General features: G+C 37.6%; 1 protein-coding gene and 1 non-coding gene across 3 annotated transcripts; both read right to left on the bottom strand.

The window, feature by feature from the left end:
- Nucleotides 1-32,347: 32,347 nt before the first annotated feature.
- On the bottom strand, nucleotides 32,348-32,454 carry LOC122274859. The gene has a single exon (XR_006228399.1). It is a non-coding gene; the product is annotated as a small nucleolar RNA R71 (small nucleolar RNA).
- Nucleotides 32,455-43,656: 11,202 nt separating this feature from the next.
- Nucleotides 43,657-46,494, bottom strand: LOC122318840. 2 transcript variants are annotated; one of them, XM_043136527.1, is made up of 3 exons: nucleotides 46,257-46,494; nucleotides 44,179-46,108; nucleotides 43,657-44,081 (listed from the first exon to the last, which is right to left on the bottom strand). In XM_043136527.1, exon 2 carries the CDS (start codon nucleotides 45,858-45,860, stop codon nucleotides 45,219-45,221), a length of 642 nt encoding a protein of 213 aa, XP_042992461.1. In that variant the 5' UTR covers nucleotides 45,861-46,108; nucleotides 46,257-46,494; the 3' UTR covers nucleotides 43,657-44,081; nucleotides 44,179-45,218. The 2 variants fall into 2 exon arrangements, with proteins under 2 accessions (XP_042992461.1, XP_042992460.1); XM_043136526.1 differs by having other exon boundaries at nucleotides 43,657-44,078.
- Nucleotides 46,495-72,089: the final 25,595 nt, after the last annotated feature.

Below are 72,089 nucleotides of genomic sequence, written 5' to 3'. Positions count from 1 at the left end.
TGTTTTAGTTTTTAAGAAGGAAAGTACAAGGTGAAAAATATTTTGAAGAATGAAGACCCTTTTGAAAAGAAAAGCACCACCTTGTAATATTTTAAAGAAAAGAAAACGTTTTATGTCAAGTATGTAAATGAGTAAGAATGCATGAATGAAACTTATATTTTTATATTTTTACAGTATAAAGTAATGCTTACTGAGTATTTTGAATCATTTTATTTTATGTGTGCCCACCCAGGAAATAAAATGAGGACGAAGTGTTAAGACGAACACGTTGTAATGTTTTGAGGGCTGTTTTAGTTTTTATGAAGGAAAATACAAGGTGAGAAATGTTTTGAAGAATGAAAATCTTTTTAAAAGTAAAACCCTTGTAATGTTTTTGAAGAAAATAAAACGTTTTATGTAAAGTATGAATATGAGTGAGAATGCATGAATGAAACGTATGTTCTCATATTTTTATGGGAAGTAATGCTTACTAAGTATTCAACTCATTTTGTTTTTATGTGTGCCTCACCCAGGAAATGAAATGAGGATGAAGCGTTAGGATGGATATGGCCTAGGGAAAAAGGTGACAGAAGCTTAGGCCTTTTTGTGTAATAAATGAAATCCTATTTTGTAAAAGGACTTGTACTTTAGGTAATAATTCCACTGCAAAACTCTATCTTAGGTTATTAATGTAAGTTTTAACTTTTTAACTATGGAATCTTTTATATCTTGGGAATGGAAGGAAAAAGTTTTAAAAAGTTCAATAATTCTCGTCCCATTTTCTAAAATCATTTTCTAAAGCCCCGCCACAAGGATAGGTGTTACATACCCACCCAGCAATTTTTTGTTGTATGTGTTTTTTTGTTTAATTGGCACCTAACCCATTCGGTGGACCGGGCTAGTTTGGGTGACTAGCCACCTAGGCCTTGTAGAAAATCTTACATAGTTCCATCAAAGTTTAGTTTATGGCTACGCAAAAAAATTCTACCCTCGGGAGTGGTTTGTTATTGTTTATGTAACCTCCTCTATTGATATTGTTGTATTTTAACTACTTTAAATAGTGACACCAGATATCTCATCTTAGCAATTTTATTTTTCAGATCTTTTTGAAAATAATTTTAGAACATCTTGACCTGAATATGAGAATGTTTCAAATGAGTACACTGCACGAGGAGATACTAATGGAATTGCTTTATATAGTTTTTTAGATCGGTTGTGATTTTTTTGTTTTTTGTTTTTTTTAGTTTATTGGTTGTCTTTATTTCACAGTATTCATCTGCCATAAGTGAGGGGTTTATTTCAATAAAGTTTAGAGGTCTCGTCCTCCTTCAAAAAAAAAAAAAGTATGTGTGTCACTTAGTTTTCAATTCTTCCTTCGTGTACGTAGCTATTCAAGTGAGGCTTCATGTGATCGATTTTGTAGTATGCAAATCATTCAAAGTTGTTTGGATACAAGGAGTCTCTCAACTCATCTCATCTCATTTCATCTAATTATTACAACTTTTCCAAACTCCTACAAATAATACAATAAATTAATAATTTAACTTTTTCAAATTTCAAAATAAAAATCATATTAAAAATAATATTTTAATAATATTTTATTTAATTTTTAACTTTTATCTCATCTCAACTCAACATCCAAAAATAAAAGTTTATATCGGTTTTGTGATTTGTGAATTGTTTTGTAATGACTTGTGTCTAGCCCATTGATTTAAACACATAAATGAAAATGAGTACGTACAATGCAATATTTTTTGAATTGTCCTTAGTGGGAATGTATGATTTGCATGGGTTCTTTATGTGCATTAGGTGTTTGGAACGTAAAATATATTCACGTGCATGGCAAGTAGAGTTCGACCCATCTCTCTTAGACTAGTTTGCATACTACAATTTCTTCTCATTAAATATGGGTATAGAACTGATATTAGAGTTCTTGATGGATGGTACAAGGCATTAAAAAAATTTAAAAAGGAAAAAAAACAAAATTGTTTTTGCTATTGCATGGGTTTGACATGCATGATCTAAATAGAGACGTTACACAGCAATTGAATGAATGGCACAAGAACGGGGCACTTGTTTGAATTATAAAAATGCAAAACATAGAAAGAAAAATGTTTTTTTAGCTATGGCGTGTTCATAATGTATACAAACGTTTCTATTTTGTTTTCCAGATATCTCCAAAATTACTACATGAGTATAAATTATCCCTTTTTGGGTGCTTAAGAGATTTAACTTTGGTTGTATATAGTTTATTGGAAGCCTTCTTTTTTTTTTTATATGTATGTATATATGTTATAAATCATCTCAAGTGTCGGCCTTGTACGGGTTGATGCTTTTATATCTATAGATAGGTCCATTTACTTGACAATATTATGCATAAAGTAGTGAATTATTATTATTATTATTAGTTTCTTCTTCAGCATCATTTAACATTGGATGCAACATATTGGAGTATAGTTTCACACATTGAGAATATGGAGTTAAAGTCAAAAGTGGAGAAGAAGAATTAAATTTCTGTTATTACAGTTAATTCTATACTTATATTGATATCATAGTATAAATACAGTTGAACATTTTGTAAATCAATTCATTCAATTCAATTAAGTTGTTATACAGATATATTTTCTTTCCTCTATTTCCCTCCATCTTTGCCGTCATCAAGTTCCCAACTAGGTTTACATCAAGTTCTTGACATGGTATCAGTTTAAAATCAGCTTCTGCATCACAAAATCCTTTTCTCCATTTGTTCTTACGTTATTTCTTGAATTTTTCTGCTCTACATTACAAATTGCTTTCTAGATTTTTGTAGTGATCTTCACAAGTTTCTTTGTATCTTTACAAGTTTCTTCGTATGAATTCTATCCATTCTACTACTTCTACTGCTATAAATTCGTCAGATGATTCCTCCAGTCCATATTATTTTCATCCGTCAGATAATCCTAGTTCTCTCTTAGTCTCAAAAATATTCACTGAAGACAACTATGTTGCTTAGAGTTGCTCAATCACAATAGCCTTGACTGTCAAGAACAAGGTTTCTTTCATTGATGGCTCGATTACTTCTCCCTCGAATGATCAATCTGTTAATCATGCAGCTTGGTTGCATGCCAATAATCTGGTACTTTCTTAGGTAATGAACTCTATTTCCAAAGAAATAAGGAATAGCCTATTATATGTTGTCTCGACCGTTGATCTTTGGAATGAACTCAAGACTAGATATCTAAGAAGTGATCGACCAAGAGTTTTTGTAACATCCCGCTCCTTCTTTCTCTTGTGGTTACGAGCCTTGTTTTGCGTGCCAAGCCTCAATGGCATGTTTTTAAAGATATCAAATAATTTTTAAAGCAAGCCCAGTGTTTCAAAACATTTGAATATTTTAAATATCTTGGAAATATTTCTATGGGATATTTTCAATGTATTGAACCAAGTATAAATTTAAATAAAACAATTATAATATTTTTTTTAGAGCTCCATAAATATATAATTGTGAAAAATTATCTAATTTAAATGATTTCAGTCATTTAAAAATATTAAGAGATTTAAATTTATATTAAAAACTTTAAGTTAAATTAAATGGTTTTATTCTCTTAAGAATAATTAGCAACACTTCATCATTTAATAAATGATGAAGATTATATTTTATAAACTAAAATTTAGCTTAAAATATTTTATCTTAAATCCTCTCAGTGTTTTAAGTTAAATAAATGTTTACGCATTTTTAAATAAGTGTTTAAAACTCACCTTTAGATCGTTTTGAAGATCCCAAGACGAAGGGCCTGGATTAAATACCCAAGCCCCTACCATTTTTCCCTTACTTTTCCTTTCCTCTCTCTCACCCCTCTCCCTTTCTCCCAGCTCGACAGGTAGCAGCTTCCCCACCATGGCCTTTCTTCTTCAACCCAGCGCCACCGTGCATTGCCCAGTCTCACCACCACCACCACTGGAACCTTTCTCTCACGCTGGCGAGTCGCTCCTCCCATCAATGAGCTCCACATAGCTCTCTCTCTCCTCCGGAGATAACCCAACCGAAATGGGTTTCAAACCCATTTCTCTCACCTTGCACCGCCGTACTCGGCTACCCATGCCACCACTGACCACCTCCCTTCACTAGCGACCACTCCCACTAGACCCAAGCCACCGCAACTCCTCTCCCTCCCCCACGGTTCTCCCTCTCCCAAATGGGTCTCTCTTGGCTTGGATCCACCATCGACTGCCCTAGTCCTGCTGTACGCCAATTCTAGCCCCACCAAGCACCACCCTTGACCACCACAGCTACTCCTTGAGCTCCTCCTTATCAGCCAAGCCCTCCACCTCTCCCATGCCCTCTCACTCTAGAAATGGGTTTCTCCACCCATTTGGCCTAGATCCATCACCCTCCAACCATCATGCTACCACTCCAGCGCCACCATGCCCTTCCATGGCACCTCCTAAGTCCTCCATGCCTAGCCATAGTCCCCAACCTTAAAACCCACAGGTTTCCCCTTGTAACCCACAACCCTAGCTCCTCCATGAGCCACTGTGTCTCCAACGTGTGCCACCTCGGCACCACCATGAGACCATTACCCCAGAACCTAATAGCCTAGCCTAATGCCCAAACAGCTCCCAAATGCCCAAAACAGTCACCGTACACGGTGTTAGAAGCCACGTACAACTCTTCTGACGCCTTTAACTGTGATGGGCAACGAGCAACACACGGTTATCCCATCGATGGTATAACCTTATATCCCTCGTTATTTATGTTAAATGTTAGTTGGTTAATTGTGTAGTTCGCTGTGTAGTTGTGAGGTGAAGTGTGGTTGTGTGGTGAAGTGTTGGGCATAATAGTGTAGTGTGATACGTAGTATTGTGGACTATGCTGTGAAGTATGTGTCGTAATTGTAATGTGGCATAGTGTTGTAAAGAGAGTACACGAGAAGTGTACTCCATGTGATGGAGTGATGCACCATATGGCGTGTATGCCGTAGTAGTGATGTGGCGTAGCATGTATGAAGGGAGTACACATGGAGCGTACTCCATGAGGTGAAGCACCGTGTGGCGTGTCACGAAGCAAAGAGTGGTTGCATAGTTGAGGAGCATAAAGCGTATGGTGTAGCGTCGAGAACTTTGGAACAATGTCCCAAAGTAGCTATGATGTGGCCTGTAGTCTGAGGTGATAGGTATTACCTTGTAGTTGACTTATGACTGAAAGTATGTGTGAAGTGACGGAAAAGTGTAAGAGTAGCGCAGCAAAAGCATGATAGGGGAATGTCACAAAATGATGTGGTTAAACAAGAAGTCTTGCTTGTGATGAACGAGAAGCTAGTGTAAGAATGACGTAGCAGGACGTCAAATGATGTGACTAGATCATGGCTTAGCTTGGGAGTAGTCTCGAGCTATGTGACGTGACGAAGATGTAGTTGTGAATAGAGTCTTGTCGTGTTAAGTGTTGGGATGAATTTGTAAAGGGCCAGGAATTAGGGAAAGTCCTATTGACCAGGTTTACTAGTAAGTTGGTATTGGAGTATGGTGTTTGTCCATACAAGCAAGTGATCAATGGATTATCTGTTGGTCTTAGGTGATAAGGGGGTAACGTACATGTGCATCTGGTGAGATACATGTATCGGATGAATTTACTATATAAAATGGGTAATTTGTCCTCAGCATGGTTACATGGTGTTTTAGCCTCAGAGTTGGCTTAAAGCCGTGTGGCGTGTATGGATGGGCATGAGGGTTTAGTGTAAGCTAGGATACATGAAGGTAGTGACGTGTATATTGTCTAAGATTGGGAAGCGTGACTTACTCAGTATGAGTCATACTTCGAAACGTGGTTAATAGGAAGAGTAAGACGAAGAAGGTCTTAGTGTCTTAATTCTAAGGTTTTAGCATAGTAAGGGACATGTAAGGTCACAGGGATAGAAGGAGAGTGTTCCAAGTGAAATGTAGTTCTATTCTAGTTTACTTGCTTATGCATAAGATAGAGAATGACATTAAGGTTATGTGTATGCATGTAGGTTGCCATCTAACATGCACATGAATGGACTGTACAAGATGAGTATGGCATGGAATTCTGGTAAGTATTATGTTTATACGCTTCTAGAGTTTTCTAAAGATATGAAAATGAAAATGAAAATTTTTTCCTTTATGATACTTTACAAAATGACACGGATGAGGCTTTATGAAAGAATGCTAAGTATAAGTTTTCAAGCATAAGTATGTAACAGCCCTTCTTGGCAGCCCCTTTTTATGCACCCAAAGTATTAAGTGTATGCATGTAAATGTATGGTATATGTGGTAAGTATTGTGTATATTTTCATGAAATGAAATGCGAGGCTAAGGCCTCATGATTTAAATGACGTGAAGAAAATGTGTTAAAATGTCCCTATGATCTGAGGTTTTAAAATGCCCCTATGAAAGATGATGCTTTTAAATGATGCCATGAACTTATGATGTTTAAGGATGCTTAAGTTATGATTTCAAATACTACTTTTAAATGTCAAGGTTTAAGCTTATGCTTTTAAATGATGCTTATGAACTGAATGGACTGAAAAGAATAATGAAAAGGACTGAAAGAACTAAATGAATGGAAGGACCGAATGCTTTAATGTATGAAAATACGTAACGGCCACATAAATGAATGAATGGTTAGATTGCAATATCGGGTAAGTAGTACTAGTAGTGCACCCAGTGTTACAACCTGATGGAAATGGATTCCTAACCCGTGGCCATGGATGGAATCAAAGTCTAAAAGACTGCTAACCCTTGCACATGGAGCATAATAGTATGTAACGGCTAATGAAAGTGATAAGAAAGAATGCATGTATGCTCAGACTCTTTAAGAAATGAAGGCACGAGGCGTGAGGAAATGCTTTGTGAAAGAAAATCCTTTTTCAAGAAAATCTCGCTTCGAAATATTTTAATTGAACAAATGTCTTAAGTATAAGTATGTATGGAGTGGTCAATGCATGACTGAAAACTTATGTTATGGTATTTTAACTATATGAAGTATTACTTACGAGTCTTCGATTCATTTTAATTTTTATGTGTGCCCTCCCAGAAACAAGATGAGCACGATGCATTAAGACGGACACGGCCCAAGGGGAAAAGCACGGAAGCCTAGGCACAACGTTTGTATGAGCGACTTTAATTTATAAAATTTGATGTTTTCCATTGTAACCCTTTAAATTAATAAACATGTTTTATTTTATAAACATGGAGTCTTTTGTATCCTGGCATGAAATCAAAAGTTGTTTTAAAATGAACGGTAATTCCCTTCTCTTTTTTCAAAATCATTTTCTAAAGGACCCACCACAAGGACAAGTGTTATAGTTTTTCATCATAAAAATTCTCTAAGCTGCATAAATCAAGGGTCTTTATCTGTCACTGAATATTTCAATGAATTTAGAACTCCTTGGGATGAATATGTTAGCTATAGGCCATTTCCACTTGTACCTATGGAAAGATGTCAACATGCACCTGTGATCTTTTCAATTTGTTGTTACTTTGGAAACAATCTAATTATGTGTTGAAGTTTTTTGTTGGATTAAATGATTCATATGCCTCTGTTAGGAGTCAATTACTCCTTGTTGTTCCTTTGCCTAGCTTGGCCAAAGTTTTTTCATTACTGCTCCAAGAAGAAAGTCAAAGACAATTAACGAATTCAGCTTGCAATGAAACACATGCTTTAATGGCCAAGCAGTTCACTCAGCAAGATGTTCAACCCAAGTTTTTGAAAGAAAAGCCAAAGAAGTCATATTTGCATTGTACTCATTGTGGATACAATGGGTATACAATTGACAAGTGTTTTCAACTTCATGGGTACCCTCCTAGATGGATTGGACCAAAAGAAAAAAGACTCATGCCTTTTGTACATGTTGCCATTTCAACTGGAGAGGTCTAGATTCAAAATAGTAATGAGCAACAAAGGTTTTCTTTAATTGCTAAAGATTTCAATAAACTTCTGGCACTTGCTAATTCTTCTCAACCCTCTTTATCCTCTCATAATACTACCTCAACAGTGGCTATAAACCTTGTCACTTCTTCTCCATTTTCTGGTACAGCACATCCTTTTTATCTCTTGTAACTCTGTCTCTTCTTCTCTAAGATCTAATTTTTCTTGGATTCTCGACACTAGTGCAACAAATCATATGATCTGTTCATCCCACTTATATTCTTCTGCTCCTAAACAAATGACTGCTTCCATTAATCTTCCTAATGGCCATATTGTTCTAGCAACACATATTGGTACTATCTGTATTTCTAACACATTATTCTTACATAATGTTTTGTGTGTTCCTACATACTCATTCAACCTATTATATGTTTCTAAACTAACCAAAGAATCTAACCTTTGTCTATCCTTTTCTGGCTCTTATTGTCTTCTATAGGTGTGATACCCCGTTTTTACGTGTATTTTTACTGAAAAAGTTTTTTAATTTAATTAATATATTAGTTCTTTTATTTTAAATTATTGTATTTTAAATTGGTTTTATTTTAGTTTGATGTGGTGTTTAATTTATTTTTAGTCATTTTATGGTTTTAAAATCATTTTTGTAGGATCAATTTTTGGATTCCGGAGGTGAGGATTGGACCCCATTTTCTTTCTCCATCTTTTCTTTTCTCTTTTTTCTTTTTCCCTTTTTCTTTTTTTCTTTTTCCTTTTCTTCTTTTCCTTCTTTCTTTCTTTTCTTCTTCTTCTTTTTCCTTCTTCCCCGTGCATGCACGAGCTCTCTCTTCTCTCTCCCGCCGCCGTCCAGTTGAGCCACCCAGACCCACCGCCGCTGGCCGACATGGCCAACACCACCCCCACCGATCAACTCCCCTCCGGCTGGCGCACCAACTCCCCTCCCATTAACCCCCTACAGCCCATCTAAGCCGCACGGTTTTGAGCCATTTTCGACGCCGTCGCTCCACCTCCGGCCCCCAACTTTTTACCACTTCATCCCCTGCCTCTTGCCGTCCTAACCCACCCATTTCCGGCCCCGATCCGTTGCCGGAGCAGCTCCCGCGAGCTCAACTCCGATCTGTCTCTTTTTGCACTTCCACCGCCTTTTCCACTGCCACCCAAGGCCAAAACTTACTTCCATTAGCTTCATAAACATCTCTAGGCCATTCCCTATCAATTTCGTGTCTTGGTTTGTCCCCGTTCAAAAGTGGGTAATTTACAACCCACGGCCACAGTGTAAAATACACTATTATGTTGCTTTTTCTCCGCCGTTTGAAACGTCGTGACCTTTAGAAAAATACCTTATAGCGCTGTAAGTATTTTCCAAACTCTATTTTAGATTTGAATATATTTTTGCTCTTACAATAAATTATTTGGCTGGTTAGTTGATTCCGGACTGAGTCTGAGGAGTTCGGGGGTCAGATGGATTGAGGACGGAGTTGTTTGGTTTTGTTGATATTGTGATTTGTTGGATGAATTGTGTCTTGAGGTGTGCATTGCATGTATGTACATGTGTTGGAACTTGAAAACTGGGCTTTCAAGCGAGAAATGTTTTTGGTATATGTGAACGATTAGATTGATTGGTTTGAGTCAGAGGCACGTGTAGGGATGGAGGTAAGCAGGGACGGTGGTAGAATCTCGCCTATGGTTCCCGCCTACGATGCACGCGTAGGGACGGTGGTGAGTAGGGATGGTGGTAAGCAGGGACAGTGGTAGAATCCCGCCTGTGATTCCCGCCTACGGTGCACGCGTAGGGATGGTGGTAAGCAAGGACGGTGGTAGAATCCTGCCTGCGATTCCCGCCTATGGTGCTCTGATGGTTTGGTTTTGGGCCATTATCGGGGATAATGGCGAGGTTATGTTTAAAGGGAATGTTTTGGGCCAAAATGAGATTTTTGGCGTGCGTGGAAAAATGTGTTTTATGGGATATGTGCATTTGCATTCTTTCATGCATATTGTTTGAGTTTAATATGTTTTTATCTTGTGGCGTTTGGATCTTTACTTACCTACGACACCATTTTGGTACCGTAGATTTTGATGCAGGGGTCGAAGAGGAGGAGAAGGTTGAGCCCGAGGAGGTGGCTGCTCCGCCGGAATATTGATTTGAAGTTTATGCTTTGTAGTTTGGTTTGAAATGATATTTCTGGCATGTAATATATTATTATGTATGTTTTGAACGGGTTTGTATTAAACATAAAAAAATTCTAGTACTTAGTTATATGACTTTATTTATCCGCTGCGTGTTTTCTTTTGCACACTTGTTGCATGTACATACACTTGGCACTTGGGGATAAGGTGGTGACCCGTGTTGTCATCATCCAGACGTCTCGATTTTTCCGTGTCCATACGTGGGATTTGGGGGGCGTCACAACAGGACCAATCAATGAAGAAGATGATTGGAATTACATTTGAAAAGCAGGGCGTTTATCATTTGTCTCAAGCTTCATCAAAAGCTTCATCAGTCTAATTCTGCACCTTTTGTTTCAGCCATTACTCAAAATCAATTAGGTCTTTGGCACTATAGATTAGGTCTTGGCACTATAGATTAGGTCATGTCTCTAATTTAAGACTATCCTCTCTCAAATAGATAGAATCATCAATAACTCTTGATTGTAAACATGTTTGTGATATCTGCCCTTTAACAAAGCAAAGGAAGCTTCTATTTTCTATATCTAAAAGCAATTCTAATAAAAAGTTTGATTTGATTCATTGTGATATATGGGGTCCTTTTGCTACAATTTCTTATTTTGGTTTTAAATTCTTTCTAACTATAGTTGATGATTTCACATGCTACACTTGGGTATACATGCTTAAGAAAAAGTCTGAAGTATCATTTTTAATACAAACTTTTTGTAAAATGGTAGCAACACAATTTAATGTTTTTGTTATAATAATAAGATCATACAATGGATCAGAATTTTTTCTCACCAAACTCTATAATGAAAATGATATTTTGCATCAAAGAAGTTGTGAAGAAACTCCACAACAAAATGGAGTTGTTGAAAGAAAACATTAACACTTGTTAAGCATAGCTAGAGCCTTAATGTTTCAAGCAAATTTTCCTTTACATTTTTGGAGTGACTGTGTATTAGCTGCAGCAGACATTATAAATAGAATCCCAACTCCTCTTCTTAAAAACAAAACACCCTATGAAATGCTTTTTAATAAAGTACCTAATCTCTCACATCTGAAAGTGCTTGTTTGCCATTGTTTTGCTTCTACACGTAAAACTCATAGATAAAAATTTGATCCAACAACCACAAAATCAATATTTCTAGGTTACCCATCTGAAGTTAAATGTTACAAATTAATGGCCCTTAACACCAACAAAATATTCATATTCAAAAATGTTGTATTCCATGAAAAAACTTTTCCCTTTGCAGCTTTTCCATCCAAAACTGAAACTCACTCATTTCTGTTTCCTCCTTCAGATTTTCTTTATGATGCTTCACACATCAGTTCACCTATTGTTCCTCATCAGAATTCATCATCTCCTGATAGTGAACATCTTCTCCTGATATAGCTTCACACATTGAGCATTACTCTTCAAATATTAATAAAATTGTTCATCAAAATACCACAAATAGCCCAAAAATCAGAAAATATAATAGAATTAGACAAACACCTACTTTTTTGCATGATTATTATTGTGGCAATGTTTGTTCAAATGCAAACCATGCATCTCCTTCTACTGATTATTCCACTACTCAAGGTACTCTCTATCCTATTTCCACTTTTCTTTCTGCTAATAGACTGTTAGCTTCACATAAAGCCTTTCTTGCTTCCATTTCTAATTTCTCATAACCTAAAACCTACAAACAAGTTGCTAAAATACCAAAATGGCAAAATGCTATGAAAAATGAACTTAATGCTTTAGAGTTGAATAAAACCTGGAAGCTTATTACTCTTTCTAAAAACAAACAGACCATTGGTTGTAAATGAGTTTTTCGAATCAAATATAAGGCTAATGGGACTATAGAGAGGCATGAAGCAAGATTGGTGGCAAAAGGTTATACTCAGCAAGAGGGACTAGATTTCTTTGACACTTTTTCTCATGTGGCTAAGATTACATCTATTAGATTACTACTTGTTGTGGCTACAATTAAAAACTGGCATATTCAACAATTAGATGTAAACAATGTGTTTTTATATGGTGACTTGCATGAGGAGGTCTATATGGAGTTGCCTCCGGATTAATTGCCAAAGATAACAAATATTGTAGACTTCTCAAAAGTCTCTATGGGCTAAAGCAGACTTCTAGATAGTGGTTTGCAAAGCTATCTACTGTTCTCATCACTTATGGCTTCATTAAAAAAAACTCTGATTGTTCTTTCTTTATAAAGAAAACTGCAACTTCTTTTATTGCACTGCTAGTATATGTAGATGATGTATTGCTAGATAGTGACAGCTTATCAGAAATTTAGCTGTTAAAAGATTTTTTGCAAGACAAGTTGACCATCAAGGATTTGGGGCAACTTAAATACTTCCTTGGCTTAGAAGTAGAAAGATAAAAAAGTGGCATTTCTCCCTGCTAAAGGAAGTATGCTCTCGACATATTTCAAGAAACTGGTGTTCTTGGTTCAAAACCTTATGAATCTAATCTCAAGCCCACTGAAACTGATGCCAATCCTTATAAGGATCCATTAGCTTACAAGAGGCATGTTGGAAGGCTACTCTAATTACCAATACCAAGACCAGACTTATCTTATTCTATACAAGTTTTAAGTCAATTTCTTGCTAAACCTAATGTTAGTCACTATCAGGCAACAGTTAGAGTACTCAAATTCTTGAAGGCTACACCAAGGCAAGGTCTCTTCTTTTCATCCTCATCAGACTTATAGGTCAAAGCTTTCAAATAGTAATTGGGCAAGATACATTGACACTAGAAGAAGCATCACAGGCTTTGCAATTTTCTTGGGTAAGTCACTAATTTCATGGAAATCTTAAAAGCATGCCACCATTAGCAGATCTTCTGCATAAGTAAAATATCAAGCACTTGCAGCAACCACTTGTGAAATTCAGTGGTTACTTAATACTTTACAAGATTTGCACATCGACCATAACTAGCCAACATCACTCTATACTGATAGCAAGTCAGCCTTATTTATTGTCACCAATTCAATCCAACATGAGAGAACAAAACATATCCAGATTGACTGCCATCTTATTAGAAAAAAGCTACAGCAGAACATTATCAAGCTTTTCTACATTCCATCCAGATTGCAATCAACAGACATCTTTACAAAGCCACTTGGTTCATTGCTCTTTCATCACACACTTCGCAAGATAAACATTCTCAATATACGTGTTCATCTTGAGTGGGGGTGTTGGAGTATAGTTTCACACATTGAGAATATGGAGTTAAAGTCAAAAGTGGAGAAGAATAATTAAATTTATGTTATTACCGTTAATTCCGTTATGTTGATATCATAGAATAAATACAATTGAACATTTTGTAAATCAATTCAATTAAATCATTATACAGATATATTTTCTTTCTACTGTTTCTCTCCATCTCCGCCTTCATCGAGTTCCCAACTGGGTTTACATCAAGTTCTTGACACAACATGAATCTAGAAACTTTTGATCTACCCTTTAGTATTAAGCTTGCAAACAAAATTTATAGAATTTTCTTTCCAAAAGCCTTGTTTCTCAGAAGTCATAATATATCAATGCTCTAAAGGCCTAGAATATCCCAATGCACAACCTTGCATGGCTAGCTCTATGCATGGAACTCAGGCCATTATAAACCCCACAAAAAATACTTCCAATCGAACCATAAAAATCTTCAAGAAATCTATATGAAATCCAAAGTCCACTATAATTCGTATTCTTCTGTGATATATCACACATCAAGAGCCCAAGTCTTTCCAAAACCACTTTCTGACATCAAACATATATACCTTTAAACAAAACAAGTGCTTAACTCAAACAATTGGCATAATCAAATTACAATTGTCAAATGACACTTATTATCTCAGAGTAATATATTAAAAACGTTTATTTGTCTTATATCCATCAATTCATGTATTCCTTCACAGCATGCATATACACGTCACCCATTATTTAATGCGATAAGAGAAGGCATCATGTGCGGAAATATTATGACTAACTTGATTTGTACCTCCTTGGAAACTGAAGATTTGGATCCAAACAAAAGAATGCAGGTGATCCATCCATGTGTGTCAAATTTTGTTTGGAATTTTCTTAACAAAAGTGTTAGTAAATGGGTAATCCATGTAGTGGGGACATTATCATAAGTTAAATAACTCTCCACCACCTATTTAATTCTACTAGTCAGTGAACTCTCCATCATAAGTAGTTAATTAACTTCTAGGGAAGCTAATTAACCAAGAGACTCTTAAATGAGCTATGCATGTTGATTGAAAAAGGCAGGGAATGTACAAACAAAAAACCCTTCTTGTATCTCTACAATTTCCTACAGAAACCATCTTAGACTCTTAAAAGAGTCACATATGTTGATTGAAAAAAAAGGACAGTACTGAACATACAAAACAAACCTCTACTCCATCTCTACAATTTCCTACAGCAACCATCTTAGACTATTGACCACCTATAAGTGTGGAATTTTAGAAATCGTCTTTAAGTGTGGAATTCTTTAGAAAATTCCACACTTAAAGATAATAGCCTTTTAAGTGACGTGGAGGTGAAGCCACCACAATTTAATGTGGGCTATAAGACGAGTAAAGATCTAGACTTGGGATAATTTTGCCTCTCCTGAAGTAATTCAAATTAGCCTCATATAACATTGGCATCAATGTATATGCTGCTTCTTTTCAACATTGCAAATGTGATTATATGTAATTTGATGCTTTCAGATGAGTTTAAAGCATGAAATTGATAATGTGCCATGATTGTTTTGAGTTTCAAATTTTTCATTAGAGGCTATGCTATTACTTGTTTAGAAACAAATCTTCTACATGAAGTCACACTTTATCATTTCAAAAGCATACACCTAAATTTGGTGATATTTTATTACATATAGAGAGAGAAATCTGAATACCCTAATTTTAACATTTATATTAGTATCAATATTTTGAGCCTAGTTTTAACTGACCCATGCGTTCTTTTTAAGAAAAAATTTATATGGTTAGAAAATTGGGTTCATGTGCTTTAAGTTGACATGTCATATGCTTGATTGGAACTTACAATGAGCAAGTTATGTCCGGCCAATTGAAAATGAGTGGTCAAAATTAGAAAAAAACCAAAAAATGGGCTGAGATCAAAGAGGATGAATAGTGACTTTTGACTAGTCCCACTCTTGGTATCGGCAAGTGTAATCCACCCCTACAATGTTAGTCATTTTTTAACCATGTATGGACTTAGAAACAAAATTATAGACTGAAAAAATTATAAAAAATTATAAAAAAAACCAAAATGCTAAGTTAGAAAGGCCGCGCAAGGATGCGGTGTTGATAACACAGTATTTTGGAAAGAGTGCCAACAAAACCTCTTTTTTTTTTTTTTTTCTAATCAAGCTTAGATAATAATAAAGAAAAGGAGTTCATTACAAAGACAGAGGTGGATCCTTTCCACTATCCAAATACAGAAAACATTAAGGGATAGAAACAAGGGGTAGGTTACCAAACACATGGTTTGTTGCTGCCCACTGCGCCACGGAGTGCGCACATCGATTATGAGATTGATGAATTTTGGTAAATATCCAATCTTGACGATCTTTGACATGCGCTCGAATATCTTCTATGATCGGGGAGATCGACAAGAAGGGGGTAGAGTCTTTACACTCTATCGCTGAAATAAAAGACTGGGCATCACCTTCTATGGACATGTTTCTTGAATTTCCTGCCATACATACTGCCAGCAAGGCTGCCTTTGCTTCTGCTACCAGAGGAACTGAAGAAGCGATCTTTTCTATGCATATCTCCAACAAAACCTCTTGATCTAGAACAATGCCCACATGCGGAGGCCATATGTGGAGGCATGTACGCTGACTTTTGGTAGCCATTTTTTAGCATGCATAGCAAATGTGATCTTTGGGTACGTTGGTCTACAGAGTCCATACATGTAATTTTTTATTGAATCCGAGTCACCAAAATATTTTTTAAGAAATTACTTTTGACTAGAATCCTCTAGAAAATCATAATAAAAATATTTTTGGGGAAACGCGTCATACTTAATCTAGTCCAATTTTTCTGTTAAATGTATTTACATGTTGAATATGAATCCCAAGTTTTGATGGCTTGCTAAGGCCATTCTTATTAGTTGAAAATGTGGATCCTTTATCTATTTAACCATCATGCATACCATTATGATTAGATATTTGAGTTCATTGGTATTCTTTAGTTAAAATGTATAGACTTGATATTGGTAATTTGTTGAGCTCATATATAATATATGTGTTTATAATTATATGGATGGGTAAGGTGTAGCTTATAAATATATTGGTGATCATGTGGCATTCCTATTTATTTATTTATTTATTTTCGTAGAAGAAGTGAGAGCCATGGCCTTAGCCAGCTTTTACTTGAGAGAAATCTCAGAATAAAAGTTGGATTTATGGGTTGGGTGAGCAAGGCAATCATTAAACATGAGCGAGCAAGGTAAGCATGACGTGAGCAAGCAACCAAATAGCAGACAAAGAGTGAGGCATATAACAAGAAGCTAGGCAATTCTCTTGGTCATTAGCTTGGTAAGCTCATTTTTCTCAACCTTGCCTCCTCTATTTTAAGTTGCTCTAAGTTAGAAACTTGATGGCTTGGGTGTTTGAATGTTTTCCTTAAGTTAAATTGTGATGACCAACTTTTACGTGTATTTTCACTGAAGGGTTGTTTTTAATTTAATTAATATATTATTTTATTTATTTTAAATTAATGTATTTTAATTGGTTTTTATTTATTTAATGTTTTGTTTTATTTATTTAGTCGTTTTACAGTTTTTAATGTCGTTTTCGGCGGATCCGTTTTGGTTTCCGGAGTGAGGACTGAACTTCATTCCTTCCCTCCATCTTTTCTTTTCCCTTTTTACTTTTTCTCTTTTTTTCTCTTTTCTTTCTTTTTTCTTTTTTCTTTTTTATTTTTCCCTTCCTTTTTCCCCTCCCCTTCCCGCGCATAACCCCCCCGGTTCGTCTCTCTCTCTCTCCTCTCCCTCACGGCCTGAAACTTCTTCAGCCCAGACCCACCGCCGCCGGCCACCGTGCGGCACACCACCCCTACCAAAATCTTCCCCTCCCTCCGGTGAACCACCCCACCAATTTTCACCGCCAACGGAACCGCCGTTTGGCCGGAAAAAGCCCAGCAAGCCTCACGTATTTTGCTCCGATCTGCCGCCGTCGCTCCACCTCCGGCCACCACCTCTTCACCACTTCATCACCGACTCCTTGCCGTCCTAACCCACCCATTTCCGGCCTCTAATAGTCACCGGAACAGCTCCCACGAGCTAGTTTCCGTTTTGGGAAATCCGGCCTTCCTCCGCCGTTTTCGCCGCCACCCACGGCCAAACTCCATTTCCACTAGTTTCATAAACATCCTTAGACCCTTCCCTATCAATCCCGAGCCTTGGTTTGTCCCCGTTCAAAAGTGGGTATTTTACAACCCACGACCACATTGAATTTTCACTGTTACGTTGCTTTCCTTCTACCGTTTGCAACGCTGCGTGTTTTCTAAAAATACCATATAGCGCTGTAAGTATTTTTCAAACCCTACTTTTAGATTTAAATATATTTTGCTCTTTCAATAATTAATTGTTGTTGGTTGGCTGATTCCGAACTGAGTCCGAGGAGTTCGGGGGGTCGGATGGATTGAGAACGGAGTGCTTGGTTTTGCTTGTTTGTGTTTGCTTGATTATTTGAGCTATGAGGCGTGAGTTGCATATTGTGTTTATGTGCATTTTGTTTTAATCGAGAAAATCCCGTTTTATTGGCGTAAATAGTTTTGGGTGCGTGTGTCTCACGAGCCCAAGCCGGAATGGGTTATTATCTCGGTGGAGCTCCTCTGGTCACTCGGGAGTGGATAATACTGAGTGACATCCCCTGGGTGGTCGCAGGGCGACGACCGGATCGCACGATACGGTAACGCTGTCGTGACGACTCCGTGGTCCCTAGAGTGGCGGGGACTAGAGGATGGCCTGCCTAGGTACGCGCGGGGCGCGAGTCTGGGCATCGTTCGTTTAGGTGTCACATGCGTAGTCGTTACCTGTGGTATGGCACAGAGCCAGGGTGTGCGGGTGATCCCTAGGGGAGATCATGGTGCATGCATAACCGGATTGTTTTTATGGTTTTCGGATGTGGGCCATTTTCTGGGAAAATGGCGATGTTTGGTTTTCGAGGCTTTTGATCCATTTTCTGGAAAAATTGTGGTTTGGGCCATTATCTGGGATAATGGCGAGGCTTGGTTTTAAGGATATATTTTTTGTGGGCCAAATGGGTTTTTGGCGTGCGTGGAAAAATTATGGTTTTATGGCGCATGTGCATTGGTTTTTCTTTCACGCATATTGTTTGAGTTTTATATGTTTTTATCTAATGGTGTTTGGAATTTACTTACCTGCGGCACTATTTTTGGTACCGTAGATTTTGGTGCAGAGATCGAGGATGAGGAGGAGGAGGCTGTATTTAGTTTAAAATTTATGTTTGTGTTTTGTAATATTTATTTAAGTATGTGTTGAACAGTTTTGTATTAAACAAGAAAAATTCTGGTACTTAGTTATTGACTTGCTTTTCGCTGCGTATTTTCCGTGCACATTCGTCGCTTATACACACACTTGGCATACGTCGATAGGGTGATGACTCGTGATGTCATCATCCAGACGTCTCGATTTTTCCATGTTCGTGCGTGGGGATTTGGGGGCTTTACATAAATGGCTGAATATTGGTAATGTTGGGGTATGTTAAATTCAGCTATCATGTGTTATTGTTTCAGAGTTTTGATTTGAAATGCCAAATAGTTTTAGTTTCTACTTAGTGGTTTTGGTTTTAATGGTTTTAGTGACATATATGGTGTATCAAACATTAGTTCAAGTTTGTAACACAAGCAACTTCACTCAAAACTTCATGAACCTATTAGGGTTGGTAAAAAAGAAATTTTATTGTGAGTTCTCTTTCAAGAAGTTGGCTCTTTTGAATTTTAAAGTTTGGCTCGGTGAATAGATCTTGAAAACTCTTGTTAATGGGAGTTTAGTCTATGTATAAAGCTTTGTTTTGAACCATGAAATGATGATTTAAGTTGAGTTCTGGATGACTACTTATGAATGCATGATTTTGGTGCAAGCTTTGAGGTTCTTGCCTAGTTACTTGTTTTAATCAAAAGTTTGGTTATGAAATCATTAAAATAGAGTTAAAACCTAGCTAAGGCTTGACTATGATGATCGTGGGTAAGTTATTTCAAGGAAATTAGCATGCTACATAAAGATTTTGTCAATTTATTCTAGAACAAAAGACGTGTGTCTTGGGTCAAAATGTGAGGATTTGGAAAGACTATTGGGTTCCTGGTTTTAAAAACCTTGCAGAGGTGCAGAACAGAACCTCTCTGAGTGGGAATGCAGATGTACTTTTGGAAGAGAATGCTAATGTTGAGTCCTTATTTGTTGCTGATCAGAGAGTGTGAGATGTGGGTAAAATTACTGCTATGTTTACACCAGAAGTAGCTCTACAGATTACAAAGATTGTGCTTAGTCAGGATAGAGCAGATCTATTTTGTTGGACTCAGGAAGCAAATGGTCATTATACTATCAAAAGTGCCTATAGGATGTTCAAAACCTTAAGTCCTAATAAACAGTATGGGGAATCTCTGAATCCTACTTTGATGAGAAAATTGTGGAAAGCTATTTGGAATATGAAACTTCCTTCTAAAGTGAGAATATTTGCTTGGAAAGCTGCCAAAGGGATTTTGCCAACAAAGTATAATTTCAGAAAGAAAAAGGTGGTAGAAGAGGAAGGATGTGTTTTTTGTAATGCTGAAAGAGAAGATATCCTCCACGTGCTTTGTTCCTGCCCTTTTATTAAAGAGGTCTCATCTCATTACTTCCCATGAATGATCATTATAAGGGAAGATGAACTTTTTCTTGATGTGGTTCCAAGGCTGTAACAAAATAAGAGGTTTAAAATGTTTGAATTGTTTTTCCTCATATGTTGGAGCTACTAGTATAGAAGAAACATGAAGATTTTTTAGGAGAAGGTTGTGAGCATAGAGACTATAGTGGGTAATGCTTTGGCAATGCAAAATTCTTTTAAGGAACTCAAGTAAACCTATTTATGTTATAAGACATCACTGTAAATGGGATTTCCCACCTCCTGGAGTCTTTAAACTCAATATAGATGGAGCGTTTTCTTCAAATGGTTCTGTGGCAAGTATAGGAGCAATTTTAAGAGATTCTAACTTCTAAGGAAAAAGTGATTATGTCTGCTGCAAAGAAAGAACATGCTGATATGACTGCTGTGGAGGTTAAGGCATTAGCTATTCTCCGAGGCCTCAGCTCTGCCTTCAACTTGGGATTAATCATCTTGTGATTGAAAGTGATTCATTGTTGGTTGTCAAAGAATTCAATAAACAAGGGTTCTCCAAGGCTGCATTTGAAATGTTGTTAGAGAGGCTAGGGACTTGATGACACGGTTCCTTACCTATGCTATGCAACATGTCAATGGAGAATTGGCTTGGGTCAAAATGTAAGGATTAGGAAAGACTCTCTGGTTCCTGGTGTTAAAAACCTTGCAGAAGTGCAGAATAGAACCTCTCTGAGTGGGAATGCAGATGTGTTTTTGGAAGAGAATGCTATTGTTGAGTCCTTATTTGTTGCTAATCAGAGAGTGTGGGATGTGGGTAAGATTACTGCTATGTTTGCACTAGAAGTAGCTCTACAGATTACAAAGATTATGCTCAGTCAGGATAGAACATATCTATCATGTTGGACTCAAGAAGCAGATGGTCATTATTCTGTCAAAAGCGCCTATAGGATGTTCAAAACCTTAAGTCCTAATAGAAAGTATGGGGAATCTTTGAATGCTACTTTGATGAGAAAACTGTGGAAAGCTATTTGGAATCTGAAACTTCCTTCTAAGGTGAGAATATTTGCATCGAAAGCTGCCAAAGGGATTTTGCCAACAAATTATAATCTCAGGAAGAAAAAGGTAGTAGAAGAGGAAGGATGTGTTTTTTGTAATGCTGAAAGGGAAGATATCCTCCATGCGCTTTGTTCCTGCCCTTCTATTAAAGAGGCTGGTCTCATTACTTCCCATGAATGATCATTATAAGGGAAGATGAACTTTTTCTTGATGTGGTTCTAAGGCTGCAACAAAATAAGTGGTTTAAAATGCTTGAATTGTTTTTCCTCATATGTTGGAGCTGCTGGTATAGAAGAAACATGAAGATTTTTTAGGAGAAGGTTGTGAGCATAGAGACTATAGTGGGTAATGCTTTGGCAATGTAGAAGTCTTTTAAGGAACTCAAGTGCAAACCTATTTCTATTATAACACATCACTGCAGATGGGAATTCCCACCTCCTAGAGTCTTTAAACTCAATGTAGATGGAGCCTTTTCTTCAAATGGTTCTATGGTGCAGGTATAGGAACAATTTTAAGAGATTCTAAGGGAGAAGTGATTATGTCTGCTGCAAAGAAAGAACATGCTGATATGACTACTGTGGGGGTTGAGGCATTAGCTATTCTCCGAGGCCTTCAGCTCTGCCTTCATCTTGGGATTAATCATCTTGTGATTGAAAGTGATTCATTGTTGGTTATCAAAGAATTCAATAAACAAGGGTCCTCCAAGGCTGCATTTGGAAATGTTGTTAGAGAGACTAGGAACTTAATGACACAGTTCCTTACCTGTGCTGTGCAACATGTCAATGGAGAATTGGCTTGGGTCAAAATGTGAGGATTAGGAAAGACTCTTGGGTTCCTGGTTTTAAAAACCTTGCAGAAGTGCAAAATAGAACCTCTCTAAGTGGGAATGCAGATGTGTTTTTGGATGAGAATGCTACTGTTGAGTCCTTATTTGTTGCTGATAAGAGAGTGTGGGATGTGGGTAAGATTACTGTTATGTTTACACCAGAAGTAGCTCTACAAATTACAAATATTGTGCTCAGTCAGTATAGAGCATATCTATTATGTTGGACTCAAGAATCAAATGGTCATTATACTATCAGAAGTGCCTATAGGATGTTCAAAACCTTAAGTTCTAACAGACAGTATGGGAAATCTTTGAATGCTACTTTGATGAGAAAACTATGGAAAGCTATTTGGAATATGAAACTTCCTCCTAAGGTGAGAATATTTGCTTGGAAAGTTGCCAAAGGGATTTTGCCAACAAAGTATAATCTCAGGAAGAAAAAGGTGGTAGAAGAGGAAGGATGTGTTTTTTGTAACGTTGAAAGGGAAGATATCCTCCATGCGCTTTGTTCCTGCCCTTCTATTAAAGAGGTCTGGTCTCATTACTTCACATCAATAATCATTATAAGGGAAGATGAACTTTTTCTTGATGTGGTTCTAAGGCTGCAACAAAATAGGAGGTCTGAAAGGTTTGAATTGTTTTTCCTTATACGTTGGAGCTACTGGTATAGAAGAAACATGAAGATTTTTTAGGAGAAGGTTGTGAGCATAGAGACTATAGTGGGTAATGCTTTGGCAATGCAGACGTATTTTAAGGAACTCGAGTGCAAACCTATTTTTGTTATAAGACATCACTGCAGATGGGAATTCTCACCTCCTGGAGTCTTTAAACTCAATGTAGATGGAGCCTTTTCTTCAAATGGTTCTATGGCACAGGTATAGAAGCAATTTTAAGAGATTCTAAGGGAGAAGTGATTATGTCTGCTGCAAAGAAAGAACATGCTGATATGACTACTGTGGAGGTTGAGGCATTAGCTATTCTCCGAGGCCTTCAGCTCTGCCTTCATCTTGGGATTAATCATTTTGTGATTGAAAGTGATTCATTGTTAATTATCAAAGAATTCAATAAACAAGGGTCCTCCAAGGCTACATTTGGAAATGTTGTTAGAGAGGCTACGGACTTGATGACACGGCTCCTTACCTGTGCTATGTAACATGTTAATAGAAGCTGCAATGAAGCAGCACATTCACTTGCCAAGTTTGGTCTAAATGTGCAGGATATTAGTTTATGGTGGGGTGCATACGCAGATGTAATTTCTAATATTCTTTGGATTGATTCAAGTATTTTGTAAGTTTTATTGATTAATGAAGCATGTTTTCCAAATTATAAAAAAGAAAAAAAAGAATAAAAAAAAAGAAAAAAAAAACATGTTTGATTTGGTTGTATGATTTGTGAAATGATTTGTATTCTATCTCTTTGATACCTTGAACAAGTTGGTTAGGTTTGTATGATACCCTCTATAAATGAGTATATAGCATGTTAGAAGTTAGAATGTGTGATTCTTTAAAGTTCTTGATGTTCATTTGTAAAAGTTCTAGATGTTCAAGGAAATTAGCATGCTACATAAAGATTTAGTCAATTTATTCTAGAACAAAAGACGTGTGATTTGGTTTTAGGGTTTGTGAAATGATTTGTATTCTATCTCTTTGATACCTAGAACAAGTTGGTTAGGTTTGTATGATACCATCTATAAATGAGTATATTGCATGTTAGAATTTAGAATGTGTGATTCTTTAAAGTTCTTGATGTTCATTTGTAAAAGAAATGTTAAAGAAACTCATGCTAGTTTCGGGTTGTGAAGTTTGATGTTGAGTTTGTGTTGGTTAATTCATATGATGAATGTATGGTCATGAGGAATATAAATCTAGTGACTTAACATTATACTAATCTCGGGATTAGGATATGATTAAGTGCTAAAGTCAGTTAAGTCTCCATTGGTTTTCAAATGGGCCTAAAATACACTTGGTGAAACTCTAGAATTTTGAGTGTTTCGGCCATAGTGGGTTTTATGTAGTGGATACATGATTTCTTAGTTTCTGAGTTCAAAAATGGATTTAAAATATAAAATACATGAGGGTTGTAAAGTTTGGTGAAGTTTCAGGCTCGATTGTGATTATTGAAAGTTTAAGAGCTTATTTGCAAATTCTGAAGAGTTAAGAGGCAAATTTGCGAATAAGTGGTCTAAGAGTGTAGATTCTAAAATCTTTCTTGGATTTCCTAATCTTAGCATATCTCTTGTTTCAACCTGCATCGCTTTATCAATGCAAGAACCTTGTAAGTTAGCTTCTAACTTACTCTCGGTATATGCTAGTATGCTAGATAATAAATATCATGCTAAGTAATCCATGTTACAGTTAAATTCTCGTTAATATTCAAAATATTATTTGATACCATGATGTCATATGTCATAAGCATGAATATCCGTCACATATCATAAGCATTTGTCATGAAGCATGCGAGTTTATCACAAATTTCGAGTCAATCATGAAAATTAAGTGGAATCCTAATGGAACTCCTCTGTCTATTCTAGAGTGAATAAAATAGAATAAAATCCCCTGAATTGATGAAGAACAGTCAATAGGCTTCAAATAGGACCAAAAGATTTCCGAAGCGAAGTCAAAAGGCACCTAACGCTGGTGGATGCCGCTAATGACTTAAGGTAATGGTTAATTTGAACTACTATGAGATATGACTCTGATTACATACGTACTGACGGATTGTGGACAAACATGTGATGTGATGCAGTAATCACCAGGAGCACAAGGTTTATGGGGAACCGTGGAGCATCAACTCTATGTAAGAACAAGAATATGAATGAATGAAATCTGTTTTATGAAATCAAGCATATTATGAAGTATGAAAACTCTGATGTTATAAGTTATGTTTTCTAAATGTAAGTCTATGTCAATCATTCATATACGTCATGTTTATTATTAGGCATACTTTATAAATTGATAGTAGTTGTTGTATAACTTGCTGAGATTGAAAAATCTCACTGTTGTAGCCCCAACTAGCATTCCTACCCAGAATTGTAAAAGTTGTGATCGGTTAGCATAGAGCACAACATCCCTGCCTAGATGCTATTAAATAGATAGTGTTTGGACTCAGCGAAGCTCTTGGAGATCATACTCTAGTTTTTTAACTTCATATTGGCGCTGATCGTCAAACTGTGTGAGCAACTTAATGTGTAGTTAAGAAACTATATAGGAGTCTATAATTAAGGAGTTCATACTCTAGTACTATGTCTCTTTTGAGTAAAGTCATGTTTGTATGGATTATGAACTTATATACGTATTAGTGTTATGAATAATATTTTTGGATTTAGTCTATTATGGTGCAACTTATATTTGAACAAAAACATTTCCGCTGCCATTAATGCATGAGTGTATATTATCTATCATGAATGGGGGTATCTAATCTTGTATTTCTTGTTTCAACGATTCAATCTCAGTCAAATCCCAAGTAGAAGTTAGGGGTGTCACAACAAAGCTCTTCAAGTAGTTAAGATGTTGCATGAGTTCCACATTGCACAAACCAACACACCACCTAACATTTAGAAGCTTGACACCTTCAAACTTTATTGACAATGCATAGGACACTCTTTATAGTTGCTGCAAGCTATAATTATACAGGCTATCCCTTTTTCTTCCTGATACTTGGTCAATTGTCTCACCCGAGTACCTTCACACATTACCTTTCTTTCTCTCCCTCATTCTCATTACTTGCGAGTAAAATTGAGTGACATGGAGAGTGATTGGTTAGTAATATTTCAAGGAGACACCGACCTACATTCGGGAAGCTTCACTTAGACCACAATCACCGAAACAAGCTTGTGGTAAAGAGAAATGGTAAGTGACCTTTGAACTGTGATCAAGATATTTTGTGTATGATTGCTATTTACCCATTAAATCTAGCATGATTTAGTTTTGTTGTAAATGCATTTACATTGATTTAAATGATAAGTTGCTCATTTACATAGCACGGTTGCATAAAGTATCAAGTCTTTGATAAATTTTCACGACCCCAAGCTAGAATGGGGAATTATTTTGGTAGAACTCCCTTATCCACTTTGGAATGTTTAAGAATTAAGTGAAAACCCTTAGGTTGATGATGAAAATCAATGCACCACATGAGAGGTAGTAATGGCGTCAAGACGTAGGTGTGCCTCTTTAACTGGTGGAGGCTTTAGAAAGCTTAAAAGTGAGAGAGGTGAAGGATGTTTCACAAAGCATTAAGTATATAAGGTTCTACGTATGAAGTCACACTTTTGGATCATTACCCATGTTATGATGAAGGTAGTCAATCATACACTTAGGTTCATGAGGGAGACTAGAGTGTACGGTTAACAAAAATAACATATGGTTTTAAGTTTACAGAGTTTCTAAAGAAAAGTACAATGATAAAGTTTTAAAGTCTCATATACATTTTCTTAAATATTTGTCATTACATGTTTATCATGAGCATTAGTTCTAAAGATACCTGAGATTCTATAATCTCATGGTGGTAGCCCCACTACGATCCCACTCCTCGGAATCATAGATCATGTTGAAGAGCAAGTAGAGCATGATCAAGAGGAAGAGTAGGTAGACATTACAGAGAATATTGACTAAGAAATTGTGAAAGTTGACCATTTAATAATTTTACATTGAGTTTTGTTATATACAAGTAAAGTCGCGTACTAATCTGCATACCAATATTGATTACTTCATATTCAAAATTTAAATTAGCATTGTTTTCAATAAAATCTACTTTTTGACCAATCACATTAGATTAGTGTACATATTAGTGCACAATTGTGCTTGCAACTAGATTTTTCCTTATACATTATGGAGATTGTGCTTACATAATTTAAATGGTTGACAAGGTATTTTAGTTATAATGTATAGTTTGTGTTATGAATATTTTGTAGTGATGATCAGTGTTTATATTGGGATGTAATCTATCTGGTACAAGCTTTATATTACCTTTCCACTATGGATATTGCATATTGCTAGTAACATGATAGGTTAATGCATATTAACCATCATGGATGCGCCGAAAGGTAGGGGGATTTGTAGTAGGATTTTATTTTTGAGGAAATGTAAAGAGATGTATTTCACGTGTATCAATAGAATAACTCTATTATTCTAACATCTCTACATCATACACCATCCACATGACATTTGGTTGTTGTGTGGTGTAGAGACCTTAGAATAACAGTACTCCTATTGATATACTTTAAGGTGACCTTAATATGATGCTCCAAATTACCAACGAGGCTTCAAGTGGAGTCAATGCACAATACGTTCAATGCAACAGTTTACATGATAAATGAGTTATATATATTAAAGTTGTGAGTTTTTAGAACTTCTCTATAAATTTTATTCAAAATTAATTAGATATGGTATTTTAGCTTATATAGTGGGAGTGATTACAAAACTTTTTACGAAGCTTTCTGTCTCACTTTATAGGAAGGCATTTCCTAGTCTAATTAGATTTTGGAATAAAATTAAATGTGTGCTGATATTAAGTCGCGTAGTAAATATAGTGATAATGACAAATAAGAACGTATTTGCTTACCTTACTAAAGGAGAGAAACTAGATGGGACCACATATGACATGTGGCATAGGAAACCTAATATTTGTTTAATAAACAAGATGTGCTTGTCCTACCTTATGATATAACCTGAGAAATGGAATATCTCCTAACATTGTCATGCTATGGAAACCTATCAAGCTTGGGTAAAGAAAGATTTATACATGCACTTTGACATGCACAGTAGCATATTAAAGCTGGGTTCATATGTTATAGCATAATACCTATTAGCAGATAGTACATTATGAAACTCAAGAGGAAGTTCTTGGAGTTGGCACCTACCAACTCAAGATGCATTTAGAGCACTTGTTACTTCTTCATGGCATACTTTATGCACCCAGTTTTCAATAAAATATATTTTTAGTTATTTTTCTTTCACTTTTCACTTTAATAGGCCTCAACTAGACTTTTATTTGGATAGGGCTTTGGATGAACAGGATCTTCTTTCAAATGGTTTCTTTATGTTGGATTTAGATCATTTCTCATTTTCTTTCATGGCTTCAAAAAAGATATTGTTGTTTCTAATTCACTGAAACAAGATACAAGACTAGGCCACATAAGAAAAGATAGAATAGTTAAACTAACTAGAGAAGCCCTATTGGAACCTATTGCTAATGTAAACCCACATGTATATGAGCCTTTTCTAGCTTGGAAAGCATGTAGGAAGCCATTTCAAAAGGCTCCTAGTGCATCTTATCCGTTAGAGCTAGTTCATTCTAATATATTTGGACTTATGAATGTGAAGGCATCTTGGCACATCCTATTGTCTCACCTTTATAGAAAACTGTTCACGTTTCCATTATTTTATCCAATATCTCATCGCTTTGGAGCATTAGATTGCTTCAAGGTCTTTGTGGCTGAGGTTGAGAATCGAAAAGAAATAAATTTAAAAATCCTATAAACTGACTTGAGTCATGAATACTTGTAAAGAGTTTCAGGGAATATGGAAGGAGATGAGATACATAGGCAATAAACGAATCCTGGTACAACACAATAACATGGTATTGCAGAATGGAGGAATCATACCTTGTTAGAAATGGTTCGATCAATAATGGCGCAAGCTAACCTACCAAGATCATTCTAGGATTTCTCTTTAAGCCGCTACCTACATGTTGAGTCGTGTGCCTTCTAAGTTTATAGTGTCCACATGGGTGGGAAAGTAACAATCAGTTAAATAACTACCCACCAATTATTTAACTGCACAAGTTAATTAACTCCCCCACTACACATGCTTAATTAACTTATAGGGAAGGTAATCATCATTCCATTAGAATAATCTTAAAAGAGAGTATTACGCATGTAAATTTAAGCAATTGTAGTGAATGTACATAAAGCCTCTCCTATGATTTCCTAGAACAATCATCTTAGGCTTCTAAGCTTGAAGTGTGGAATTATTTGGAAGACTCTAGTAGCCTCCCAAGTGACATAGAGAGGACATCATAGCAATTTTACTTGTGTTGTAAGATGATTAAAGGTTTGAATTTGTCGAAATTTTGCTCCACTTGAGGTAATTTGAATTAACCACGTATAACAAGAAAAAAAAACTATAATAACATCTTACCATTATGGCATAAATGTGAGAACTCCACCATTTGAAGGAAGGAACACTCTATGTGTGAGATTTTAAAGACTCATTCTCCCAAATGCAAAGGAAGCTCCTGTTAAACGAACAAGGTGAAAAAAAGCCCCAGGCAAGCAACCCTTGGACAAGCGTGGCCCTAGGCAAGCAAAGGAATAGGTAAAAGTGTAGCATGATTAAGCATCAGTTTGGACGGCAAAGGCAAGGCGACCAAAGGTATTTGAGTTCTAAATTGGATGATTTTTTTTGGATTACCCTTATCTTGGAAATTGAGTTTTCAATTGACTTGGAGCCAGGGACAACTCCAGTGCACAAGGCACCATATAGAATGGCGTTATCAGAGTTAAAAGAGTTAAATGCACAACTGTAAGAACTAATAGTCAAGGGATTTATTAGACCTAGTTTGTCATCTTAAGGAAAGATAGGAAGCTCAAGATGTGTATCAACTACTAAGAACTAAATAAGGTGATGATAAAGAATAAGTATCTCTTGCCCAGGATCAATGACTTGCTCAACCAACTACAAGGGTCATCAGTATTTTAAAAGTTTAACTTCAAATCTGGGTGTCACCAGTTGAGAATTAAAGAGAGTGACGTGCCGAAGACTACATTTAGGACAAGGTACAGGCACTTTGAATTCACAACGATGCCATTTGATCTAAACAAACACCCCGATTGCATTCATATAGCATGAACTGGGTGTTTAGGCCCTTCTTGGATTTCTTCATGGTAGTGTTCATCGATGACATCTTGGTCTACTCGAAGGACTTGCAGTAGTAGTATTGCATTCATATATGAACCACCTACGATTGGAGCTAGGGAAGTTAAGTGAACACTAGTTGTTTTCCAAACTTAGTAAGTGTGAATTTTTGCTAGAGGATGTTATGTTTCTTGGTCACATTATATCCAACATTGGAGTGGTAGTGAACTCTAGCAAGATCGAAGCAGTGAAAGATTGGCAATGTGATGAAGCGCTAAAACTGCATGATTAAGTTACTTAAGCGAACAAATTGTTTAATAAAAAATTATTTAAGTACTAATTATGCAATAGATCACAATACTTGAGTCAATTGATAAATTCTGGTATTTTTGTGCTTAAAAATATTTATAATGCAATTGTTTCACATGAAAATAAATATTTCATTTTTATTCCTCTCATAACAAGGATAGTTTGGGCAATACACAGCAAAGACATCATTCAAAAAAATGAAGTGTAAATGCACACATGCAGACCAGGCCTCATTCGGACAGCAGCCACTCACACATGCAATACACGTGCAGCAGGAGATAAATGCACACATGCATATCAGCAGAAGTGGTTTTGCTGCCGGGACAGTAGAGTAGGCTAGTTTTATTTTTTTTTTCCTTTTTCATTTAGCAGAAAGCAGCTGGTTTTGGCTTTTACTTTCACTTTCTTTTTTTTTCGTTTAGTTCTAGGGAGTAGAGTGTAGCTGAGTTTTAATTTCTTTGCTCTTTTCTTTAAGGAGGTAGGCGGCTATTTTTGGAAGGATTCAACTTGGCTTTTCCAATAGACGGGTAGTAACGTGGTAGTTGAGAGTTTTTAATTTTATTTCTTTTCCTATTTTTCTTCTTCACATTTTTCTTTCGTCTAGCATCTTGGAGGTGGCTTTCTTCTTGGTTAATTTTTGGCTTTCGGCTTATTTTTATTTTAGATTTCTTTTGCTTTCAGATTTTGTCATGACTCATCTTAGACTTATCTTTGTTGTTAGAATTATCATGTGTAGCTAATTTTTGAAGCTTGGGTTGTGGAATGAAGCTTGATTTGTTTTGGATTCTAGTATAGTGCAATATTTTGTAGATAAATGATGATTACTCTATATTACTAGTCGGATTTGAATTGAAAATATATTGTGGCTCTTGCTCTTGTTTTGTTGTTGACGTAAGGCACAACAAAAGCTTGAAAATTATCAAGGCTTCTCTCGATTGATTGTTAATGTGTATTTGGCTAGTAAAGTAGAGAATCCCTTAGAAAAAAATATTGCAAAAACTTGAGCATAACTTTTTATCTTCCGTTTATCAATGCCTTGATTGGATTGTTAATCGAGAAAATTATCTAGAATCCGAAATAAACAGAGTCTCATACCCAACCCAAGTGTTCATTAATTTGTTTTTTTTTTTTTAGAAACTCTAATTTCAACTTCGATTATTTTTTTGCATTGCATTTGAATTTTATTTTCATCTCTCATACTTGATTTATTTGTTACTCACAAATCTCTTATACGCTTTGATAACCCATTGTCCCTGTAGAATACGATCCTGGACTTATCCTTGATACAACTTGACACTTCTACACTTGGAATCACATTCGACCACGAGTCAAGTTTTTGGCGTCATTGCCGGGAACAACTAGTGTAGAGCATTCCTTTACTGCTGAGAGGACGTTTGTGGAGCTGTAATCTTTTCACAGCCTGGGTGACATCTAATCTTTTTCCCTTCTCTCTATTTATTTTTCATGATCTTTGATTATCTGCTCTTGTTTGTATGACTGGTTGGACTAGAGACCATACATCTCGACTGTTTAGGACAGAATCATTGACATCTTTTATCTCTGCATCATCTTCTGTTGAATCATCATCAGATACTGATATCATCATGGCTGAAAATGAGCATCATGATAGGGAAGTGGAGAATCCAAACAGGACACTTAGAAAATATCTTCAGCCTGTTAGGACTACGATCCTGGACTTATCCTTGATACAACTTGACACTTCCACACTTGGAAGCACATTCGACCACGAGTCAAGTTTTTGGCGCCGTTGCCAGGGACAACTGGTGCTTATTAGAGCATTCCTCTACTACTGAGAGGACGTTTGTGGAGCTGTGAATCTTTTCACAGCCTGGGTGACATCTAAACTTTTTACCTTCTCTCTGTTTATTTTTCATGATTGATTATCTGCTCTTGTTTGTATGACTGGTTGGACTAGAGACCATACATCTCGACTGTTTAGGACAAAATCATTGACATCTTTTAGCTCTGCATCATCTTCTGTTGAATCATCATCAGACACTAATAGCATCATGGCTGAAAATGAGCATCATGATAGGGAAGTGGAGAATCCAAACAGGACACTTAGAGAATATCTTCAGCCTGTTAGGACTAGCACACATTCTTGCATCATTTTACCTATTAATGCAAATGTTTTTAATTTCAAACCCGGGATGATTCCATTATTACCACACTTTCATGGTATGGAATCTGAAAACCCCTATTTGCATATCAAAGAGTTTGAAGAAGTGTGTTCCACATTCATGGATAGAACATGCACTGATGAGGTCATAAGCTTGAAATTGTTTCCATTTTCCTTAAAAGACAAGGCTAAGACATGGTTGAATTCCTTAAGACCAAGATCCATTGGGACTTGGCAAGAAATGCAAACTGAATTTTTAAAGAAATTTTTTCCCATGCATAGAACCAATGCCCTGAAAAGACAGATCATAAATTTCTGCCAAAAAGATGTGGAAACATTTTATCATTATTGGGAACGATTCAAAGACCTTTTAAATGCATGTCCTTATCATGGATATAAGAATTGGAGGGTCATTAGTTTTTTTTATGAGGGGTTGCAACCCAAAATGAGACAATTTGTGGAGACTATGTGTAATTGAGCATTTTTTAACAAAGAACCTGAGGAAGCTTTTGAATATTTTGATTATCTAGCTGAAAATGCACAATCATGGGATACATCTGATGTTCATGATAGGTCGGAAAGTTCAAGGACAATTTCAGGGGGTGGGAAATATAATCTGAGGGAAGTAGATGATTTAAATTCTAGGTTGGCTATGATTTCTAAGAAATTAGAAACCATAAAATTGAAGAAAGTGAATGAAATACAAACTGTACCTCAGATTACCTTGAGCTGTAATATTTGTGAGGACCAAGGACATTCAACTAATGATTGCCCGACCACTCCTGCCTTTAAAGAAGTTCTCTTGGATCAATATAATGTTGTTAATATGGTTGCTAAATCTTTTTCAGATCCTTATTCCAACACTTATAATTCGGCATGGAGAAATCACCCTAATTTCAGTTGAAGGGGTGAACAAGCTGCTTTACCTGCACCCAACATAGCTGGTCCTTCACAATTTGCACCCTACACTACCCCAGGAGGTTCAGGACCATCTCAATATGCCAACCACATGGTCCCAGCTCAGAAAAAGAACCTTGAAGACAATTTCCAGCAATTATCCACCAACTTCCAGCAGTTGTCCACCAATTTTCAGCAATTCATGCAAAGCCAAGCTACTATCAACAGTCAAAATTCACAAGCCATTGCTGAGATTCGAGGGTCAGTCACAAGGTTGACTACAACCATGAGTGCTCAAGAGAAAGGGAAGTTCCCTGCACAATCTCAGCGTAATCCCCAAGGCCAAAACCAGCAATTTTAAAGTATGGCAGGAGATTCAAATGTCAAGCAAGTCAAGGCTATTACAACCTTGAGAAGTGGTAAGGTGATTGGCATTCCAGCTCAAGAGGTAGAAAAGAATGGTAACACTTCTAAATCTCCTTCTGAAAACGAGGCACATGATCCTTTGGAATCTGAAAGTGTCCCAAGCACTACACTTGCACATTTTCCTCAAAGGTTAACCCCTTTGCATAAAGATAAGCATCACGCTGAAATTCTTGAAATTTTTAAGCAAGTTAGGATTAATATACCATTGTTAGATGCTATTCAACAGATTCCTACCTATGCTAAATTTTTAACGGATTTATACACCGTAAAAAGAAAATTGAATGTGCAAAAGAAAGATTTTCTTACTGAGCAGGTTAGTGCTATTATCCAAACCAACACTCCTCCCAAATACATGGACCCAGGATCCCCTACCATAGCTTGCATGATAGGGAGCTCAAAAATAGGCCAAGCATTATTAGACTTAGGTTCAAGTGTGAACTTATTGCCTTATAATGTTTATGTTCAGCTTGGATTGGGTGAGTTGAAATCTACTTCTATCACATTGCAGTTGGCTGATAGGTCTATTAAGATTCCTAGAGGTGTTGTGGAAGATGTTTTGGTTCAAGTAGACAAATTCTACTATCCGGTAGACTTTGTCATACTCGACATGCAATTGACTACTCATTCTACTTTCCAAGCACCTGTTATCTTAGGAAGACCCTTCTTGGCTACTTCTAATGCACTCATAAATTGTAGAAGTTGAGTTTTAAAGTTGAATTTTGGAAATATGACTTTGGAGCTAAATATTTTTAATCTTTGCAGGCAACCGCAAGAAGTTGAAGAAGTTCATGAAGTGAATTTGCTGGAAAATTTCATTGATGAAAATTCTGCACATTACTTTCAACTTATTGATTCTTTAGAGAAATTTGAAGAAGATTTAAAAATATTTGATAATGTTAATAACTCATCTCTTGTTTCCTTAATAGGTCAGCAAGTTACACCACCATGGAGGCCAAAATTTGAGCAACTTCCACCATTGACATCAACCCTCAAGCCTTCGGAGGAGCAATCCCCGATTTTGGACTTCAAACCTCTTCCATTGGAGTTGAAGTATGCTTTCTTAGGACCACAAAGCACCTTCCCTGTGGTAATTTCTTCTCACTTAACTAGTGAACAAGAAGATAAATTGCTAGATGTGCTTAAGAAGCATAAAAAATCTATTGGTTGGACAATGGCTGATATAAAAGGTATAAGTCCCTTGGAGTGTACCCATAGGATTTATTTAAAAGATGATGCAAAGCCTTCTAGGGAAATGCAAAGAAGGTTGAATCCCACAATGAAGGAAGTGGTTAAAGATGAGGTGTTGAAATTGCTTGATGTGGGTATCATTTACCCCATCTCGGATAGCAAGTGGGTAAGTCCCATTCATGTAGTTCTTCCAAAAAAATCTGGACTTACCATTGTTAAAAATGAGCAAAATGAATCGATTCCCACCAGAATTCCTACTGGTTGGCGCATGTGTATAGATTATAGGAAGTTGAATGCCGCCACTAGGAAAGATCATTTTCCTTTGCCTTTTCTTGATCAAGTGTTAGAAAAAATTGCTGGACATGCTTTTTATTGCTTCTTAGATGGATTCTCCGGTTACTATCAATTAGAAATAGCACCAGAGGATCAAGAAAAGACCACCTTTACTTGTCCTTTTGGTACTTTTGCTTTTAGAAGAATGCCTTTTGGTTTATGCAATGCACCAGCAACTTTTCAAAGATGCATGCTTAGCATTTTTAGTGACATGATTGAGAACACCCTAGAAGTGTCTATGGATGATTTTTCTGTATTTGGTGATTCATTTGAGAGTTGTTTAACCAATTTACAAGCTGTTTTGGCCAGGTGTGAAGAGAAGCAATTGCTACTTAATTGGGAGAAGTGCCATTTCATGATACAACAGGGCATTGTTCTGGGACATATTGTTTCATCTAGAGGACTTGAAGTAGATAGAGTAAAAATTGAGTTGATTTCTAAACTTCCTACACCTAAGTCAATAAAAGACATTAGATCTTTTCTTGGGCATGCGGGTTTTTATAGGAGATTTATCAAAGACTTTAGCTCTACTTCTAAGCCTCTATGTAAGCTATTGATGAATGATGTAAGATTTGATTGGACACCCGAGTGTCAAGAAGCTTTTTGTCGGCTTAAAACTTTGCTAATCACTGCTCCTATTCTTCAACCTCCTGATTGGTCACTTTCTTTTGAAATCATGTGTGATGCAAGTGATTTTGCTATAGGAGCTGTTCTTGGACAGCGTAGGAACAAACTTCCTTATGTCATTTACTATGCAAGTAAAACTTTGAATTTTGCTCAAAAAAATTATTCTACTACTGAAAAAGAATTACTTGCTATAGTATTTGCTTTAGAGAAGTTTCGTGCATATATTCTTGGTTCTCCTATAGTCATCTTTACTGACCATGCAGCTCTCAAGTATTTATTGACAAAGAAAGATGCAAAACCAAGGTTGATTAGATGGATACTTTTACTCCAGGAGTTCAATATTATCATCAAGGACAAAAAAGGAGTAGAGAATGTGGTAGCCGACCATTTGTCTAGGCTCACAGTTGCTGAAACTGAACAACCGACACCTGTTCTTGATTCTTTTCCTGATGAACATCTTATGTTAGTTGAAAATTTGCCTTAGTTTGCTGATATAGTAAATTTCTTGGTGACAGGACAAACACCACCTCATTGGAGCGCTCAAGATATACGGAAATTCATGCTTGAGGTGAGATCGTTCTTCTATGATGATCCTTACCTTTTCAAGTATTGTTCAGATCAAATCATTAGGAAGTGTGTGCCCAATGATGAAATTTCTAGTGTCTTAAATTTTTGCCATACGGAAGCTTGTGGTGGGCATTTTTCAGCCCACAAAACAGTGGCCAAAATTCTTCAAAGCGGATTTTATTGGCCAACCATGTTCAAGGATGCCTTTAGTTTTTGTAAAACTTGTGAACCTTGTCAGAAATTAGGAGGAATCACTAGGAGAAATATGATGCCTATGCAACCCATACTAGTGATTGAAATTTTTGATTGTTGGGGGATAGATTTTATGGGACCATTTCCTTCTTCTTATGGCTATTTATACATTTTGCTTGCTGTTGACTATGTTTCTAAGTGGATTGAGGCAGTCCCTTGCAAATCTAATGATCATCAAGTTGTTTTAAAATTTTTGAAAGAAAACATTTTTGCAAGGTTTGGCATGCCTAAAGCCATAATCAGTGATAATGGCACCCACTTTTGTAACAAGCATTTCTCGACCTTAATGAAGAAGTATGGTATCCATCACAAAATCTCTACTCCCTATCATCCTCAAACCAATGGACAAGCTGAACTAGCAAATAGGGAGATTAGAAACATTCTTGAAAAAACAGTTAACCCAAACAGGAAGGATTGGTCTTTGAGATTGTCTAATGCCTTGTGGGCTTATAGAACAACCTTTAAAACCATTTTGGGCATGTCTCCATATAGACTAGCCTATGGTAAGGCTTGCCATTTGCCTGTAAAGTTGGAACATAGAGCGTATTGGGCCATTAAGCAATGCAATTTTAACATTGATAAAGCTGGTTGTGAGAAAATTGCAGTTGTCTGAGTTGGATGAGTTGAGGATGGATGCCTACAACAACTCTAAGTTGTCCAAAGAAAGAATGAAGAACTTCCATGACAAACACATCCAATGTAAGACTGTTGAGTCTAATCAAAAAGTGTTATTGTACAACTCTCGGTTACACTTGTTCCCTGGTAAGTTAAGGTCTCGATGGAGTGGGCCTTATGTGGTACAAACTGTTTTTCCTCATGGTGCTATAGAGATAATGAATCATCTCAATGGTAACATTTTTAAGGTTAATGGTCAAAGGCTCAAGCCTTTTATTTCTAACTTTGTACCTGAGAAATCTACTCTACATTTGCTTGGTCCTAATTGATGGTTCTTGATCTATCCATTTCTTTTCATTGTCTTCTTTTGTTCTTCAGTTTTTATCTTTTATTTTGGCTGCATTCCTTTCAAATCTATCCAAGTACTTCCTTTCAGTTTTTCTTTGAATTTTTGGTTCTTCTTTTAGTTGTTTTGCCCCTTAACTGCTCTCTTTGTGTAAATTCTTTCGTTTCTTTTGCATCATTGAGGACAATGCTACAATCTAGCTAGTGGGTGGAAGAGAATTTATTTCTCTGTTTGCATGCCTTAGACATATTTTGGTCCACCTTGGGGAGTGCTAGTAATGAGTTGAAAGCAGATTAAATTCCTCATTCTTGAATTTTACATGCTGGAAAGTTAAAAAATAAAAAAATAAAAAAAAAAGAAGTAGGCGCCTTTCAAAGTGTAATAGCGTGAAAGCCGCCACTACAATGGTTTTGAATTAGAGTAAAACCATGTGGTTTTCTCAGATTGGTTGTTGTGATTGAAACTGTTAATGTCTCTTGGTAGTCGATCTTGGAATTCTAACCCCATTTCCATACACTTGAAAGAAAGCAAGCTTTGTTACATGTAATTCCCTTGGTTGATTAACTAAAATTGTGTATAAATCTCTTAGTTGATACAAAATTCAGATTAATCTATCTCCAGTGTTCTTAAACTCAACAAGTCTATTTCATGGCATGTGATTCTCGAACTTCTTTTGAAATTGTAGTTGGAAATCTCACCTTCGCATGAATTCGTTCACTTTATTTGCTAGAGTCTAGCAAAAAGCTAGTTGGGGGTGTGATGAAGTTACTTAAGCGAACAAATTGTTTAATAAAAAATAATTTAAGTACTTAATTATGCAATAGATCACAATACTTAAGTCAATTGATAAATTCTGGTATTTTTGTGCTTAAAAAGATTTATAATGCAATTGTTTCACATGAAAATAAATATTTCATTTTTATTCCTCTCATAACAGGGATAGTTTGGGCAATACATAGCAAAGACATCATTCAAAAAAATGAAGTGTGAATGCACACATGCAGACCAGGCCTCATTCAGACAGCAGCCACTCACACATGCAATACACATGCAGCAGGAGATAAATGCACACATGCAGATCAACACAATGTCCCACAATGGTTCATGAGATCATAAGTTTTCTAGGACTTTCAGAATACTATCAGAGATTTGTGGAAGGATTCTTCAGACTCTCAAGTCCGCTCATGGCTTTGACCAAGAAAAACACCAAGTTCATGTGGATTGAAAACTATGAGCGGATGTTTTAGAAATTGAAGTTCAAGCTGACCACGGCTCCTGTGTTGGCCTTGCCAAAGCCTCACTAGCCAATGATGGTTTTCAGTGATGCATCTAAGTATTGCATTGGATGCAGTTTGATGCAAGGGGGACAGGCCACAAGAGTCTCAAGCACCTCTTCACCCAATTAGAAAGGACCATTCAGACAATGGAATACATGTTAAGGGCATGTGGCTTGGAATTTGGGGGTACTTGGGAGAATCATAAACTCCTAATAGAGTTTGCCTACTACAATAGTAACCATGCAACTATTAGGATAGAGCCATATAAAGCCTTGTACCGAAGTAAGTTTAGGTCATCCCTATGTTGGGATGAAGTTGGAGAAGGTAAGCTCATTGGGCCAGACCTAATCCAAGAGATGAAGGATCAAGTCAGGGTCATACAAGAAAAGATGGCAGGGGCATAAAGTCAATAGAAGAGTTATGCTGATACGCGAAGAAGAGACTTAACCTTCAAGGAAGGATATTACGTATCATTATGTTGTCATCCATGAAGGGCATAAAACGATTTGGGAGGAAAGGAAAGTTGAGCCCAAGGCATGTTGGACATTATGTGGTTGGAAAGATAGGCCTAGTGGCCTATAGAGTTGCACTACCAGCCAAAATCGGAGATGCGCATGACATGTTCTACATCTCCACTTCGAGGAAAAGATTCAAGAAACCGGAGCCCCAAATAATTAACCCAAGTGAGATTCAACATCAACTGAATCTTACATAAGAAGAGACGTCAATAAAAATTTTGGATTGGAAGAAACAAAGATTAAGGTCCAAAACAATACCCTTGGTAATGATGTTGTGGCGAAACCCAAAAGCCTAAAAGATTAGCTAGGAAAGCGAAACTGTCATGAGGAAATGGTATACTTATTTATTCGACTTCCCATAACTTGACAGTTATGCTTAACAAATGAGGGTGTTAATGCCATTTTGACTAGTTGGTAAATGCGGCTATAAATAATTGTTGAATCCGCTTGATTCCGTAGTACGCCCATTTGAGTATTCTGAGTAGTAACATCATGGATAGAGCCAAGAGAACCACACAAAACACCGATACGCAATTAGAGATAATCGAACGACTCATTGAGGAAAGGCTTGAAGCAGTGAGACTGTTGGAGGAATAACAATGAGCCAAAGAAGAGCATCAACGAGCGATGGCCAAGATTGCGATACATTGCAACAAAGTCCTAGACTACCGCAACATAGTCATGTTCACCGAGCCAGCAAGACCATACGAGGTAAAAAGCACGGCTTGGGAATGGGTGTTCCAAGGAGAAATCGAAATGAGGTGTATATGTTAAGCCATTCAACCAGAAACAGAGTCTAGTGGAGCATCTAAAGTTAGAGTAAGACAAGTAAGAAGAAGGCGTCAAACGCATGAAGAAGGAGCCCCAGACCCACTAATCGAAAGGTTGGATCTGGATGTGTTTGTGAATGCCCAAAACACTATGTCCAAGGAATCGAATGTTCCCTCACCATTACCTAATGAACCCAACAATGAAAATGAAGGGAATAACTAAGGTAAGAATCTGATTCAGCCTTCACTAAGTGTTTGTGATATTAGTAAGAGCGATAGTCCCCAAATTTCGAGGACAAAAATTTCTTTTAAGGGGGCAAGATGTGAGGATTGTGCCCTTGGAAAGAATGAACGCTCTGCGTACAAGATTAAGAGACTCATCGTCCTGGACACCTTGGTTTCCTTCATATTTTCCAAAGCTTTAGGTGACATGATCACAAACTTGATTTCCTTCATATTTTCCATCTCATGGTTCCTCTTGGTTCCAAATGTCCAATACTATTCTCCAAGTGTAGCTAAAATCTTACCAAGTGTCTATATAAAATTTCTAACTTAATTTGGACATTACATACTGTAATTTTGAAAACACTAGTATAGGTGCTCACACTGAAGTTACTATTCACTCTAAAAAAATGAAAAATAAGATTTGCACTGAAAAATGCTAAATAATCATATCAACCTCAAGGTGCAAATCGTTTATCAAAATTTGATTCTGAAGTGCCTTGAAAAACTCAAAACATATTTTTGAACAAGCGTTATTCTGAAAATCAAAAATTGTTTTATTGTGTTACAAAATCTTAAATATTCCTCTAAGACTAATGGCGAAGACCGCTTCCCATTTTAACGCTTCTAAGTACCTCAAATAAATAAAATTGTGTTTCTGGCATCATTGTAAGTAGTAAGACTAACTAGGCTAACAAACTAAACTTGTGCGATTAGTCAATTCGTGAAACTTTTTCATTTTCAAGGTTTTCACAAAATTCCTAAAACCTAAAGAAACATAGAATTTCTTACGGACTGTTACACTTAGACTATAACTTAGATACGAAAAGTGGGATAGGATTATTTTCCAATTGTTGTTCTTGTGTCATATTGGCAGAGATCAATGTTTACATGGTCATGTCTGCAGTCTTATGTTTGAGAGATAGGACAAAATATTTCCATGAAAGAGACAACTTGTCTATTGCACAACCAACTTAGACATGCTTGGTAATACCCATTCTCCGTTGGCCCAAGTCATGGTAAGGATAGTTAACTCATAGGCTTGCTCTGCCATAGTTTTGGAATCATCCATCATAAAGTCGAGAAATTGGCTTGTATTGTACTTATTCATTCCAGCATCTTGTACATCGTATTTCTTATCAAGAATATTCCATATCTCTTTGGCGGACTTAATGGTTAGATAAACATTAAAAAGTTATCACTTATATGATTTAAAATCCTACATCTACACAAATTATCTTTTCATGTGTAAGCTTGCAAATCAACAATATGTGTGGGTTCATGTAAAGTATCAAAAGGAGGATCATTTCCAATAACAAAATATAACTCAAGCATTGTAAAAAATATTTTCATATTTTCTTACCAACACTTAAAATTGACTCCACTAAACTTCTCGGGTGCAATAGTTTTATTAGAAGTCATAATGATAACCAATCAATCAACAATACACCTCTAGTTTAATAAAAATAAAATTCTACTCTAAGATTTTCGTGAAATATGGATATAAAAAATATATATGCATACGCTTTGTAAACCTAAGAACTACAAAATAACAAGAAAAATCTAGAAAGAGAAAACCTTGTGATAAGGCATATTGTGATGGACGCATTTCTTAGAGAGATCCATCGCGTGCACTAGGCTTCTTGACAATATACTCCCAAGATAAAACATCATCAACTTTCGATAATCTTCTTTTCAGTGCACACAAAATGAGATCCTTGAACCTAATATAAAATAGACAAAGTCTAAAAAAAATAAAAGTTAAAAAATGATGGTGAAATTGTTTCTCTAAATTTCTATAGAATTTGGAGTATTTAAATTCGTAAGTAGGGTTCCCTATTTATATCAAATGAAAGGAGCTCTTGCAATAAACACATTTATGATTCACTAAAGGGCACAACTCCTCGTGTTGTGGTTCAGCGATTAAGCTCCTATCCCCAAGAGGCTTGAACTAATTCGAACCAGAGACAAGGTCTTATAGTTTGGCTAGGCTGACCACCAAACTTATATATTGAACAATGACAATAGTTCACATTATTTTCTTACTTAACAATAAAATTTTTGAATCATTTTGAATCTAAAACGAACTAGAAGATCCACAAGAATGATGAGAGGCCTCTATCGAGTATGTAGGAGGCAAGTTATTAGAAAATGTCAAATGTGGATTTGTTTCTTCTAGAAGAATAAACGATGCTAATTAGAATATAAGGCTTACCTATGCTGGTGAAATACTTCAATGTGTTAGATCATGTATTTAGGAGAGGCAGTAACCTGTTTTGGGATTGATTATTTGTTGCTTGTCTTCTATTAAAAATTAGAATATATTGTATTGTATATAAATAAATATACCAAATAAGTTTACAACCTAACATGATACGATATAATAAATTATATTATAAAGTGATTTTTATTTTATATTAAATTTAACGCATCATATTAAATCATATCAGTTTATAAATTTCATTAAATAAGATCTCTTTTTCCTTTTGACTTTTTTATCCTCCCCCACCCCCCTTTCTCTCAATCTTTGGCTTATAGTTCAAGCCACTCGTTCGTCCCCAGCTACGATAACACAATTTGTACAACATGTTCTTTTCTTCACCCTCCAAATCCCCAATTTGTTCATGACTTGTTCATTGATCATCAAACTCATTTACGTATTTTCTTAAGAGCAAAAAGGAGCCTCCAATTCATTCAATATAGCTATACAAGAAAAGGAAGATGAAAGTGAGAGGACAGCGAGTGTCGACAAATGTCATTCTATTCAACAGCCCTTAGGTTTCGATTCTGTAGGACGAGATAAATAGACCATAGAGCCTCAAATCATTGATGTTCTCCGTTTAAATTTTTGGAATAAAAAACCAAGTCCGGATAAAAAGAACATGTCTTCTCTTCTACCCCTTTTCCGGTTATGCTTTTCCTTTCCACCAAAAACAGATACGAAAACAGAGATGTAACTTTGCAAAGCCCGCTTGCTAAAGACTAGAGAAAGTCTGGAGAGCATGAGATGCTAACAATTTGGGCACAATACACAGATGGCACTCTCAAGATTGTGACTTCGCCAATATATGGAAGAATATTTAGAACAAGTGATATTTATGGACCACCACTTCCAACTAAGCTATCGGCGAATGAACCATACTTAAAGCAAGAAGAAAAACACAAACTCAAATTCACACCTTCCGGATTCAAAAGTGTCACATTACACCTACGTCGAAGGTCATGTACCTTTTCACATACGGACCACTGCTCGGTTTTATATATTCATCCACGTATGCTAAAAGCAAAAAGGCCCCCTACATATACAGGTATAGCCAGCAAGTGGACAAAGAAGCAACAAGGGGAAGAGGCACCAAGCAACTGAGTTCTGTTATCTCTCTAAAACTCTGATTCAAATTGCAAGGCAATAGAATCATGACTTAAAACACAAATGGTTGCTTGGAAGTGGCCAAACCGCTAATTGCAAAGTATCATACCAGCGATCAACTCAAATCCTTAAATTAGCACAACAGCTATAGCAACCATTTGTCTATCAAGATAGCTGATAGAAATTCAATATCTTCAATGCAAATGGCCATCATAACCATTCATAAGCAACTAATGTCAACAATTCAAGAAACAACAATATCAATCACAAGGCAGGATGATGTCATAAACATTGACATAAATGCAAAACAAGATACTAACATCAGAATCTGATACAACGTGATAAAGGGCCAAGACGGCAGAAAATCTAACACTACATAGAGACTCCACTACATTAGGATACTCATGCAACAAAAGATCAACCAAGCAAATATGGATAGTATGCTTTTTTCAATACAACCGATAAGACCAAGAACTGCATGCAGCTCCTCTGATAGGGGCTCCCTGTTAGAGAAGTATGCAGAGATCAATAACAGCATTCATTCTCAACACTAGATCCAGCGTGAATTACATTCCCAAGTAAAGCCAGCTACCACATTCTTCTCTGACAGGCACCCTGCTTCACAAGTTGAAAAATAGAAGAAATAGAAGTTAGCGGTATACAAAATATATATTATAGCATACAAACAAAAATCCAAAAGGGTATTACTTCTTACCTTGAGCATCACTTGGTACGATCAATAACCTCCAAGGAAGATAACCCTTGCCGAGATCAAGATGAATGGGACAATATGCACTCACAGAACAGGAAACTAGAAGGAGCTTACAAGAGGACAACACATGGAATAAGCCAACAAAAAGAAGAAGCAGAAGCTCCCTTCCCACTTTTCGCTCTTAAAAACCAGGAAAATGGCGAAGGGAACCATACCTCCCAGATTGTACAGAGAGGAGTCAGATCCTAGTAAAAGGATAGAAACAGTAAGTAAGAAGGGCGGAGAAGCTGAGAGGTGGGTAAAGGGTTCGAGGAAGGCGGCTCATCTGAGGCTCTGAGCCAGCCAATTTAGGCAACCTTTCATCTATTCATTTAAGACGGTAATAGTCTGAGAAAGAAAGTTAGAAAGGATGCTGAAGTTTAAGAACAACGAAAGACGCTGAGAAAAACCAGGAATGAAACAGAAGCATAGGAGTTGGTGTAAGGAGTCAGTTTAAGATTCTGCAGTATATACAGCTTCTGAAGCCAGAGACCCAAACCTAAGAACAGATCAGTGAAAATTAAGAATTCTGTTAAGAACTTCTACCAAGAACTTAATATCATAACTTTCTCATCTAGAAATATGATTTCCTTCAGGCCTGATAGATTAAACATCAGTAAATAAAAATATAGCTCCGGCAACTAAACTAGCAAATTCCGATGCACTGCTTCCCTTCTCCTTCCAAAACATCCCAATGTAGCTTCCAACCATGCCGCAAAAGCACACACAGTATAGGTGCCTTCGTCCGGTCATGACATGCCGTCCAAGACCAAAATCCAAGTACATAAATCAATCCCAAATCCACATCAATCCTTAATGTGAAACCCAGAGATTGTTGACAGGCCAGAGCCCTAACCATCGCTTGTACCAACAGCTACTGAGCTAAACAAACTCGTACAGAATCACACTACCAACCGATTTTATTCACTCTATATACAATCTAACACTAACCCAGATTTTCAAAGCAGACTTATTTACAGCAGGCCAACACTCCTACTAATTCACTAATCATCAAGATCGAGATTGAGAATGCGACGTAAAGTCTTAGTCGCAGAGTCAGCACTACGAAAGATATCCCTCGTGATATCCCTCGTCGAATTGGTATAGTACCTGGTAGGAGATGGGGGCGCAGACTTGGCCATCGGGTGATGCATTTCGAGCTCAGGAGCGGAACGGGGCAAATCAAGCGACACGCTCCTCTTTGGCAGGATCGAAAATTTGGGTATTGGTAAAGAACTCGGCGGCGGCGAGTTCGAGTACGTGGGGCCAGCCCAACGCTCAGAAAATGAGAGCCTCTCATTAGCGACTTCCTCGCTAAAAGCCCTATTCTTCTTACAAACCTTCGCATCGATATTAATTGGGGAGCTTGTCGCAGTTGTTTTGAACTGCACGCTGATATTGTTTTGTGGGCCAGATGGTGTTTCCAGTACAGATAAAGAACAAGAAGAAGAACGTGCCCGTGCGGCTACAGGAGAAGAGCAAGTCCTCAATGGGGTTGGGAGTATACCTTCACCGGATTCAAAACTCCGGCAATTGATCCCTCTGAAGTCTCTGGCCGGGGATGAACCCAATCGGACTGGCCCATCGGGTTTGCTTCGGCTGTAGTATTGGTTCCTATGCCGAGCCACCACAAGAATTGTCTCCATAGCGGAACTCAGTGATTAAGTAATCCAGAGCCGCGAAGCAGCCAAAGGTCTCTAACCAGCGCTAAAAATCACAACTTTGGGGATTCGAGTTGTACGGAAACCACTGTCAGTTCTAGATCTTCTACACTAAGCAGACGGAAATTGAGCATCTAACGCCACAAATTCAACTATATCAAACTGTTCAATCGCTCCAAAACCACAATCGGTTCGAAAACCAGCCAGATCTCCCCAGAAAACAATTACAATCACTGTTTAAAAACGCATAGGAGAAAAACAGAGAAAGAACAGAGCATCAGACATTGAATAAAATCTCCAAGCGGGAAAAGGAAGTAAGAAAGCTGAAACCTTCGATTTCCATTATCATTGTGGTTTTCTATGCAAAACGTGCAGAATTACCAGAAAGTGCGAGAGAGTTCGTCAGTGTAGCGAAGGCGGTCGGATCTAAGACTCCATGTCCACACGATTGTAGGATCAAAGAGAGTAAGCTAGTGGGGAACTTGCTCCTGTTACTGTCAGGGCTTTCAGGATGAGAACGCCATGGGAAATGAAAATGGATGGACAAAACCAGAATGCACGGATCTGAAACCACTTTCACAGTCAAATTTAAACCGGCGGAGTATTCCAGTGTGAAACGCTGACACGTACATCTTACTGTATTCAGATTCACAATGGCATCATTTCTTTTTAAAAATTTTATATATAATTATTTTTATCTATTTATTTTTATGTAATTTACTGATGTAATGAATTATATATTACTCTCTCTCTCTAAAGCCATGTTAAATTTCCCTTAATAAATATACATTTGCGAATAGATAAATATACTCGAGCAACGTTACGTATAGTTATTATTTAAAGATTGTAACGTAAATATAAATAATTTTATTTTTTAAAATTTTTTAAATTATTAAAATATCCCTTTTAAAATAATTTTTTTTTTTTAATAAAGGATCTATACATGCAGTTCTCACTTAAGAATTGTAAATAAAATTTCTCTATATGCTCTAAGAAAAAATTATTTCTAAAAATAAGGAAAAATTATTAATTACAACAGGATCTTATCCGATCACAACATATCATATAATTAAAATTATTTTATATAATCATTAATTTCAATTGACACGATATTCTACAAAAAGATGAAATATTATTTGTTCATATTTAAGGATTATTTAATAATTATTCTATACCATACTATTATCTCATTTTGACCTCTTCCATGTATGTGACACATTTCATTATGCTTAGATTAGATTTTATGTTTTAGAAATGATGATGTATAATATATATATATATATATATAATTTTCTTACATTTACTAGATTTTTGTAGCAAATATTTATGCATTAACTAATATTAATAAGGACAATATTATCCCACCCTTATCTTATAAGATCTACTACTTATAAATAGGTATGTAAATATACCACTTCTGTAGGACTCATTACAGTTAAAAAAAATTAAGACATCATTTTTTATTACACTAATTAATTTAAAAAGATCTTCATATCAATAGTGTGATAATCATTTTAATATTTTGTTTTTCCAATTTTATATTTTATTGTGATTTTATTTTATATAATAGCAAAAGAAAAGGAAAAAAAGAAAAGGATTGTCCCTCCCTAAACAATAAAAATAACCCCCCCTGCCCCTTAAATTTATTTCAAAAATCTTTTCCCATAGCTTTTATTATAATTTTTAATATATTTTTATTATTTTCTATGAATTATATTCAAATTTCCATTTTTATTTGAGTGACCTAGCTTTAAAATATTTCCTTCTTAACTCAACATATTAAGATATTTTCTTATATCTCTTAATTTTATATTGATAATATATTTGTGTATCTTGAATTATTTTTTAGAACATTTCGTTATCATATAGAATATGTATATACATTATGAAAAATATATAAAATTATAATTATTGATTTTATTATTTTCTCAACCCTCAGAAAATAAATTTTGTGTGTATATAAGTGTGCAAGTCAATTTATTTTATTTTATTATTCATATGCGGTGGTGTTGGATAACTTGAACTCTTGTGCTTTTTTAATAAGGATTGACGTCATTAGACCTACGAGGTCAAATGTTAGATAGTGACGTGGTAGAGGTTTAAATTTTATAAATTATTTGTCTAATTCTTACAAACTTTTGTTTGTATTATCCCAAATTTTTACCTAATTATTTTTGGAGTTGTTTTCTAATTTATATTGAAGATTTACTCTATTCTCAATATGGTAAATAGAGTATCATACATAAATAGAGTATTATACACATTACTTAAATAATAAGATTTTTTTTTTTTTTTTTGAAAGAAGCTTTTATTCGTCAAAGTCCTTAAAGTATGGAAACAATAAATGAATGACAATCCTCCTATTCACTGTTACATCAATAACAAATAACGCTAATCTAGCTAAAGAGTGAGCTAGACAATTAGTCTCCATCTTCACATGATATGTAGGCCAACTAGTGAAACTTAATAGCTTTGACTTAATATATCACTTTAACACCATACCATAACTAGAAAGCTTATCACTATCCTTTGAGATGTCTTTTATAATCTATAATGAATCTTCTTACAAAATAATATACTGCAGACCCAACTCCAGACTGAAGAGAATAGCTTGTAAGGCCCTAGTTGCTTCTGCTAATAAAGGATCATGCACAAAGGTTTTGTTCATTCATGATGTTGCTAGCATTGATCCTTCACTATTTCTTATAATAACTTTAATCCCAATAATGCCTTTAACCTTATCTATTGCAATATCCCAATTTACTTTGGGACTGTTTAAAGGGGTAGGTTCCCATGTTTGAACCAGATTGCTAGTAGAGGCAGTAGTAGTGGCTTTTTTTTTTCTTGATCTTCTTGTAAATCTTTGAGATAGTATGATGCAGAGGGATTCGAGATAGATGATGCTGAGCTATCAGATTGCACCTTGATGGTGCTGAGATACCATGAGATGGCAGATCAGGGCAAAGGCGGGAATTGATTGTGATATGTTCCTCATTGGGGCTGTTTTGAGTGTGTTTCAGTCTTTTGGCCATAACTTTAGCTACGGGTGTTGGAATCGCACATAAGACCCCAATTCGGAAAGCAATTTTTAGCGAGCACGCTGTCCACAATGGCTCCATGTGCCTTTTTTTCGACCTCAAATTCTGCTGTTTTCCCCTCCGAATCACTAGTTTTATTATTTTTTACTATTTATGGTAATATTTCGCTTGTCAGTTAGGAAGTCATTTTAAATCCGATTTGGGCCGGATTTTTTGCAAATTGCTTATTTTATTTCGAATTTCAATTTAGAGTAATTTCTGAGATTTTGCTATTTTTGGCAAAATTCGGATAAACACGATTTTTGGCTATAACAGTCCGGCTTGTGGACTGATTTTCATGATTGCTGGATTTTATAATATTCCGTTAAACCCTAGAGACTTTTATCTCTAGTTTTGGATGATTTTTCTCCTATGAATCATCTGTTGGAACTAGCCTGCAGGCAAATCGCTATTCTGTCCGGCGTCAGTTGGCATCAGAGCTTCAACATCTTCCTGGGAAATTTCACCAGTTTCAATGGCTGGTGGTCGTGGTCGTCGTGGGCAGGTTCCGAATGAGGAAGCCCAACACCGTGATCGTAGCGTTCAGGATGCGATGATTGAGGATTTGCAAAGGCAAGTCGCAGAATTAACCCAGCGCCTGGCGGCGCAGGATTTCATCGTGAGGCCTCTGATCACGATTCTAATTCCACTTTCAAAAACCCATATCACAATCGTGCTCTACTCCGGGAGAGGGGCTATATCCGAGAGAGTATGAGCCCATGTGCAGTCCCTGCCCTGCTAGTGCCAAAGAAAGATGGTTCTTGGCGTATGTGTGTTGACAGCCGAGCGATCAATAGAATTACAGTGAAGTACCGGTTTCCAATTCCCCGTCTGGATGATATGTTGGATCAGCTATCTGGTTCTAAGGTCTTCTCAAAAATTGACCTTAAAAGCGGATACCACCAGATCAGAATAAGGCCTGGAGATGAGTGGAAGGCGGCATTTAAGACGCCACAAGGGTTATATGAGTGGATGGTCATGCCTTTTGGGCTATCCAATGCGCCCAACACGTTCATGAGATTTATGCATCAGGTCTTACGACCTTTTATGGGAAAATTCGTTGTAGTTTACTTCGATGATATCCTCATTTATAGTCCGACATAGGCTTCACACTTCGATCACCTCCGTGCTGTTTTTGAGATGCTGAAAACAGAGTGTCTGTTTGTTAATCAGAAGAAGTGTTCTTTCTTCACTACTTCTGTGACTTTTCTTGGTTTTGTTGTGTCTACTGATGGTGTTCATGCAGATCAGTCAAAGATAAATGCAGTCTTGGAGTGGCCCAGACCAAGGACCTTACATGACATCCGAAGTTTCCATGGATTGGCATCTTTCTACCGCCGGTTCATTAGAAATTTCAGTACTTTGATTGCCCCGATCACAGAGTGCCTCAAGGGGCGTGATTTCCAGTGGTCTGAGAAGGCAGAGGCCAGTTTGCAACTGGTCAAGCAGAAGATGACCGAGGCACCAGTTTTGGCACTCCCTGATTTTGACAAAGTGTTCGAGGTAAATTGTGATGCATCTGGCGTTGGCATTGGTTCTGAGTCATGCAGGTCGTCTGGTTGCTTTCTTCAGTGAGAAGCTATCGGGATCAAAGAAAAATTATTCCACTTATAATGTGGAGTTCTATGCCATAGTTCAGTCCCTGAAGCATTGGCGTCACTACCTAGTACAGAAGGAGTTTATTCTGTTTACCGATCATGAGGCCCTGAAGTACATCAATGGCCAACACAAGCTGAGTAGACGTCATGCCAAGTGGGTGACATACTTACAAGAATTCACCTTTACACTGAGGCACCAAGCAGGGAGTCTGAACCGCGTCGCAGATGCCCTGAGCCGTCGTGCCTTACTCCTCACCACCATGAGTACCAAAGTTGCAGGCTTTGAGACGTTCACAGATATGTATGCAGCTGATCCTTCCTTTGGAAGGATATTTAAGGAGGTAACTGATGGTCACTGTCATGATTTTGTTTTGCATAATGGGTATCTGTTTCGTGGATTACAGTTGTGCATTCCAGATTGTTCATTGAGGCAGCAAATTATAAGTGAGTTTCATAATGAGGGACACTTTGGCCGAGATAAGACCTTGGCCCTCATCTCTTCTGACTTTTATTGGCCCAAGTTGACTAGTGATGTGGCCCATTATGTGGACCGTTGTTATGTGTGCCAGCGGTCTAAGGGAGTTCTCACCAATGCGGGCTTGTAAACTCCCTTACCTGTTCCTGAAGCTCCTTAGTTCGATGTCAGCATGGATTTTGTATTGGGCTTACCCCGCACCCAAAGGGCCTCAGATTCTATCTTTGTTGTGGTTGACAGGTTTTCCAAGATGGCCCATTTTGTAGCTTGCAGGAAGACTATGGATGCTGTCCGGATTGCCCATCTCTATTTCAGGGAGATTGTGCATTTACACGGTGTTCCTCGATCCATCACTTCAGATCGTGATACCAAGTTCATCAGTCATTTCTGGAAGAGCCTGTGGGGGAAACTGGGAACACAGTTGAATTTTAGTAGCGCCTATCACCCCCAGACGGATGGCTAGACCGAGGTGGTGAACCGGAGTTCGGGCAACCTTTTGAGATGTTTGGCAGGAACAAAGCTGAAGCAGTGGGATTTGGCATTGCCTCAAGCAGAATTTGCCTACAACAGATCGAAAAACAGAACCACAGGCTTAAGCCCATTTGAGATTGTCTATGGTCAAAACCCATCCGGGGTGTTGGACTTAGCCCCTATTCCACGTATAGGACGTTTTAGTCCTAAAGCAGATGAGATGGCAGAGTATCTTTGGGGTATCCATGAGCAGGTGAAACAAACCATTCATGAGAGCAATACCAAGTACAAGACTCTGGTTAACAGTCATCGTCGTCAGGTACTTTTTGATGTTGGTGATTTTATTTGGGCTGTATTAACTCGTGATCGTTTTCCTGTTGGCGAGTATAATAAGCTTAAGGATCGGAAGATTGAACCTTGTGAGGTCGTGCAGAAGATCAATGATAACGCTTACTGGTTGCGCCTTCCCAGTCACTTGAAGACTTCTGATGTCTTTAATGTGAAGCACCTAAGTCCTTGTTTTGTGGATTCTGATGACACTACTCTGAACTCGAGGACGAGTTCTTTCCAACCCAGGGTGACTGATGCAGGGGGATCCGAGACAGATGATGTTGATCTGTTAGATTGCACCTTGATGGCGCTGAGATACCATGAGATGGCAGATCAAGGCAAAGGCGGTAATTGATTGTGATATGTTCCTCATTGGGGCCGTTTTGAGTGCGTTTCAGTCTTTTGGCCATAACTTTAGCTACGGGTGTCGGAATCGCACATAAGACCCCAATTCGGAAAGCTCTTTTCGACGCGCACCCTGCCCACAATGGCTCCATGTGCCTTTTTTTTTACCTCAAATTATGCTGTTTTCCCCTCCGAATCACTAGTTTTATTATTTTTTACTATTTATGGTAATATTTCGCTTGTCAGTTAGGAAGTCATTTTAAATCCAATTTGGGCCGAATTTTTTGCAGATTGCTTATTTTATTTCGAATTTCAATTTAGAGTATTTTTGAGATATTGCTATTTTTGGAAAAATTCGGATAAACACGATTTTTGGCTATAATAGTCCGGCTTGTGGACTGATTTTCATGATTGCTGGATTTTATAATATTCCGTTAAACCCTAGAGACTTTTCTCTCTAGTTTTGGGCGATTTTTCTCCTGTGAATCATCTGTTAGAACTAGCCTACAGGATAATCGCTATTTTGTCCGGCGTTAGTTGGTATCAGAGCTTCAACATCTTCTTGGGAAATTTCACCAGTTTCAATGGCTGGTGGTCGTGGTCGTGGTCGTCGTGGGCAGGTTCCGAATGAGGAAGCCCAACATCGAGATCGTAGCGTTCAGGATGCGATGATTGAGGATTTGCAGAGGCAAGTCGCAGAATTAACCCAGTGCCTGGCGGCGCAGGATTTCATCGTGAGGCCTTTGATCACGATTCTAATTCCACTTTCGGAAACCCATATCACAATCGTGCTCTATTCCGGGAGCACCATGGTCGGGAGGAGCATCATGGAGACCTCGGTTTTCGGGTCGATCTGACCGAGTTTTCTTGTACGTTACAGGCCGAGGGATTCGTGGATTGGATTAACGAAGTGGAGCGTATCTTTGATTATAAGGAAGTCCCCGATCGTGTGAAAGTGAAACTAATCGCCATCAAACTCAAGGGCAGAGCATCTGCATGGTGGGAGCAGTTGCGACGTTCACGACAGAGGCAGAGCAAGGCCAAGATCACTGATTGGGAGAAGATGAAGAAGAAGATGAAGGGTCACTTCCTTCCCTTCGGCTACACGCAAACCTTGTTTCAGCAACTTCATGCGTTGAGGCAGGGCGCGCGATCAGTCGATGATTACACGGAGTTTTACCAATTGGTCTCCCGAAACGATTTATCTGAGACGGAGGAGCAGATGGTGGCGTGGTATTTGGGGGGTTTGCGCCAGCCCTTACAAGATGTCCTCAGCCTTCATTCACTGTGGAATGTTTTGGAGCCCTACCAGCGTGCACTTGCTGTTGAAAAACAGCAAAACAGGAGACCAGTGATTAGGAGCGATCAAAACAGTCGACCAGTTCGCCCTCAGGATTCCCGTCCTGTCCAGCAGCCCCCACAGGGTAATTCTAACCCTAGTATTAGATGTTTTCGTTGTGGTGAACAGGGGCATAGGGCGACTGATTGCAGGAAGCCTGCTAATCAAAAGGGCAAAGATTTGTTGATTGAGGAAAACATGGTAGACGAGACTGAGGAGATTGGCGAGCCCATGTATGATGATGATGAGACTGATGATGTGCTATATGGAGATGGTCATGAGACTCTGGTCGTTCGCAAGAGTCTACTGACTCCCAAGGGCGATTTAGGTGACGATTGGTTGAGAACCAATATTTTTCACACGACCTGCACAGTTGCAGATAAAGTCTGCAAAATGATCATTGACAGTGGCAGCTGTGAGAATGTAGTGTCCGAGAAGGTTGTCCAGAAATTGCAGTTGAAGACGGACCGTCATCCTAAGCCATACAAGTTGTCATGGCTAAATAAAGGAAGTGAGGTAACAGTTGATAGGCGATGCCTCGTGTCTTTTTCAATTGGTAGAAAATATTTCGATAATGCCTGGTGTGATGTTGTGCCTATGGATGCGTGTCATGTATTGTTGGGTCGACCTTGGCAGTATGATCGCAGTGTCATTCATGATGGCTAGAAGAATACGTATTCCCTTAACATCAAGGGGAAAAAGATTGTGTTGGCGCCCCGGCGAGAAGGACTCACTCCTACCCCGGTAGCCAATAATACTAACCTGCTTTCCATGTCCAGGTTTTTAGATGAGGTTGAGCATGGAGGCGTGGTCTATGCTTTACTACCTTGCGAGAATAGTGCAGTAGATGTGGATACAGATTTACCAGTAGAGGTGCAGCGGCTGCTAGCAGAATTCTTTGACTTGATGCCAGAGGATCTTCCTCCTGGGCTACCACCTATGAGGGATATTCAGCATCAAATTGACCTTGTTCCTGGGTCAAGTTTGCCAAATCGACCAACATATCGCCTCAGTCCGAAGGAGGCTGAAGAGTTGCAGCGACAGGTGGTAGAGTTGTTGGAGAGGGGCTATATCCGAGAGAGTATGAGCCCATGTGCAGTCCCTGCCCTGCTAGTGCCAAAGAAAGATGGTTCTTGGCGTATGTGTGTTGACAGCCGAGCGATCAACAGAATTACAGTAAAGTACCGGTTTCCAATTCCCCGTCTGGATGATATGTTGGATCAGCTATCCGGTTCTAAGGTCTTCTCAAAAATTGACCTTAAAAGTGGATACCACCAGATCAGAATAAGGCTTGGAGATGAGTGGAAGGCGGCATTTAAGACGCCACAAGGGTTGTATGAGTGGATGGTCATGCCTTTTGGGCTATCCAATGCGCCCAGCACATTCATGAGATTTATGCATCAGGTCTTGCGGCCTTTTATGGGAAAATTCATTGTAGTTTACTTCGATGATATCCTCATTTATAGTCCGACATAGGCTTCACACTTCGATCACCTCCGTGCTGTTTTTGAGATGCTGAAAACAGAGTGTCTGTATGTTAATCAGAAGAAGTGTTCTTTCTTCACTACTTCTGTGACTTTTCTTGGTTTTGTTGTGTCTACTGATGGTGTTCATGCAGATCAGTCAAAGATAAATGCAGTCTTGGAGTGGCCCAGACCAAGGACCTTACATGACATCCGAAGTTTCCATGGATTGACATCTTTCTACTGCCGGTTCATTAGAAATTTCAGTACTTTGATTGCCCCGATCACAGAGTGCCTCAAGGGGCGTGATTTCTAGTGGTCTGAGGAGGCAGAGGCCAATTTCAACTGGTCAAGCAGAAGATGATCGAGGCACCAGTTTTGGCACTCCCTGATTTTGACAAAGTGTTCGAGGTAAATTGTAATGCATCTGGCGTTGGCATTGGTGGTGTTCTGAGTCAGGCAGGACGTCCGGTTGCTTTCTTCAGTGAGAAGCTATCGGGATCAAAGAAAAATTATTCCACTTATAATCTGGAGCTCTATGCCATAGTTCAGTCCCTGAAGCATTGGCGTCACTACCTAGTACAGAAGGAGTTTATTCTGTTTACCGATCATGAGGCCCTGAAGTACATCAATGGCCAACACAAGCTGAGTAGACGTCATGCCAAGTGGGTGGCATACTTACAAGAATTCACCTTTACGCTGAGGCACCAAGCAGGGAGTCTGAACCGTGTCGCAGATGCCCTGAGCCGTCGTACCTTACTCCTCACCACCATGAGTACCAAAGTTGCAGGCTTTGAGATGTTCACAGATATGTATGTAGCTGATCCTTCCTTTGGAAGGATATTTAAGGAGGTAACTGATGATCACCGTCATGATTTTGTTTTGCATAATGGGTATCTGTTTCGTGGATTACAGTTGTGCATTCCAGATTGTTCATTGAGGCAGCAAATTATAAGTGAGTTTCATAATGAGGGACACTTTGGCCGAGATAAGACCTTGGCCCTCATCTCTTCTGACTTTTATTGGCCCAAGTTGACTAGTGATGTGGCCCATTATGTGGACCGTTGTTATGTGTGCCAGCGGTCTAAGGGAGTTCTCACCAATGGGGGCTTGTACACTCCCTTACCTGTTCCTGAAGCTCTTTGGTTCGATGTCAGCATGGATTTTGTATTGGGCTTACCCTGCACCCAAAGGGCCTTGGATTCTATCTTTGTTGTGGTTGACAGGTTTTCCAAGATGGCCCATTTTGTAACTTGCAGGAAGACTATGGATGTTGTCCGGATTGCCCATCTCTATTTCAGGGAGATTGTGCGTTTACATGGTGTTCCTCGATCCATCACTTCAGATCGTGATACCAAGTTCATCAGTCATTTCTGGAAGAGCCTGTGGGGGAAACTGGGAACACAGTTGAATTTTAGTAGCGCCTACCACCCCCAGACGGATGGCCAGACCGAGGTGGTGAACCGGAGTTTGGGCAACCTTTTGAGATGTTTGGCAGGAACAAAGCCGAAGTAGTGGGATTTGGCATTGCCTCAAGCAGAATTTGCCTACAACAGATCGAAAAACAAAACCACAGGCTTAAGCCCATTTGAGATTGTCTATGGTCAGAACCCATCCGGGGTGCTGGACTTAGCCCCTATTCCACGTATAGGACGTTTCAGTCCTAAAGCAGATGAGATGGCAGAGTATCTTCGGGGTATCCATGAGCAGGTGAAACAGACCATTCATGAGAGCAATACCAAGTACAAGACTCTGGTTGACAGTCATCGTCGTCAGGTACTTTTTAATGTTGGTGATTTTGTTTGGGCTGTATTAACTTGTGATCGTTTTCCTGTTGGCGAGTATAATAAGCTTAAGGATTGGAAGATTGGACCTTGTGAGGTCGTGCAGGAGATCAATGATAACGCTTACAGGTTGCGCCTTCCCAGTCACTTGAAGACTTCTGATGTCTTTAATGTGAAGCACCTAAGTCCTTGTTTTGTGGATTCTGATGACACTACTCTGAACTCGAGGACGAGTTCTTTCCAACTCGGGGTGACTGATGCACGGGGATCCGAGACAGATGATGCTGAGCTGTCAGATTGCACCTTGATGGCGCTGAGATACCATGAGATGGCAGATCAGGGCAAAGGCGGGAATTGATTGTGATATGTTCCTCATTGGGGCCGTTTTGAGTGCGTTTCAGTCTTTTGGCCATAACTTTAGCTACGGGTGTCGGAATCGCACATAAGACCCCAATTCGGAAAGCTCTTTTCGGCGCGCACGCTGTCCACAATGGCTCCATGTGCCTATTTTTCGACCTCAAATTCTGCTGTTTTCCCCTCCGAATCACTAGTTTTATTATTTTTTACTATTTATGGTAATATTTCGCTTGTCAGTTAGGAAGTCATTTTAAATCCGATTTGGGCTGGATTTTTTGCAGATTACTTATTTTATTTCGAATTTCAATTTAGAGTGATTTCTGAGATTTTGCTATTTTTGGCAAAATTCGGATAAACACGATTTTTGGCTATAACAGTCCGGCTTGTGGACTGATTTTCATGATTGCTGGATTTTATAATATTCCGTTAAACCCTAGAGACTTTTCTCTCTAGTTTTGAGCGATTTTTCTCCTGTGAATCATCTGTTGGAACTAGCCTGCAGGATAATCGCTATTCTGTCCGGCGTTAGTTGACATCAAAGCTTCAACATCTTCCTGGGAAATTTCACCAATTTCAATGGCTGGTGGTCGTGGTCGTGGTCGTCGTTGTCGATGCTGAGAATCAGTTTGAAAGATGAACTAGTTCCTTCTCTGCTAAATCCTCCTTGCCACCACTGCAATTTTCTCCACAATGCCTATCTCAAAATCTAAACAAAAGGCCTCAAATAGCTCTAAAAATGTTGTCTTCTAGTAGGCACACTTTTGAATTTGTTTAGAACATAGGCTCCAGACATCCTATATTGCTAGACATGACCATAAAGCATGGACTATATAGACTCTTCTACAAAATAGATAGGGCATTTAGGATTGTCAACAACTCTTCTTTCAAAAAGGTTCAACTTGGTGGGCAGACTCTCTAAGCATGCTCTCCACAAAAAAAATCCTATCTGCAATAAGGATATTCAGATTTCATATAACTGACCACACTGCTCTTCTGTCATTGGATACTGAAGGTTGACCTTTTGAGAGTTCATTTAGCTCTTACTGAAAGTCATAGACACTTCTCTTTGTGAACTAGTCATTTGATGTCCCCTTCCAAATCGATTTATCTGGTTTATTGGTATAGGTTATTGGAATCTTCATTATGTTCTCATTATCCTCTCTTTAAAACATCCCTACAATTAGAAAAGCTCTCTAGCAGTTAGGACCTGGATCAATCTACTCAAGCACTTTTGTCTTTCAATCTAGAGCATTGATAGCACATTGCACTTTAAAATTAGTGGATCTTGGATCCACTTGTCCTTCCAAATTTGAATCTCTCTGCCATTACCAACTCTCCAATGAGTGCCCTTCTCAAGTAGGACTCGAGCAGCAAAGGTGCTTCTCCAAATGTAGGAAGGCTTTCCACCCAGTTTGGCTTGAAAGAAATGATCCTTTGGGAAGTACTTTTGTTTTAGCACCTGGGAAACTAGTGAATGTGAATATTGTAGAAGTCTCCACCCTTGTGTAGCTAGCATGGCTAGATTGAAATATTCCAAATCTCTTAATCCCATCCCTCCCATTGCCTTAGATTTTACCATTTTGTTCCATGAAATCTAGTGGATTTTCCTCTCTTGCTCTTGCTACCCCCACTAGAAATGTTGCATCACCTTATTAATCTCTCTCAGCAGTGTATAAGGGAGTTTGAAAACTGTCATATTGTATATAGGCAAGGCCTGAATAACAGCTTTTAGAAGGATTTCCTTGCTACATGTAAGTGAGACTTGACTTTGAAGTTGCTGATTTTGTGTCTGACTTTTTCTAATATGCTTTCAAAGGACTTAGATCGAGCTCTTCCCACCAGGGCTGGGAGTCTCAAGTATTTTTCATGACATGGTGGATCTAAACTCTACAATGCTCAGAACAATGTCTTGAGTTTCTTTTGGAGTATTCTTGCTAAATTGTATAGATGTCTTGTCCTTGTTGAGTCTTTGTCTAGAGGCCTGTTCATAGGTATTCAGCAAGTAAATTAATCTGCTCCATTCTAATGAGTTGGCTATGCAAAAAAGTAAACTATCATCTACAAAAATATATGATTAATGTGAAGTTTTCCTTTCTTTAAGGGGACTCCATTGATAGCACCTGTCTGTTCTACATTATTCAATAGAGAACTCAAAACTTCAGCACACATGATAAAGAGGTAAGGTGATAATGGATCACCTTGCCTAATTCCTCAAGATGGTTTGAAAGGTGCTTGAGGAAGGCCATTAATCAAAATGGAGTAACAAACTAATTCCACCCCCTTCATTACCAAGTCAATCCACTGTTGTGCAAAACCTATATTCCTCATAACAGCTCTAAAGAAGGCTCATTCTACACGATCATAGGCCTTGCTCATGTTAAAATTCAAGGCCATATAACCTGATTTTCCTGATAATTTACTATTCATAGTATGCATGGCTTGATAAGCCACAATGATATTATCAAAGATTAGTCTTCCTGGAACAAAAGCGGACTGAGCTGGTCATATGATATCTAGGAAAATTCTTTTCAGCCTACTAGCAATTGTTTTGGAAAAAATCTTATAGAGGACATTACAAAGCTTAATGGACTTGAAATCAGACACTTTAGTAGGGAATTTTATCTTAAGAATAAGTGCAATGAAAGTGTCATTGATATCAAAAACCATACCACAGAACATAAAGAAAAGCTCAAAAACCATACCACCAAAGTTGAGAACATAAAGAACAGCTTCAGTCACTTCTCTTCCAACATACTCCCTATGAGTTTGGTAAAAAGTAGGAGGAAAACCATCTAGGCCAGGTGAGCTTAGGCAATTCATCTAGAACGCAGCCTCCTTCACTTCTACAATAATAAACTTTGAGTTAATAATTCATTCATATCATCAGTTACCACACAACAGACACATTTCAATCCCTTTTAGATAATCTGTTGAGAAAAGGTCCTATAAGAACTTTTGAAATTGAGCACTTATGTCTTCTGAATTGGTCAACATTGAGCCTGAATTGTGATGACCCGCTTTTACGTCTAATTTAATTATATATTAGCTCTTTTATTTTAAATTATTGTATTTTAGTTGATTTTTATTTTATTTGATGTGGTGTTTAATTTATTTTAGTTGTTTTATGTTTTTAATATCGTTTTCGGCGGATCAGTTTTTAGATTTCGGAGTGAGGATTGGACCTCATTTCTTTTCTTTTCTCTTTTCTCTTTTTTCCTTTTTCCTTTTTCTTTTCCCTTTTCCTTTCCTTCTACTTTCTTTCTTTTTCTTCTTCTTTTTCTCTTCTCCCGTGCGCATGCTGCTTTTTCTTTTCCCGGTTCGCCTCCGTCCGGCCACCGTGTAGTACACCAACCTCACCAAAATCTTTTCCTCCCACCAGTGATCATCCCCACCAATTTTCAGGGTCATCCGACTAGCCGTTAGCCGCCACGCACGGCTTAAAGTCACGACACCAGCCCTCTTTTCTCTCTTTGTCGCCAGTTGCTTTCTCAGCCCATAACCGCCGCTCTCCAGCGGCGTGGCCTACACTACCCACCCAGTTTTCTTCTCCTTCCATTGGTGAACATCTCCACCAAGTTTCAGCTCCATCCGAGCCACCGTTAGCAGCCATGAGCTCCTCCAAGCCACACGATTTTTGAGCTTTTCTAGTGCCGTCGCTCCACCTCCAGCCACCATCTCTTCACAGCTTCTTCCCCTACCTCTTGTTGTCCTAACCCACCCAATTCTAGCCCCGATCTGTTGCTGGAGCAGCTCCCACGAGCTCAACTCCGACTTGAACTTTTTCCGCTTCCACCGCCATTTTCACTGCCACCCACGGCCAAAACTCACTTCCTTTAGCTTCATAAACATCTCAAGACTATTACTTATCAATTTTGTGTCTTGGTTTGTCCCCGTTTGAAAGTGGGTAATTTATTACCTACCGCCACAGTGTAAAATACACGGTTACGTTGCTTTTCCTCTGTCGTTTGCAACGCCGCGAGCTTTCAAAAAATACCGTATAGCACTGTAAGTATTTTTTAAAGTTTACTTTTAGATTTAAATATATTTTGCTCTTACAATAATTTATCTATTGATTGGTTGATTCCGGACTGAGTCTGAAGAGTTCGGAAGTCGGATGGATTGAGGACGGAGTTGCTTGGTTTGTTGATTTGTGATTGGTTGGTTGGTTTGTGCCTTGAAGATTGTATTGTATAGTGCACGCATGTTCATGTTTAAAAAAGGAAAAATTGGGTTTTTGTATAATTGCATGCATGTACATGTATTTGTAAAATGAAAGCTGGGCTTGTAAGTGAGAAATGATTTATGGTATATATGAATGGTTGGACTGACTGGTTTGAGTCAGAGGCACGTGTAAGGATGGTGGTAAGCAGGTACGGTGGTAGAATCCCGCCTGTGATTCCCGCCTATGGTGCTCTGACGGTCTAGTTTTTGGGCCAATATCAGGGATATGTTTTGGGCCAAATGAGACTTTTGGCGTGAGTTGGTGAGGAATACATTTTTGGGGCCAAATTGGATTTTGGCGTGCATGAAAAAATGTGATTTTATGGGATGTGAGCATTTGCATTCTTTCATGCATATTGTGGAGTTTATTATGTTTTTATCTAGTGGTATTTGGATCTTACTTACCTGCGGCACCATTTTTAGTACCGTAGATTTTGGTGCAGAGTTCGAGGAGGAGAAGAAGGCTGAGCCCGAGGATGCGGCTCCGCCAGAGTTTTGAGTTGGAGTTATGCTTTATAGTTGGTTTAAAACTATATTTGTGTTTTTTAATATTTTATTATGTATGTTTTGAACAGCTTTGTATTAAACTAAGAAAAATTCTGGTACTTAGTTATATGGCTTTGCTATCCGCTGCGTGTTTCTTTGTGCACATTTGTTGCCTATACACACACTTAGCACTCGTCGATAGGGTGATGACCCGTGATGTCATCATCCGGACGTCTCAATTTCCCCATGTCCGTGTGTGGGGATTAGGGAGCGTCACATGAATCATCAAGGATTTTGTGTATGGAATTAGTCTTCCTCCTCTGGTTTTCTCACCGATGGAAAAACTTCGTGTTCATGTCCCATTCTTGAAGCCATCTTTGCTAATCTCTCTACTTCCACTTACATCCTCCTCTTCAAGAAGCAACTCAACCTTTTTTTTTAACACTTTAATTCTATTGCCCAACTCACCTTTTTTGGTCTCTTGAAGCCTTGAGAGATGAGACAATTTTGAGTTGATAAGTCTCTTAGAGTTCTCAAAGTTACCTTGCTCCAAGTCTACAGTTTGGCTTTACATCTTTCTAGTCCTTTAGTTACAATTGCTAGCTTGTGTGAAGCTAGCATAGGTTTCTTCCATTCTTCTTTCACTAAATATAAGCATTCCTCTCTTAGTGCCCAATTTGCTTCATATTTGAAAGGCTTCTCTCCTCTGCTCATGATATTCATTTGAGAGGTAATAGTGACCACGATAGGCCTATGATCTGACCTTTGTGTCATCTCAGGAGTCACAGAAAAAAATGAAATAAGTCTTGCTATCTAGAGTTGCCAAAAATAGATCCAATCTTTCCTTAGTAAACTACCCCCCTTCTCTATTATTGCTCCAAGTGAACATGTCTCCCACATAGCCTAAATCACTAAAACCACTATCCTCCACAGCTAGTCTAAAATCTTCCATTTGTGTGTAAGGTCTCATAGTAATCCCAAACTTCTCCTCTTGATGTAATATCTCATTGAAATCTCCCACACTCAACCAAGTCATACCATGAGGAGGTTTTATAGCTCTAAGCAGTTTCCAGCTCTTAGTTCTCCTTGAAGTTAGAGAGTTTCCATAGAAACTAGTTAATATCCATTTATCTCCTACTAAAGAATGAGTAATCCTTGAAGAGACATGACTCTTAGTGTATGATTCAAGTTCAACAACATAATCTCTTCTCCACAAAAATGCAATGCCTCCACTAAGACCTTTGCTATCAATGACAAAACTAAAATCAAAACCTAATCTTCTTCTCATTGTTTAAACTTTTTCTCTATCGCACTTAGTTTCAATCAGGAAGATGAAACTTGGGCTCTTATTTTTCACCAAAAGGTGAAACTCTAGAACTATTCGAGAGTACCCAAGTCATCGGCAGTTCCAGCTAAGGCAACTCAATGTTATTGGTGGAGCTGCCAAGTAGCCACTACTATGTCTGTCTGGTTTAAGCTCTCTCCAACTGAGAGTACTATTTTTGCCTTCTTGGGAACTCCGTTGGACTTATCCTCCATTCTAGTAAGATTAATACCCCTATTGGTTTGACTTGAACTAATAGGCAACATATTATGGTCAATAGAGAAATCACGAGACTGAAAAAAATTTTCATGAGCCATTCGCTTCCAATTGGCTTGTTTTTTTGTTTTAACAAGCACCTTGATATGAGTTTTAATAAAGTGATCCAAGGAACTTACTTGCTCAAAGATAGACTAGTCCTTATTGTGCGTGACAGAAATATTAACTGAATCCTATTGATCCTTTCCTATAATATCTTCCATAAATTCCTCCTCCCTTAATTCAGTTGTTCCCTTTTTGGTTAGATTTTCCTTTCCTAAAATACTTTCATTTAAGGAAAAAACTTCAGTATGAGAGGTTGACTTGCCTTCCACATTTCCCACTTGTTTTTGAATTAAGGCCTTTTTTGAGATAAGAAACTTTCCAAAATGGTCGTGATCCTCCAGCTGATTAATGCAATCCTTGATTGGAGCCTAAGATGATTCCTGCAGATCAATGGTCACCGTGGTACTTCCCTTAGTAGTCTTTGCGCTTGAACTCCACTACTGCCGATTGTGGTGGGGCTGTTGACCCGCATCTCCACCATACTTCTTGTGTGAGTCTCTAACTAACTTTGAGGGGGTGGCATGCAACCATGAACCATATTGAGATTTCTTCTCTTCTAGAGAACTCTGCCTTAAAGTAGCCTTTCTTTACATGTTTAATAACTCCACATTGACAACAAAACATTGGAAGTCTTTCATATTTGAAAAGTAGCCACTTGTTTACCGTCAACTCACAGAAATATACCTTGAACTAGAGGTAAAGTAATATCTATTTCCACCTTTAAACATAGGAACTGACCCCATTCCAAACCATTATTATCCACTTCAACTTCTAGTACCTCCCTGAGACCTTTCCCAATATGGTTTCCCACATCTTTTATGCTAGCAAGTGGCATATGATGAACCTGGACCTAGAATACTTTTGTTGAGAAAGGGATTTCCTTGGGAGGAGTATTCCCATCAAACTCTTGAATACACACTAGCATCACATCAAAGGTCCAAGGCCTACTCAATAACACTTTTGCCATGTCTTGTGCATGTTGAAACTCTACTAACATTTTATTTTTTCCCACTTCCTTATACCATATCCACCTATCTAGTTACTGTGGACATGGTTGTTTCGGAACCCTCCCTATTAACATTCTTCTTTGCAATCACTTGTGCTAGAACACAAGACATGCCTTTTGACATAGACTCATGCAGTGTTGAAGGAGATAGGACAACTTCATATTTTTCCTAATCAGTGAGACTAAAAGAGGACATTTTCTCTAACTCACCCTCCATAACAAAATCTTCGGACTAAAAGTCTAAGAGACAAACTTTTTGCCTAAGCAAAGAAAGAAAACCTTACTCTACAAAAGGAGAGCACAAAGACTCAAAAAATGGTAAGATTTAATTTGCAAGATTCAAATTTTAAAATTTATCTTCCAAGTCAAATTATGTCAGGTGTGCTCTATATGACGACTTGAGAATATAATTTTCCATATGGTTTAAGCTTACACAAAACGGGATGCTTTATTTTTATGTTAAAAAAAAGGAAATTTACAGTTACACCCCTTCCTCATTTTTTTTAAGAAAACCAATATTATTGATCAACTCATATGAATGAAAGAACAAATGCATGAAGGATAATCCTCCATGTTGACAATAGTGTCAAAAACAAAAAGGGCATTTATTGCCAAAATATAAGCTACAACATTAACCATTATTCTCACACGTTGAGCTGTCCAATTAGTATAGTAAAGAATCTTCTCATTTATATCACAAATTATTATTCCAAAGCTAGTCTAGGATTCCTTTGCTTTAGTGATATGTTGGATAACTTGTAATGAATCACCCTCTAGAATAATTTGACTCAACCCCAAATCAAGGCCAAATAAGATAGCTTGATAGGCACCAACAGCTTCTGTAAGTAAAGAATCTAGAAACAATGGCCTATTGATCCTCATGGTTGCTAAAAATATGCCTTCCCAATCTCTAACAATAATCATGATATCTATCTTACATTGAATTTTGTCCATAGTAATATCCTAATTAATTTTTCAAGAGTACCTTGTGGTGGAGGCATCCATTGTTGATATGAATTGCTTATTACATTAGGATATGCAATTCGTGGATCTTGTAAACTTTTCAATTCTTGCAATATGTTCTTCAACTGCTGCACCACAGCATTTAGATGAATGAAATCATACTAGAAAACAAACAACTTCCTTCTCTGCTAGACCCTTCATACTACATCTACAATTTCTTCCATCACTTCTTTATCATAGATAGCATTTATAGCTACAAATAGATCCAAAAACAATTACACTCAAAAATTTCTTTGCTAAATTCTTTTAAAGCACTAACCTCAAATATCCTATATAGTAGTGCATTTCCACAAGGCATGGATCACTGATTCTTCTTCATTAAGACATATTGGACATTTTGGATTTTCTTGAACAAATTTACATTTGTTGGTATTACTTCTAGACAAGATATTCATAAGAAATATTTTCACTGGGGGATTTTTAGGTTCCAAATTATAAAAAAAGTGTGCTTTTAATTTCTACTACAAAATGCCTGTCCTTGAGCTTTTATCTATACCTCTTTATGTATATGGTATGCACTTCTCGCTGTGAATTGGCCATTTGAAGTTCCTTTCCAAATTCTCTTATCTGGACTGTTGCATTGGCTAATTGGAATCTTGCAATTGTTGCGGCCTCATTAAGAGAAAAAATTTCATAAATCTACCCATTACTCAAGTGATTAGTATTAGGATCAATCAACTCTTAAACCTTTGCATTTTCATCAAGAACCTTCACAGCACTTTGTATTTTAAATGAATTGGGTTTTGAAAACCATTTATCTTTACGAATATGCACTTGTTGTCCATTTCCTATTCTCCAAACAACACTTCATCAAGCAAAGATTAAGTTGTAAGTATCCTTCTCCGGGTAAAAGAAGGTCTACTTCCAAGTTTTGCCTGAAAATGGATTTTCATGGAAAATATTTCGACTTTAAGACTTGAGAGGTTAGGAAGTTAGCATACTAAATTAATCTCCACCGAAAGTTTTGCACTACTCTATTAATCAATCTAAAAAGGGTGCATGGAAGCTTAAAGACCCCCATACTATAGTTAGGCAGTGATTGCACTACTGCTTTTAACAAATTTTCTTTACCTACTTGAGAGAGGAACTTCACTATAAAGTTACTAATTATTTGCCTTACCCTACCCAATACGCTTCTAAAGGAACTAACACGAGATCTTCTAATGAGAGATGGCAAACCAAGGTACTTTTACATAGACTTTATAGATCTCAACCCAAAAATACTAAAAATAATTTCTTGATGCTCTTGAGGTGTGTTTTTACTGAATTTAATAGAAGTCTTTCCTTGGTCATTCTCTAACCAGAAGCCTTCTCATAGATAGATAAAATTCTGATTATTCTACTCTAATGAATTGGCTTTGCAAAATAGTAAACTATCATCTACTAAAAAAAAGATTAATTTGAAGTTTAACTCTAGCAATAAGAACACCAAAAATAGAACCTATTTCTTTAGCACTTCTAAGGAGGGAACTCAAGGATTCAACACAGATGATGAATAGGTAATATGATAAAGGATCACATTGCCTAATTCCTCTCTTTGGCTTGAATGAACACTAAGGGACACCATTGATAAGTATATAATAAGTAACAGATGCAACACATTTCATCACTAACTCGAACCACCTCTGATCAAACCCTATCTTCAACATTAAATCTCTTAAAAACACCAATTCTACTCGATCATATGCCTTACTAATGTCTAGCTTTAATGTCATATATCCATACTTCCCAGACAATCTACTATTCATGGAATGCGTAGTTTCATAGGCTAAAATTATATCGTTTGAACTAAGCCTCCTAAGAATAAAAGTTGACTGATTAAGCGAGATAATGACAGGTAATATCTTTTCCAATTTGTTAGCCAATATTTTTGTAGATGATTTTATAAAGAACATCACACAAACTTATCGTCTTAAATTCTAAACCTTTAGTAGGGGACTTTTATCTTGGGAATGACAGCAATATGAGTTCCATTGATGTCACTATCATGACCACCTAAGTTAAGCACAAACAATACAACCTAACCAACCTCTTCACCAACAATATTTGAGTGGTTTTGATAAAATACAGCTAGATAGCCATCAAGCCCTAGGGAGTTGAAAGGATTCATTTGAAATACAACCTCCTTTACTTCTAGTGTAGTAAGTTCCTTAATAAGATTGCTATTAATCTCTTTTGTAATTTTAGTTCCAAAAACTTAAACACTCAACTATTCCATTTGGTTTAGATGAGGTGAAAATATCTTGGAAAACGCCTTGGAACACTATGCTAATTTCCTCTATAGTTACTGCCACCTTTCCACTCTCATCTATCACCATTTGAATGACATTTATTTTCTTTCTTTGACTTGCAAATTGATGATAAAATCTGGTATTTCTATCACCCTCATTCAACCATTTATGTTTTTCCCTTTGCTTCAATTTAACACCATCGTCTTCAAGCAATAGATTCACTTCCTTTTGTAAAGTTTTAATTCTACCATTCAAATCACCTTTAATAGCCTGTTGGAACATTAGAATCTAGCTCTGTTTAGACTCAATAGTTCTCTTATTATTAGCATAATTATGTTTGCTCCATGATAATATTTTTTCTTTACATCTCAGAAGTCCCCTTATTGTGTCATCATTTTATTAGCTGTTGTTATTAGCTTTTCCCATTCTTCCTTTATTATCATGTGGCATTCCTCTCTTACGGCCCATTTGGCTTCATATCTAAACATCATTCCCCTCATAATACCATTCCTCATCTTGGGTTCTATTGTGACAAGAATAGGACTGATTTGAATTCTAAACTGCAATGGTTCTAATAGTAGTAGATGGAAAGGTGTCTAAGCCATTTTGAGTTGCTTAAACTTCTATCTTGTCTCTCTTTAGTGAATAGGGCTCCTTTTTCAATTATTGCTCCATGTATATTTATGACCTAAATATCCCAAATCACATAAATTACAATCTTTAGTAACTTGCCTAAAGTCTCCCATTTGATTGTATGACCTCATAATGGTCCCCCACTTTTCATGTTGATGTAATATTTCATTGAAATCTCCAAAACACAGCCATGCCATTCCATTTATTGGTTTTAAAGTTCTAAGAAGTCTCCAGCTATTCATCCTTTATGATCTCATAGGATTTCGATAAAACCAATTAGCAAAAATTCTTTTCCATTGTTATAGTGAATAACTTTTAAGGAGATGTGGTATTGAGTATATGAGTTTAAATTGACTTGCATATTATCTTTCCACAAAAAATCAAGTCCTCCACTAAATCCTCTATCATCCACAACAAAACTATAATCATACCCTAGCACTTTCTTCACCTTCTCAACTTTGGTTCTGTCAAATTTAGTTTCAATTAGAAATATGAAACTATGGCTCTTATTCTTAACCAACAGATGAATCTCTTGAACTAAGCCTATACCAATTCCTCTTGTTTGAGCTCTTTCCAGGTATCAACCTAGTTTTTAGCTTTTTGGCAACCATTATAATAGTATCACTGTAACAACCCTCCAGAAATTAGATAAAAGTTTTTAGACATTAAGAATTTCATGAATTTCCATAAAAATTTCACCAATAGAGCAATTGCTTAAGTTTTAATTTGTCAGCATAATTGGTTTTCTATCTGCTATGGTGACATAAGTATTATTTAAATTATTTGATATACTTGAGAGTATAAGATAGAGAAGCGAATTGTATTATTAGTTCTAGATGAATATTTAAGATTTTACGGTGTACTACTACATTTTTCATTTTCTGAATGAAAAGTGCTCAGAAATGCCTTTTAATTTATTTGAGACACTTAGGAGTCCAATTTTGTAAAATGAATTACAACATTAGACTCGTATTAATATTTATAATTTTATAATGCAATAGTAACTTTTGAAATTTTTCGGATGAATAGCAACACCCAGTATAGTGCCGCCTAGTACCTGATTTAAGCGATTGTCAAATCTCTATATGGAAGGTCCAGATCCATTTATAATCACTAGGATTGCTTCTTGGATGGACACTTGGCACATTCCTAGCCATCATTGGAGTAGTACTAGTACACTTGTTACTAGGACTGTTCATACGAGCCGGATAAAATCTGGCACGGCCCGGAATCTAGTTTTTAAAGTTTTAATTCTACCATTCAAATCACCTTTAATTCCCAGATTGCAAAACCCAGCGTCTTCCTCACGATCTTTCGTTAAAGCCTGCAGCCTCCCCTACTAAACCATACTCTCTCTCTCTCTCTCTGTCGATTCCACGAGGTCGTTGAGCTCTGCATTTTCGCTTTATGTGAACCTCGAATTCAGATCAAACTACCTACCGCTCATGGACGCTTCGCTCTCGAATGCATAGCATAATAATTCAAGGTTTTCTTCTCGTCTCTCTATTTCTCTTTCTGAAATTTGTGGGTTTTTCCTGGAAACTAGTAATTTGCAAGCTTTCCAATACTTGAGGTTCTCCCCGAGAGGAAGCAGTCGTAGCTCCGGCTGGAAGGATGCTCTCTTGTGAAGGAAATGCGGAAAATGCCGTTGTGACAGGGGTCGGGAGCGATGGAGGCTTTGTTAGGATAGGGTGGGACCCTCCAGACCACAGAGGACAAAGGAACACAGGAATTGGCGAGGGTTTGGTCGGAGGCCTTGGTTATATTGAAGAGACGCCGAGCTAGAGTCTTCCTGAACGCCATTGATCGTACAGAAGTGAGGAAGAGTTGAAGTGCCGTCCGACATACAGGGGAAACTGCTCCCGAGGCTTCTTATTTGCGCACGCGAGGAGATGATGAAAAGCGGCTTCATTCCGGAACCCGGAATCCGGGTTTTCAAAACCCGAATTCATCCGGGTTCAGGACCGGATCTGATTCGGGTTAACCCGGTCCGAGTTCCGGCCCGGATTTCAAATCCGGATTTCGGTTTGGGTATATCCGGATTTCCGGGTCGGAACCCGGATGAACAGCCCTACTTGTTACTTAGTGAGTTAAGTGTGATGGATTGGATACAAATCAAGTTTTGTGATCATGCCACCTAAGCTAAACACTATTCCATCCAACCAAACATTTTGTACCCAATCAAAAAGGGGGATTCAGCCCTGTGAAATCCCAAACCATTGGATTCCAATCAAAATTCTAAACATGATGGCTGAAACCTTAAACCATGATTTTAACTCTTTGTGGCTCGATTTTTATTAAGTGTTTAATCACTTGAATTAATCACTTTCACATGCTATTAATCACTCAATTTTTCACTCATGCATCCTTAGCTATTCTTTTACATCTTGGTAATCACTTTTGGCCAAGAAAATTCGAATTTGGGCTTGAAGCCAACTGAAACCCAAAGTGAAACCCACGAAACCCCAAAATTTCAACCTATTGGTAAGCCCATTTTTGCCCAACGAAAACAACCACTATGGAAGGCTTCTTGAGGAAGTTTTTTTCCCCTCCAAAGGTGTAGACAAGGGCTAACACCACCACCCACTTCAACTCCTGATGCTCCTTTAATGGAAGACAAAAGCCTACTCACCCTAAGCCATCGTGGCAACTCTATGAGACAAGGACATCGTGGTAAATCCATAAGGTAAGAATACATTTTCATGTTATTTCAGTATGAGTGATGTTATCTTTAAAGTCATTTCGTACAATGTTCATGTTAGTTTTAGTTCATGTTAAGTTCAGTTCGGTCAAGTCATGTCACGCATATTCATGTTCATATCATGACGCATTCATGCCATTTTATTGTCGTACATGCATACATATACGATTAGTAATATGGTAGTTCACTCTCATTTGATAATCCCAATTATCATTCTTCCCAAAATGGTAAACAATGTGTCAAAGATCTGGAAAATCCACACATGGGAGATAGGACTCGATTGAATGAAATGTTGAGTGATGTTATCTTTAAAGTCATTTCGTACAATGTTCATGTTAGTTTAGTTCATGTTAAGTTCAGTTCGGTCAAGTCATGTCACGCATATTCATGTTCATATCATAACACATTCATGCCATTATATTGTTGTACATGCATACATATACGATTAGTAATATGGTAGTTCACTCTCATTTGATAATCCCAATTATCATTCTTCCCGAAATGGTAAAAGATGTGTCAAAGATCTGGAAAACCCACACATGGGAGATAGGACTCGATCGAATGAAATGTTGAGCACAAAAAACAAGTTGATGGAGTCTATTCTCCATTTTCTAGATGTCAGTTTGGATATTATAATTGAGCTATGTGAGCGGCTTAGTGATTTAGTATAGTAGATTTTACTTCCAAACTATATTTATGGAGAACTGTTACTAGTACTTTTTATATTATAGACCTATTGGTTGAGTACTATAACCTTTTGGATATCAATTATTACGTGAATTTGATGAATGATGTTGATGACTTGCAAAATTTCATATTGCAGATTTTACAAGTTCGCTCGAGCGGAGGCTTTTGGCCGCTCGAGCAAACTTGTAAAATCTGCAATATGAAATTGCTTTTGGCCGCTCGAGCGAAATCAAGCAGAGTCGAATGCTCGACGTGCGCTCGATAGGACGCTTGAGCGAAATCAAGCAGAGTCGAACGCTCGATGCGCGCTCGACACCCGCTCGAGTGAACATCGTGTTTTGA

The sequence above is a fragment of the Carya illinoinensis genome, chromosome 8 (assembly GCF_018687715.1).
Source record: "Carya illinoinensis cultivar Pawnee chromosome 8, C.illinoinensisPawnee_v1, whole genome shotgun sequence".
Lineage (NCBI taxonomy): Eukaryota > Viridiplantae > Streptophyta > Magnoliopsida > Fagales > Juglandaceae > Carya > Carya illinoinensis.
This window is presented reverse-complemented; position numbering and strand designations above follow the sequence as displayed.

Excerpts from the sequence above, each read along its gene's own strand:
- LOC122318840 (XM_043136527.1), bottom strand. The coding sequence starts at position 45,860 with ATGGAGACAATTCTTGTGGTGGCTCGGCATAGGAACCAATACTACAGC.